The sequence below is a fragment of the Gadus morhua genome, chromosome 7 (assembly GCF_902167405.1).
Source record: "Gadus morhua chromosome 7, gadMor3.0, whole genome shotgun sequence".
In the NCBI taxonomy this organism is placed as follows: Eukaryota; Metazoa; Chordata; class Actinopteri; order Gadiformes; family Gadidae; genus Gadus; species Gadus morhua.
Genome location: NC_044054.1, coordinates 2,308,966 through 2,371,040, shown reverse-complemented (window position 1 = coordinate 2,371,040; position 62,075 = coordinate 2,308,966). Strand labels below are relative to the sequence as shown.

The window sequence follows — 62,075 nt, the reverse complement described above, 5'->3', positions numbered from 1 at the left end:
TCGTGGCAATTTCTCTATCAGAGTTTGCGTCTAAGACAGATGAGATATTTAGATGCAAAAAAGCACACAATACTGTTGACAATTAATGATCATATATATTTGTAATAAAAGTACAAACAAAGATACATCACAACATGCATCAACAAACAACATAACAGGCAAACATTACAATAATCTGAGGCCTCAGATGGGAGCTTCTCTTTGCGTGTTACTTCATACACAAGGTACGCTGGGGAGAAGTCCACTGAGTGTTTGAATCAATGAGTTCTTATTCACTTCGGTTGGCTTCTGGAGGGGGTGTGTCCCCCAATAAACCAAAAGCCTTTGTGTACCAGATGATTATCTTTACAACTGAAGCTGCCCTGGATGCCATTGGAGGGGGTAGCGGCCGTGCCATCTAACCCTCTGGCTTCGTTGACGCTAGCCAGGGGGTCGAGGAACAGGCCCATGCTTCAAAGCATTGCTTGGAAGCTGATTACAACACACGAAAGATAAAGAAAGGGCAGGCAATCAAAATGCATCACACAACCCATGAAGGTTCACACTTTAGATGACCCACAAGGAGTAGAACGTAGACACTATATAAAATTACACAGAATAGCAACAAAACTTAAATTCATACATAGACCAAAACAATACAACATGTAGATTTTCCATCACAGACAGAGAGAGAGAGAGAGAGAGAGAGAGAGAGAGAGAGAGAGAGAGAGAGAGAGAGAGAGAGAGAGAGAGAGACAGAGAGAGAGAGAGAGAGAGAGAGAGAGAGAGAGAGAGAGAGAGAGAAGAAGAGAAAGAGACAGAGAGAGAGAGAGAGAGAGAGAGAGAGAGAGAGACAGAGAGAGAGAGAGAGAGAGAGAGAGAGAGAGAGAGAGAGAGAGAGAGAGAGAGAGAGAGAGAGAGAGAGAGAGAGAGAGAGGGGGAGAGAGAGAGGGAGAGAGAGAGAGAGAGAGAGAGAGAGAGCGGCCCCGCCGACCCCCCCTTCTGTGTGTGTGTCTACAACCGACAAAGAGTCGCTGTGGCCCCCACTACGGGCCCCCCTGGGGTCCGCCTACACCCCCCTACCCAGACCCCCGGGAGGCTCCTGCTGCCCCCCGCTCTCTTTCTACAACCGACACAGAGAGGCTGAGGAACCCCCTCACCCCCCTACCCAGAGCCCCGGGAGGAGGTCCTCCTGGGTGAAGGAGGACCAGAAGGTGTGGAGGTGTGTCAGTGTGTCTGAGGACCCTCCTCCACCTGGGGACACTCTGTAGAAGGAGAGAGAGCCAGCAGGCCGCTCCAGATACACTCCTACTCTGGTGGAGCCAGTGGGGGGGGGGGGGAGGGCTGTCTCTCTATCGTTGTACCAGGCAGAGTAACCATCATCATAACAATCAAGACTCCAGGACTTGTTGTTCCGTCCAAGGAAGCTGTTCTCTCCAAGCCTGCTGTCATCACCCTCTCCTCTCCTTGTGATTCCTCTGTATGTCACTCCTATCTCAACCCCTCCTTCCCACTCTACCTCCCAGTAACAGCGGCCAGTCAGAGCCTCTTTACCCAACACCTGGAACCAGGAGTCAAATCTCTCTGGGTGATCCGGATACGACTGGTCCTCTTCAACCAGCGTCACCTTCCTGTTGTCCTCAGACAGAGAGAGGAGTCTGTGGGCCGTGTTGGGGTCCAGTGTGAGGTCACAGGCATCTGAGGGAGAACCAGACATGATGAGCTGCTGAACCATTCTTCATCCTCATCATCATCATCATCATCACTAGTACTGTTCTCCTGCGCTATATGTACATATACATAGATATGAACACATACATACATATGTACACATTCATAGATACACACAGCTCAACAATGACGTTATGAAAACATCAACAACAATATTATTTATATATCAACAACAAACATCTCTACTTGGATCCAGGCTGCTCTTCTTCTTTTTATTCTATTTCTTTTTGTGATTGCTCTCTCTTCTTCTTCAGCCCCCTCCCCATCAGCCCGGTCACCCCCCCTCCTCCTCCCCCCTTCACCCCCCCTCCCCCTCCCCCTCACCCCTAGTCCTCACCCTCACCCCCCCCTCAGCCCGGTCACCCCCCCTCCCCCTCACCCCTAGTCCTCCCCCTCACCCCCCCCCCTCCCCCTCACCCTCACCCCTAGTCCTCACCCTCAGCCCCCCATCAGCCCCGTCGCCCCCCCCTCAATGTAACAATGTATTTCCTGCTGGGTTTTATACAAGCAGGTTTAACTGTGATGGTGGACAGTATTAATATACGTAAGATACATGATGTCAGCCATCATCTTCATTCCCAGTAGGATTTGACCTAACTTCCTGCTGGGTGGATGGACTTTCCATCTCAATAGTGAGGGTGTGATGGGATGAATCAACCAGCCACTTACACTTCTTTAGAGCTGGTTTCAGCCTCCACACTCCACCGTGCTCCACACTGGGGGGGAAAAAAAGTGAGAGCAGTATGTTGAAACATTCACCTTCATCATCTGCTGTCTCATAACGTTCTACACAACCTGAGTGACAGCTGCCTCTTCAAACCACTTCATCTAGCAGCGGCTTGAATCCTTGTAGGAGACTTTGTCCCTGAGTGGTGAGTTGTCCTCTCCATACCTGATAGTGTCCAGTCTCCAGCGTGGATCCTCCAGTCCAGCAGAGAGCAGCGCAGCTCCAGAGTCTCCTGGGTGATTGTAGCTCAGGTCCAGCTCTCTCAGATGGGAGGGGTTGGAGCTCAGAGCTGAGGCCAGAGAAGCACAACCTTCCTGTGTGACCAGGCAGCCAGACAACCTGCACACACACACACACACACACACACACACACACACACACACACACACACACACACACACACACACACACAGTGAGAATTATTACTTTTCTGGAGGTAAATCTGCTCTGATTTGGAATTTGTAGTGGAACTGTTTGACCATTGAGTGAAACTGACCTGAGAGTTTCCAGTGTACAGTGTGGACTCCCCAGTCCATCAGAGAGCAGCTTCACTCCTGAATCCTGCAGATCATTGTTACTCAGGTCCAGCTCTCTCATACTAGAGGAGTCTGAGCTGAGAACTGAGGCCAGAGCTTCACAGCACCTCTCTGACAGATGACAGCCTTTCAAACTTCACACACAATAAACAGAACATGTTAGAAACTGTGATTAATGTTGCATTTGAAATTTGATATGAGACATGTGTTATTAGTTTAACTAATTGTTGATACAGTAGATCTTCAAAATATAGAAAAGGTCCCCCCGAAAGACCCAGTTCTAAGAATAATCTATTCATCTAATTTACAAAACAACCTTAATTTCCAGCTTCCAGATTATGAAGGTAATGGTGCTGCGATGCACGCAGACTGCCAAGGTTTAGTTCAGTGCTGAGTTAAAGCGCGGCTGTATTGCAGCGCTGGCTTGATCGCTCTATTGGGAAACACGACCCACTTAAGTTCCCGTGAAGACACTGCTTTAATCAGAAAACTAAAACACTGGTTTGTACTTTGTGCAAAGTTTCATTTAAATGTCACCGCAGCACTAGAGCTATTCAGGAGCATGTAAAGAAATGCACTATTCTGGACGACCAAGAGAAGAAAATAAATCCTGAATGGAGTATTTTATCCGATCAGCAGCCAGTTATTGTTAGTATGTATTTGATTGAGGAGGAGGAGGAGGAGGAGGATGAAGAGTTTGTTGGTGAGGAAAGCGATTATCCATCAGACTATTTAATAAACCAGGATCAATGGATTGCTGCGTGTGCACCGCGGTGCACCGGCAACGTCATGCACACTGCCGTGCACCGACAGTAATGTGCACGCCGCAGTCTACGGACCCGACCGCAGGGTGCACGCCTCAGTTTGTATTTTGGGTTAAACTGTGTTGCTTTGACATTGTGAATTAGAAAATAATCCATTATTTTACCGTTATTATCAATCTAAATTAATGCACTGCCAAACATGGACCTTGTTAAAACTCGAACGTGAGATTATACTGGGGCACAGCAGATCAATACTGGTCCTCTGATTTGGAAATTGTGGCTTAACTGTTTGACCATTGAGTGAAACTGACCTGAGAGTTTCCAGTGTACAGTCTGGACTCCCCAGTCCAGCAGAGAGCAGCTTCACTCCTGAATCCTGCAGATCATTGGTACTCAGGTCCAGCTCTCTCAGACTAGAGGAGTTGGAGCTGAGAACTGAGGCCAGAGCTTCACAGCATCTCTCTGACATATCACAGCCATTGAGGCTGCACAAACAATAAATAGAATACGTTAGGAACTGTGATTCATTTTGCATTTGAAATTTGTTATTAGAAATGTTTTATTAGTTTAACTGAATGCTAATACAGTAGATCTTCAAAATGAAGAAAAGGTCCTACTGGGGCACAGCAGATCAATACTGGGGCACAGCAGATCAATACTGGTCCTCTGATTTGTAAATTGTGGTGGAACTGTTAAACCATCGAGTGAAACTGACCTGAGAGTTTCCAGTGTACAGTTTGGACTCCCAAGTCCAGCAGAGAGCAGCTTCACTCCTGAATCCTGCAGATCATTGGAACTCAGTTCCAGCTTTTTCAGACTAGAGGACTTGGAGCTGAGAACTGAGGCCAGAGCTTCACAGTATTCCTCTGACAGATGACAGCCATTGAGGCTGCAAACACAATCAATAGAATACGTAGGAACTGTGATTCATTTTGCATTTAAAATTTGTTATGAGAAATGTTTTATTAGTTTACCTAAATGTCAATACAGTAGATCTTTAAATATGACTAATTTAGAATTCAGATAACTAAAGATTCAGCAAACTCCAGAAAATGTCCATAAAAATACTCAGTTCTAAGAAGAAAAATTTATTTAAATTTACTCTAAAGTCCACCTTACTGTCTGACTACATGATTATGAATAGAATAGGAATGTAATAAAACAAACACCTTATACCATCATCAACAAACTGAATCCAAGGTACACCTTTTACTGTCATGGCAACACAAATAGAGTGAGATTGAGGTCTTGTGTTTGATAAGATGAGTGGTAATGGCGCTGCGATGCATGCAAACTGCCAAGGTTTAGTTCAGTGCTGGGTTAAATAGCGGCTGTACTGCAGCACCAGCTTGATCGCTCTATTGGGAAACACGACCCACTCAAGTTCCCCTGAAGACACTCTGCTTTAATCAGAAAACTAAAAAAACATGTTTGAACTTTGTGCAAAGTTACGTTGAAATTTCACCACAGCACTAGTGTATTCAAGAGCATGTAAAGAAATGCACTATTCATGATGACCCAGAGAAGAAAATAAATCCTAATTGGAGTATATTATCCAATCAGCAGCCGGTTATTATTAGTAGGTATTTGATTGAGGAGGAGGAGGAGGAGGAGGAGGAGGATGAAGAGTTGGTTGGTGAGGAAAGCGATGTCGCGGCGCTGGTGGTAAAAACAGAAACAGACCCCCTATCAGAGATAACGTTAATTTGTACAGTAGGAGGTCCCGGAGCGCAGAGGGGGGGGTGGATCCGGTGACTCAAAACGGGGGTTGATAGCGGAATAGACTGCCTAAGTAGCTTCTCTTACTAAAAAACCCTAAACAACGCTGTGTGTACATCAGGGCAATGTTTATTTTAATTACAGAACATTTAACACTATACTGCATGGGTGGGAAATGTAAAAAAAAACGGAATAAATGGTAACAATTGTTTTCATAAGCAGCAATTATCCATCAGACTATTAAATATACCAGGATTAACGGATGCTGCGTGCTCGCCGCGGTGCACCGGCTACGACATGCACACTGCCATGCACGGACAGTAATGTGCGCGTCGCGGTGGACGGACCCGGACCGCAAGGTGGGCGCCTCAGTTTGTACTTTGGGTTAAACTGCGTTGCTTTCACGTTGTGGATTCGAAAAAAATCCATTATTTTACCGTTAATATCAATGTCAATTAATCCACTGTCAAATATGGACCTTATTAAAACTCGAACGTGAGATTTTACTGGGGCACAGCAGATCAATACTGGTCCTCTGATGTGGAACTTGTGGTGGAACTTTTTGACCATTGAGTGAAACTGACCTGAGAGTTTCCAGTGTACAGTGTGGACTCCCCAGTCCAGCGGAGAGCAGCATCACTCCTGAATACTGCAGATCATTGGTACTCAGGTCCAGCTCTCTCAGACTAGAAGAGTCCAAGCTGAGAACTGAGGCCAGAGCTTCACAGCATCCCTCTGACAGCTGACAGCCTTTCAAGCTTCACACACAATAAACAGAACACGTTAGAAACTGTGATTAATTTTGTGTTTGAAATTTGATATTAGACATGTGTTATTAGTTTAACTAAATGTTAATACAGTAGATCTTCAAAATATGACTTACTTAGAATTCAGGGGCCGTATTCACAAAGGATTTTAGGGCTAAAAGTAGGTCCTAACTGGCGAATTTAGGAGTAACTCCTAAAAATAATGGGCGTGTCACTCTTAAATTTAGGACTCCTAACTTTTTTCACTAAGGGCAATTCACAAAGTATTTTAGGCCTAAAAGTAGCACCTAAGTCTAGGAGAGCTTAAAAGTCCTCAAGAGGACTCCTACCTCAGCAAGACCTATTCACAAAGAATTGTAAATGCCTGCAAGACGAAATGTTAGGGTATTAAACTTGTTGTGGAGTTAATCGCAATGCAATAACATCCCCGACTAACAGGAATAATCCGATTAGTCCCGAAATAAAATGTTTGGCCACACTACGTTATTTAGCAACAGGGGAAATGCAACTTTGCAATGCCGACGATTTAAAAATATCGCAACCATCAGTCAGCCGTGCCATAAACTGTCCTTTGGACATTCAACAATTACACAGGATCAAAGCCAACTTCATGGCAATTGCAGGTATGCCCGGTGTGGTCGGTGCTATTGACGGGACGCACATAAAAATAATTGCGCCATCAAAAGACGAGGACGTGTTCGTCAATAGGAAGAAAGTGCATTCCATCAACACGCAGGTTGTTTTTGATGCAAATTTTAACATAGCCTACTGGATGTTGTTGCAAAGTGGCCTGGATCTTCAGCTACCCATGATTCGCGCATTTTAATGAAGAGCGGTCTGAGGCATCTTTTTGAGATGTACCAGTTGGGTGTCACTTGCTGGGAGACAGTGACTATCCATGCAAGACGTGGCTCTAGACACCCTACCTCAATCCACAACCGGGACCACAGTTAAAGTATAACATGGAAGTGATTACGCAGATTACGCTTAGTCCTATGTGTAAAACACATCGTATTGGCTCTTTGACGCCTTTTATTTGTTGAATCCATATTTATTATTGTTTACTGATTTCTTCCATATATGCTAGAGCACACAAACATACACGAAATGTTGTGGAGAGAGGAATTGGGCAGATGAAACGTCGGTTCATGTCCTCCACGGCGAAATACGCCAGAGAGGGCAAGCACATTACTGTATGTGCCATTCTACACAACCTCTGCAAGCGGAGGAACATTCCACAGCCAGACGATGATGATGATGATGATGATGGCGATCAACATGACAATGAATTTGGCCGTGTGGAACCGATAGGACTGGCATTTAGGGATCACTTTGAAAACACATTTTAGGTAAACACCTTGGCACAAATCAGTCAACACTTGTGTAGTTCATAACATTTATTTTCTTTTAAATTTTACGTATTTTTATTGTTTGCTTTCTCTCTCTCTTGAACGTGGAGGCTACAACGTAATTATCGTGGTCTGCACAAAATTGTCATCATGCGTGTATTCTGCTAACTGCACTATAACTACTTAATAGGAATTCATTTCTAGCCTAGGCTATTTCCTTGTTTTTCGGTGATTCAGTGGGCTCGTCTGAACAACCAATCACCGAACTGACTGCTTCTAAACTCGTGCACGAGAATTGACGTAATCCATAGCAATGGCGCGTCACTCTTAGTTCACTCTTTGTGATTTATCCTTAGTAAGAGTAGGTCTCAGCGGCTTTGTGAATAACTCTTAAGAAAAAACTCCTACGTAAAATGTTTTAGCGCAAGTTAGGAGCACTCCTAGCGGTAAGATAAAATGCTTTGTGAATACGGCCCCAGATAACTAAAGATTCAACAAACTCAAGAAAATGTCCCCCAAAAAAAAAAAGTTATGTAATAAAACATACACCGTATACCATTATTAACAAACTGAATCTAATGCATACCTTTTACTGTCATGGCAACACAAATAGTATGAGATGAGGTCTTGTGTTTGATAAGAGGAGTGGTAATGGCGCTGGGATAGACGCACACTGCCAAGGTTTAGTTCAGTGCTGAGTTAAATAGCGGCTGTATTGCAGCGCCGGTGTGATCACTCTATTGGGAAACACAACCCACTTAAGTTCCCATGAAGACACACTGCTTTAATCAGAAAACTAACACTGGTTAAAACTCGAACGTGAGGTTTTACTGGGGAACAGCAGATCAATACTGGGGCACAGCATATCAATACTGGGGCACAGCAGATCAATACTGGGGCTCAGCAGATCAATACTGAGGCTCAGCAGATCAATACTGGGCCAGGTGCCCCAGTAAAAGGGGTCCAGCAACGCCCATGACCTGACGTATGGAAAGGGGTTAAACCGGGTAAGCGGCGGACCGAAAAGGCAAAGGAGGAGGAGGGAGGAGATGGTAGAGGGGAGAAGAGACGCCCTGTTGGCTGTACAGATTACAGATTAAGTTAATCTGGGAAAAGCCTCTCCCACACGCGTACTACTGCTGTGTCCACTGTGGTCTCCACATTCTTGATCGGCGCAAACATTTTTTGCTTGTCTGGAATCCGACTGGCCAGCGTATTTGAAAACCAGCACAAGTGCATGTGTCACTTGACCTCCCCTCCCTCTGTCCCTCTCCCCCCTCGGTCTCTTCCCCCCTCTGTCCCTCTCCCCCTTCTGTCCCTCTCCCCCCTCTGTCTCCCCCCCCCCTCTGTTCCTCTCCCCCCTCTGTCCCCCCCCTCCCCCTCTGTCTTACCCTGAAAATTCACCTCAAAACGAATATGAAAACACAAGATGTTTGTGGAACTTCAATGGGGAATAAAGACTAACAAGACAGATTATAACATTGAACACTACACAAGCATTAATAGATTTTTTTAATTTATGCGATTAATTTTTCATATTGACAAAGGATGTATGGATGTATGACCATAATTGTGTGACCATAATTGTATGACCATAATTGCTCAAAAAGTTTGGATGGCTCTTTATTCTACCCAGTTTTGATTGACGTGGATTAAAATTACCACCACAAACTTGGTGTCAGAAGTGGGATTTGTGTGGAAGTGTGGAACAGGGCATGTCGGGTTTTCGTTTCTTAAACCTTCACGGTGTACATACTGACTCATGTTATGTTTTCGGTTCAGTACATGGCTTTGTTAAACCTCGGGAACATCGTGGTTTCATGGCGGCTGATGGTAAACCCAACGATATCGACCTTTGGTTTTGGATATACTGGCTTCAATTTCCCTTCCTGTAACGTAATTCACACATTCATACCAACAGGCCACATATGTCCTTGGCGACTAGAGAGGTCTCCTTCCCATCCCAAGGAGGGATCCGGCTCCTAGGGAGGCGTCCGGCCCGTACAAGAAGCCATTCATTCACATATCAATTCTACAGATACGAGCGGCCCAGGTGTTCGGCGAACTCAGAAGTTCAGGGCCACATAAAAAATTGCAATGCCAACACATAGCCACTAGGGGTCAGCACCATACCACAAAGCAAGTTGTAATGCCAACACGTAGCCACAAGGGAGCAGCATAGAGACACATACAACATCCAGAGAGGCGGGAGTTCAGCACCATGCTTAGCCAATCAGAGCACATAACTAAGTCCACACCTGCCCAGTATTAAAGTTACAACCCATAGCCCAGAGGGCTAGAACGCTCCAGGTAAAGCATCCTTTTGAATGCCCTACTAAGTGTATCTCCACATGTGCATGTACAATTCCCCTCCTTTTGCTTCATGTATGCTAGTCCAAACCTTTGCTAAATAAAGTGAGTTAAAGCGATCCTGACTCGGCAGACTTTTTCCAAAAGAACACGGCATTCCCAATAGATTGATTTTATTCAATGATAGTTGAGGTTAGGGACTTGAAAGTTGGTTGTACCAACGGCGTTGTTAGGTTTGCTTATCATTTAATGCGCATGACATTGGCCATGCGCATTAAATGACAGGTGGGAGAGTAGTGAGTAGTGAGAAATTTAATTAAAGTGGATACTGTAATCAAATCTTTGACTAGAGAGGTCATGCCAAGGTTTGAAATTAGCTCAGAATATGGAATGGGACGGTCAAAAACTAAAATCAACAAAATCTGTGCAAACACTAAATTTAATTTGGTAGATGCACTACCACTAGCACTAATGAGTTATCACATGCAAGCTAACAGAATGAGTCATCTAACCCGCGTGTAATGCTTACGGGTCAATCCATGCCTTCACCTACATTTCGAGGACCCCATAAGGGACTTCCAATAGAGCAATTAGAAATATAATACAACTAACTAATACACAAGTTCCAGAGCCAGATGCAGACACGCCAGGAGCCGACAAACTACCCCAGGATCAGACCCAGCCGAGCCAGGAGTAAAAAGCCACACGATGCAATCAAATAGCGGCAGGGTTTGAATCAGTTCTTTTTTGGTGGTCAATCATTGACAAAAATGTTGATTGGATGAATTAGATATACTATAATCAGCAACGGTTTGTCAATTTTACCATGGATGGATCAGAACAATTAGATGCTATCAGAATAGGCTAGCCTTGGATATGTTATTGGCAGAAGAAGGAGGGGTGTGTAGGATGATAGGGACTACATGATGCACTTTTATCCCTGACAACACTGCTCCGGATTGGTCGTTGGCCAGGCCACTGGCAGGGCTACAGATACTCAAATTAGAGTTGGCAGAGAACTCCGGCATTAATCAAACCTTCCAAGGATGGATGGAGAACCTGTTTGGTAGGTGGAAGGGCCTGATCCAGTCAGTACCCATCGCGGGAATAGTGGCAGTAACTGTTTTAGTTGTGGTCGGTTGCTGTTGTATTCCTTGCGTACGAGGGCTACTGAATCGGCTGATCACCTTAGCGGTGAGTACTCCAGGGGCGCCAGGTGCCATCCGGGCTCACATGGGGAGCAGGTATGACCCGGTGTACTTAGACGAGATATCACCTGAGGGGCCTGGCCTGATCCAGCTGCAGTATGTAGAATAGTCCCCGGGGCCCCGTTATGTCCACCACCTGTATCTAAGATAATCAATATTCCTGGTCTACTTGAGTGACGAATTATTAAACAACCAATGAGGGTCATGTTAGTTATTGCATGTATTATTTGGTTGCTAGTACAACATGTTGTTTCTGTATCACTGTACTGTAATGGGATTGTTGAGTTCTTTGAGGCGGTTGGGACGAGGGCTAGGTGAAAAAAAAATATTTAATAGATTTTGGATTGATTGATTGATTAAATAAGATTTTTGCATAATTGATTCATAGGGGATGAGATAATTTTTTTTGTTATGTTTTGTTACCATTAATATTATTTTTGCACTTTAATAAACAATGCCTTAATGCAATTTGCAGTGAAGGAATGTTGTAGTTCGAGTACACTTTCACTTGCAATTCCTTTCTAATTTCAAAATTGCCCTTTTGAGACTTGAGACAGTTTTTTTACAGCTCAGGTTTAAACTGTCCAATTCACAGGTTTGCACTCAAAACCTGTTGTACATTTGTATTTTGCAACACAGATGAGCCATTTTCATTATTTAAGAGCAGATTGAATCGAATCAAATCGTGAATAATCGATTCAGAACCTTATGAGTCGAAATCGAATCGATTTAGGAAACTGGCCACGATACCCAGGCCTAGATGGGACCATGTTCCTAACTTCTCATACGGGCGGCTGGCTCACATGATGTGCTAGTAACCTCTCCATGTGAGCGGCACCCTTGACAAAAAGGGACGAATGGCCTCGTGGACTACAGGACCTGATGAAAGCAAACAGGATCAATGACTACAACATGTCCAAAACCCCCCAAATAAATACAACACACGAATACATGAAGATCACCATTAAAATCTCTGCATGTCTGCAGGGAATTTTGAATCTAAAAAAGTATTCTAATGTCAATTATTTTTGCATGCTGAAGGTCTAACACTTTGTGTACAATTACCATTAGACAATAACAATTAGGGCATTTAGAAGATCCTTTTATCCAAAGCGACTTACATCGGTTGATACACACATTGACACACCGACGGCAGAGTCAACCATGCAACAGCAGGCTCGTCAGGAGCCGTTAGGGTTAAGTGTCTTGTTCAGGGACACATCAATCACTCAGCTACAAGACAACTGCTCTAGCTCCTGAACTAAGCCGAGCTATGTGTTTGTGTCACCCATACTTAGACGTATTTGATGTGTTTTCTATGATTTAACCTCAATGTGTGCCTTTTTGAATATATGATTGATGATTTTATGACATGTTTATTTTTGACTACTGGTTTATTGATGATTGTATGACACGTTGATTGTATGTTTACTGATTTATTGTTGACAGTGGCCTGTCTGTTCTTTGAGACCCGCCAAGGTGGTGTGCCGTCCCACAGGACGTGACGTGGTTTTGCCTCCCATAAGGAGTCTTCCTAACGTATACAAGTCGGTTGGTGGTGTTGATGATTGTTGCATGGTTATGTAACCATGAGATTTTTCTTTTCTTTCGCTTTATATTTTATACTTTTATATATTTTATACTTTTATATTGCTTGTAGAATGGTCATCAGTGATGACCAAGGAGGGAATTGTGATATACATTCACACATTCATACTAACAGGCCATGTATGTCAGGAACCTAGGGAGGCGTCCGGCTCACACAAGGAGCCATTCATTCACGTATGAATTCTGGTGATAACAGCAGGCCAGTGGGGTGTTCCACAAAGCCGGTTTTATCACATAACCGGGTAAGTTAACCCAGGGTTTGCTGTAACCCTAGGTTTTCCGTTCCAAAAGGATCACGGTATGTTAGTTGCTATAGCAACATATGCTCTGAATCAAACCTGGTCGGACCAGGTTTTGCGCAGGTTAAGTTTGAAACATAACCCGGTTTTGGGTATTTCAACCGGCGTTCACCGCAGATTTCATGTGTTCACAATGGCATGCCCTTTTGATGAGAGAACGGCTGATATCAGAGCGCAAATTATACGTGCAATCCACCGGGAGCGATTGATAAGACCACGGCTCGACATCTTGGCATATTGGATGACTTTTTGCTGGAGTGGAGAGATATAGATTCTCGCGCAAATCTTTAATATATTTAAATAGCCTTACATAGCCAACACTACCAATCGAGAACCTGGCCTTAGTTCACTCCAGACTATTTGCGTAGCCCTCCGTTTTTTTGAAATGGTAGTTTTATCTCCAGCTATAATGCTGGAGATGCTGAGCACATTACAGTCGTTTCAGGTGACCCATCCAAGATTTGTATCGGCCTCCTATCATACAAAGAGCAATATTGTCTGAGTAGGCCTACTAGGCAGAGAGGCATTTAAAACATAAAGTATAAAATAGTCCTAACGGACTTGCATCCACTGGAGAATGTTCGATCGTAGCCGGCGGCTTCATTAAAAGCACTGATCCATCTTGATCTGTGAAGTTGATGAATTGTCACTTTTAGGTTTTCTACCCAGTTACCAAAAAAAGAAACATTTGGAATAGTATGCGCTGTGGCAAGCACACGGTTTGCATGTGTTACTTCGAAGGCAAAAAAACCTAAAATACAAGAAAACACAAAAACCTACATTCAACCAGTGTGGGGTATGGCCCATGACTCTCTGAGGTGGTATAGGTAGGCCCTCCAGGTACCCCCTCCATGCCAGGGCGCCCTGAATTTATGTTTATTAACAGCTCCTCCACTGGGGTCAAGAAAATTTGAGGGCCAGATCCAGTCTGCCGACTGTCGGCCTTTTCACGATTGGCTTAAAAAAATGGCTTATTTAAATTTATACCAATACGATGGTGGGAAAAGCTTACCAGTTTGTATGTTTTTTATACTTCATTTTTATACTTGATCCTCTGACCGCTTGGAAGCAATCGGAGTAGGCCTACATATTGTTTTAGAAGAAAGGGGTTATGTGGTAGGATCTTTAAGAATGCTTAACTGGGATATTTATATATTCATGGCTCAAATATTAAGGATCATGCTTTTGACGTGTAACTAACGCATTTACGCGGTCAGCGATCCGCTGCCAGGCTTTGGTTCTCCGGGTTCCAGAGGTTTTAGCGTTCCCTTTTCTTGTGATAATGTCCTTCTCCTCGTCATAGCTCTCCAGGAGAACCTGGAGTTCCATTTCATTGAAATAAGCGGCCCGTTTCGCCATATCGATCAGGGTTTCCATGATCCATACATCACGTCTTTTTAAGTTTGGCGTGGACGCGCACAACCCTGTGTTAACCAACCCCGAGTTGATTGAACTAATGCATAACCGCTGCTGTGGAACCGAAAACTCTGGGTTGGTCGGCACAGGGTCAATCAACCTAGAGTTCAGCGTTAACTCAGTGTTTGTTAAACCTCCGTTCGTGGAACACCCCTCTGGTGTAGGGGAAACCCAGACGCTCAAGGCCACAAAAACAAGTGTAAATCCCACACATAGACATAAGAGGTCCGCATAAAACCACAAACCAAGTTGTGATGCCCACACATAGCCACAAGGGACCTGCACAGGTTAAACATATGGCTATCCGGGAGGCGGGATCTCAGTACCATGCTTAGCCAATCAGAGCACATTACGGAGGCCCCGCCTACCCAGTATTAAATTCACACATAGCCCAGGGGGGCAGAACGCTTCAGGTAACGCATCCATCAGATGTCCTACTAATCGTATCTCCACGCGTGCCCATACAATTCCTCTCCTTTTACTTCAAAGATATTATAGTAGGCCAGTCGCGATAAGCAATAAATCAATTAATTGCGTGATAAATTAAAATGAGCGATCATTTTTTGCCGGCCGCAATAATTTACATTCGCACTCTTTTTACACAGGTCTTCTCAATGCCGTGGAACGCTCCGTTCACTTGCATAGATAGTAGTCCGATAACTTGTCAACCCCAGCGTCTTCGGTTGCTAAGCAACATCAACGTCTTTGGCAGACTATTTCTCTGCTGATCAACACTACGAATAATGACGGCGTTCTATACATTATATATATTTATATATATTATATATATTTAGCAGAGTATGTCTAAGCAACAAATGTCGGGTTGCTCGGGCTCATAATTACAGGGCACAGCGAGTAAACCCCCTCGAGTCCATTTAATTGATTGTTTTTGGTTGTTTTGTTAATTTATTCTGGATATTTTAAATGTCTTCCAGACGTCCAGTTCCAGTGTTCTTTAAAAAGTAATTGTTTATTGATCTTCGAAAGGGTGTACTTGCATTATTATGCCATTATCATTATATTAGTTGTAAAACGGCAAGATTATCGCTTATCGCAATAATTTCTGGGGCAATTAATCGGCCAGAAAGATTTGTTATCGTGACAGGCATGGGCGTCAGTTTGGTTTGAAATGTGCTGGGGACAGAGACGCATTCGGAAGTGCATTTTTAGAAGTGCTGGGTACAATGAGGATGCCCTCTTTTTTCTCTCTTTAGTGCAGGTAATGAAAGGTTCTGAAAGACGGCATACCCATGTAGCTAATTACTAAGGAATAAAATGTATACAAAATCTGTCCGGCACGTTTTATGAAGAAAACGTTTCCAAAAAGCATCGGACATATGACCCACTATGTTCTGCTCCATGTATCCAATGTTGACAACGTGACATGATATGGCTAAGCTAACAAAATAAACAAGAGCAGCTAGGAAAGGAATTTAACTGCGTGTTTCAGTTCAGAAGGGCCAAAGGTGTGGCTATACACAGCACTACAAAAGTCGTCAAGATTGAAAAAGAAAAATATATTTGTTGCACAGCTGAACACTGTATCACATGAGGAGCTGGCTGTTCTCAATTCACAACATGCATTCCATCAAAACTAGCCTACATCAGGCACTTCTGACCAAAACTCAAGAACTCCCCCCCCCCACAATTATTCCAGAATTCAAGCAAAGCAAGAATGACCAAAAGTCACTTTGTCACTGACTCCACCGTCTATCAATTGCAAGTTAAAACAGCCGACCACTTGAGTGCAAAAAACACAAAAGACCTTGCCACAGCACCAGCAAATCGTAAGCAATAAATATCGCGTCTTACCTTTATTTATGTGACAGTGGTCTGCAGATGCATCCCGTGGTGTAGCATCACATCCATTTAGTTCAACAGGTTATCGTTCTGATACTGTCCATGGTACTAGCAACCTGCTCTGGTGCTTCTTACCTATGTATTCAGGCTAAAATGACTTGATTGTCTGATGCCTCATCATCCCAGCCAAAGAGTATTGATATTATTAGTAATGGCTACTTGCCAAATTGAAAAAATAACTTCACACAGTGTGTGTCTTTTTCCAATGTATTTGTTATCATTCGTAGCGTTGATCAGCAGAGAAATAATTCGCCAAAGTAGTTGACGTCGCTTAGCAACCGAATATGAATGTAGTCTACAGCATTGAGAAGAGCCGTGTAATAAGTAAGGGATAATGTATAGAATGCCGGTCATTATCAAGAAAATAAGCCCCGACAGGGCGAACAGGACACTGACGCGCAGCGAAGGTGTCTTGCTTCCCAATGAAGGGGCTTAATTTCGATAATGACCGGCGATGTTCTATACATTATCCCGCTTATTACACGGCTACGTGCCAAAACGAAAAAATGACTTCACATGGTGTGGCTTGTTACAATTTATTTGTTACCAGCATTCGTAGTGTTGATCAGCAGAGAAATAGTCCGCCAAAGACGTTGACGTCGCTTAGCAACTGAAGACGCTGGGGTTGTTACCGGACTACTTGAGGAGTGTAACCAAAAATGATTATAGGCAAAAAGTCATTTTTTTTCCTTGACAGCGTCAATTTATACCTAGCATTCACCGCCGGAAGTTGAGAAGAGCCCATGCAAGTGAATGGAGCGTTTCCACGGCATTAAGAAGACCCGTGTAATAATCCATAATAATTCAACTCAATCATTTTTTTTTTTTTTTTTTTTTTTTAAGTGGTGGGTACAAAATTAATCTTGACGAAATCTGGTGGGGACGCGTCCCCGGCGTAATCGACGCCTATGGTGACAGGCCAATATCTTAACGAACCTTAACCAAATGAGGTGAGTTACAAGCGATCCTGACACGGCAACCTTTTTCCAAAAGAACACGACGCGGAACATGTTCTGCCGTGTTGTGGCTCGAATTAAGCACTGCCCCCTATACATTCAAAACATTATCTTAAACTTATTCAAATTGAGTGAATCTGTTCCCATTAATGGACTCAGACGGATGGTAGGTGACCAAGGATATTATAACATCTAATAAAGGGGTGCATATTTGTTAGGGTGCCACCAAATTACAAAGACTAGAGTTTTCGCACGAGCGTCGCACGTGTTCAACCTCTAGTTGTATTTAAACCAATAGCAATAATGTAGAAACCCCAGTCGATAATGTTACAACACCAACCCCCGAACCCGGTCCCTTCAACGTGCAAGCCCCCCACCCTCCTGTTCTCCCAAGCCCCTCCCCCAGCTGACCTGGTGATTCGCCCCCCCACACTGATTGACAAGTAGAACATTAAAATGCATGCACATAGAACAACTGGCATATCGAACGAAATACAATGCAACACATAATGCACAAAGTCTTTAAATTTGAAGTAGTGTTCTTGAAGGTAGATAGCACTTTTCCGCCGCCTGCACAGAGTGTACATAGATCAGAATTTAGGACATAGGGCCTGATTCCCAAGTTAGCCTTGATGTTCTTTATCATTGGAGACAGTTTAACACTTTTTTTAACCTAGGTATCAGTCCGCCGCTGCCGTAGCCTACTACCAGGAATAAAACACTGCTGCTGAGACACAGCGAGTCCCTCAAAATACAATGTAATGCAAGGTTGGTTTTATTTCTAACATTATTCTATCAACACAGACATTTACATCTATAGTCTGGCGTTATAATTGATTTACCTCGGGTGTACTGTGGAATGGGTACGACTGTTTTATTAGCAGGCTAGTATTGCCTGTTGCCGTGCGCTAGCCTAGCACAAGCAAACTCTGCAATTAGAAGGACTGAATGAAATGTGTTGAAAACTGTCTCCATTGATAAAGAACACCAAGGCTAACTTGGGAATCAGGCCCTATGCAAAGACGATTCCGAACTACCCATTTAATAATGTCCCTTTTAGCTGACAAAAAGTGAAAATAGTGACATATTTCCAGCTAGAAAACGCGCATCTCTCTCCCATGGTCTCTCCTCCCTCCATTGTTGTTTTGGGTTTGAGTCGCTGCGTAGTGCGCGTGTAGCAGGTACATAAGATGTACGTATGCATTCCACCAAAATTCCCTCATGTTTTATTTATTATTTTTATTTCGTGATCTATTCTGTAAACAGTTCGTTTGGGAGCTTTTGTTATTGTATTTTGAAGTTTTGATTGTGACGTCATTTTCCTGCGTTGCGCTCGCCATTCCTCTCTTGATGTTTTAATGCTGTGAGGAGGTGAGTGTTTTTCCTCTGCTCTGTGCAGCCTTCTGTTCTAAAATTGTTAATGAGAAAATAACCAGTGTAAACGGTGAGATAGAGTTATGGTGTGATTCTGTGCTTGTTGGTGTTGTTCATGTGTTCCTGTGTATTTGTTTTGCAAGAGTTTTGAGTGTTTTAGCGAACTATTTACCTAGCGCACTGTTTAGCTGCACTTGAGGATACACACACAGTGACTGCAGCCTGTTCATTGTTGGTTTCCCACCATTTCAGACTGACGTGCTGCAGTGTCCTGTGTATTAATGCTGCTGCATTATTTGTGCATTTATTTCATGCAGGTATGTTGATGTTGCTCCCATGTTGTACTTTATTTTAATATAAAATATTAATTAGCCGGTGGTGTATAGTTTTCAGGTGGATTTGAATTTGTGTGTCTGTATTGTGAACTTTTGTGACTTTGTATATTTGAATATATGTATTGTAAGGCACTTCTGGCCAAGGCTCTCTTGTTGTTTTAATGCTATGAGGAGACTGACGTGCTGCAGTGTCCTGTGTATTAATGCTGCTGCATTATTTGTGCATTTATTTCATGCAGAAATAAATACGCCACTGTCGCCACAGTTCGGCTAAAGTGACACACCAAGTCCCTGTGTCCTACTCCATTTCATAACACACAACGCAGAGCCAGACCGGCTACATTGGTGCCGTGACCCGGATCGACGTCGTGGACCAACACCAGCTTGGTCACCGGAGGTTGTTGGACGACAGAACAACGACGAACGAAAAAAAGGTTTCCTTAAGAGGGTTACATTGGAGTGACTTTGTCACAGTTCAAGGACATTAGGGGGATTTGGTCTATTTATACAGTACTTTCCGTGGTTTATTGAGTCAGTATTTTCATTGTTTTTGTTGATATTGAACAAACTACTTAAGAAAAATGGATTCCAATGTTGAAAATGGGACTGCTATTCGTACTGTTGATTCTATATCCGGGAGAGGGGCACAGATGTCCACCTCTCCAGTTGCTGATTTCAGGAGGGGAACACAGCTATTGAACTCTTTTGGGAGGGGGGCACAGTTGTTTAACTCTCCAGTTGCAAGTCCAGGTGACGTGAGGTCACCAGCGTTCAGCTCCACCCGTCGAGTTGATGTCCCAGACAATGTGGCTTCCTCAGTTTTCACCTCCACTCATCTACCTAGTCACACTCCACTTACTCATAGACCTACTCTTTCACTTTCGGCCATCCCAGACAGGAGTGACCCAGCTTTGAGTGATCTCATCATGCATATCGCCCAGCAAGTAGGACAGTCTATATCAGCTCAGTTGAAGGGAGTGAGTCAGGCGAATGAAGGAGAAGGAGAACTCAGGTGCAGGCCAGTCGCTCGTTGACTCCACACTTAACCTGACTGGTGTGAAGTTAGTCATGCAGTCCAATGTGAGAGAGCCTCCTGTGTACAGAGGGGATGGGTCCGACAAGCTTTCGGTACATGAGTGGGAAGAGCTCATGTTCACCTACTTGAGAAGAAGACATGTGGAGCTGGGAGAGCAGCACCAGGAGATGTTGTCTAGATTAATGGGGAAAGCCAGGGATATTGTGAAGATAACACTCCGTAGCAATCCTTCACTGAAGCCTCATGAGAACCCAAAAGTAATTATTAACATACTGAAACAGCATTTCAGTGGTGTGCTGTGTTCCAGTATGCCTCTTGCAGACTTCTATAGCACTGTTCCTGTAGCAGGAGAGAACCCAGTCGAGTACTGGATCCGCCTTAACAAGGATGTTGATGCAGCTGAGGAGGCTTTGAGCAGACAGGGGCGGCATATTGATGATCTCAGTCGAGAGGTAACCATGATGTTTGTCAAGTACTGTCCCGATCCCTCCCTTGCTGCAGTGCTACGGTTCAAGGCGCCAGAGAAATGGACAGCTGGTGAAATACAGGAGCACGTTGACCGTTATCAGATTGTCATGAGAGAACAGCGGAATACCAGACCAAACCGTCATGTCCCAGCAAGACATGTGGCAGTTCATATTCAAACACCTGTGTCTGAGGAGGTGTCGTTGGCCAGCCATCCGGAGGTACTCCCTGTGCAGACCGAAGTGAGTGCCACGTCTACCACTCAGTTTGATGAAAACTGCCTAAAGACTCTGATTGGCCTGCTTGACCGCACACTTTCTCAGAACAGCCAGGTGATGGCTCAGAATAACAGGCCGATGTATAGACAGCACCCGTCTGACCGGTCACAGTCAAGAGCAACAGCATTTAAACTGACTGGCCCGCATTGGGAGAGGGGACGTGCGGGTGAGGACAATCAAACCTTCAGAAGTGGAAGTGAATTTGAACAGTGTTATATGAAAGTGCGCAGTGCAGCACACACACAGGGTTGAGCCATATGATGAGCTATTCTATTCTCCAGTCGATGTGAATAATGTGTTCCAGATGCAAGAAATGCTTGATTCATGGCCTGTACTTTCAGTGGAGAAGCAGAGGAGAGGATGCTGAGTGAGATGTGTGTATGTATGAGGTTGAACTGAAGGTGTATGGGTTGAGCTGTATCGTTCCAGTTTTGGTGGTTCCATTTCACAACGCAGAGCCAAACCAGCTACACCCGTACACGTGAGTTGTCGCCGTGAGTTGTTGCATGCTTGACACGTGACACTCACAGTAGCCTACAGTCACATATAGCATACACTCAAAACATAAGAAAAATAAAACTACTAAAACAGGCCGCAGGGGGGAAGGTGGGGATATCAATGTCGCAAAACATTTCAGGAGGCTCAAGGGAGAGAGTAATATTACATTTGAGCGACAAAGTGTAGTCTTGTAGTGGACTCTATAGACATAATTCCCCAGACTGTGTTATTGACTTGTTTTCATTGCGTTATAGGGACAATGTCTCTTTAAGATCTCGTAACTTGTGCGTTGATATGCCGGTCTGCGCGATGTTTGAATTTAACGTTTTTTATATGACAAAATGAACGACCTGCCGTTGCTTGTGGAGGTGAGAAATTGTTTCTTCCCTTCTTTTATCGCAATTTCTACAGTTTGGAAACAGAAAGTCTTACCTGGACATGTGTGTTGATGGCGGAGCCGTTACGTTTAAGGGCGACTGTCTCTGCGGTGTGTGCGTGTGTGTTCTTACCTGTGCGTGTGTTGATGGCGGAGACGTTATGTGTAAGGGCAAGTGTCGCTGCGGTGTGTGCGTGTGTGTGCTTCTGTGTATTTGTCGCTGCCTTTGTCTTGACATGCGGTGTGTGTGTCTGTGTGTGTGTGTGTGTGTTTGTGTCTGTGCGTTTCAGTGTATGGTCGTGCGTGTGTGTGCAGTGTGTGTATGCGGTGTGTATATATGCGGTGTGTGTATGCGGTGTGTATATGCGGTGTGTATATGCGGTGTGTATATGCGGTGTGTGTATGCGGTGTGTATGTGCGTGCTTGCAGTGTATGTATATGTTCGCACGTGCTGTGTGTGTGTGTGTGCTGCAGGTTTCTTGGCACATGCGCACATGAGTAACTTTGAGTAACTGGTGCGACAGGCCTTCTATTATAGTAGTAAGATAGTAGCCAGTAGAAAATGTGTCTTGATTACCGAGACAACATAATTTACATATTTATTTAGACTTGTTAACATTCTGGAGTCAAATCTGTTCAATGTCCTCTGATGCGGAACTTGTGGCGTAAATGTTTGACCATTGAGTGAAACTGACTTTAGAGTTTCCAGTGTACAGTGTGGACTCCCCAGTCCAGCAGAGAGCAGCTTCACTCCTGAATCCTGCAGATCATTGGTACTCAGGTCCAGCTCTCTCAGACTAGAGGAGGTGGAGCTGAGAACTGAGGCCAGAGCTTCACAGCATCTCTCTGACAGACCACAGCCATTCAGCCTAAACACACAATAGACAAAACACATAAAGAACTGTGATTAAGGGCGCACTCACACTAGGCCATCTGTACCGTGCCCAAGTCCGTTTCACACCTGTACCGTGCTCAAGTCTAGATTGTTTGGCTAGTGTGAGCACGTCAACCGTACTCAAGTCCACTTCAATTCTGTGGCATGAGCACACCTGGGAGAGGTCTGCTCAGGAGTTGTTTAAACTTGAATTTTCCGTTCAAGGTGCCGAGCAGCGTCTTCTCGTCTGCCTCCACCGGGTCAAAGGGCACTATAGAAGCGCGATAAATCTGGGTTAATTTTTTAATGCGTTATTTTTTCTGTGATAAATTAATCAAAATGAACGCGTTAATTTGACAGCCCTAGTTTAAATATCATTTAGCTGGGCGATCTCTAGAGAGAATAAAGTACTGTCTCTTCCCTCTCTCTCCTTTTTCCCGCTCACTCGTGACCACTCACCCTTCCCCCAGAAGACCCTGAAGTCTATTTATCAACGCATCCTATTGGTTCAACACATTCTCACTCAGAGCGCGTCGATTTTTGACGAACGGTCAGTGACTTTGGCTTCAGTTTCTGACGCAAAAGGGTACCCTTGTGCTTCTTTTTTCGATGCATGGGGTTTTTAACTCGCTACAAAGTAACACCTTCACGGGGGATCCGATGGCTGCACATAGAGACGCTATGAGCATTCATCCCATTGGCTAACGGAGGACCTTGCCCTTCTTTTTTCGACGCAGGGGGTTTTCCACTCATTACAATGTAATCCCTCCGCGGCAATATATAAAGCTTTGAGCATTCATCCCATTGGCTAACGGGGGACCCGATGGCTGCACATAGAGACGCTATGAGCATTCATCCCATTGGCTAACGGAGGACCATGTGCTTCTTTTTTCGACGCAGGGGGTTTTCCACTCATTTGAATGTAATCCCTCCACGGCAATATATGAAGCTATGAGCATTCATCCCATTGGCTAACGGAAGACCCGATGGCTGCACATTAACGGCGATTTTACAGTGAAATCTGTGACATTCCTCAACACAACTACACCAACGTGTCCTTGTTAATTACACAACATGTATGGGTTAAGGCTATGGGCATCAGTTGTCCTGTTTTGTGCTTTGATTGAGAGAAACAATCGTTTTTTTTGATCAGTGTTGGGTAGCTGAGGTCGTTGCTATAGAGACCACGTCCGTCCGCTTTTTTTGACAACTGACAGAGCAACCCTTTCTCATCAAAATTACGTTCCCAGAGAACTATTCGTCATTCTCAATTACGTTTGTCTAAAAAACGTATTTTGTCCGTGATTACATTTTATTGAACATATCGTGTATACAAATTCTATTTTTTGCCATTTATTTACTGTGTTACTATGGCAGAATAAAGAATAAATTCATGCATTATCATTCAACTTGAACATGTGTTTTTACAGTATAGAGTGGCGGAGGGATGACTTATGTTGGCCAACCCGGAAGTGAGCGTCGCCCTGGGTTCCCTTGACAAAAAGCCAACAGGTCTTTCCATTAGATTTTGGATTATTGCTGAAAAATTTGCATCCTTGCAGCACGTCCTCAAAAACTGAAACTAAATAAATAAATAAAATTAACCGTGCTCCAAAGAACGAAATGTAAACCAATGTATTCTGAATGGGTGTGTTCTCCGATTTTTCCATGCTACACAGAACGAAATGTAAACCTATGCAAATAAAGACTTCATGGTCATAATTATTTAAATATAATTAATCTCCTGAGTGTGTAGGTTGGTATTCTATTTTTTTCAACGGGGGCTGCATCCAGTCACTTGACCGTCATGGTTGTTATGGTGGTTGCTATCGACCGCCCCCTCTAATACTTACATGGCTCTAAAAACCACGCGGCAAAGGACCTGCCGTGAATTGTGTTGTTTTTGTTGTTAACTAGGGTCCGATGGTTAAAAAATAGACAGATATTCCAAGGTATCCTTAAAAGGCAGCTTGGAAGTTTTTATTTTCTGCAGTTTAGACTTCTTCTATAACCTATTTTTGAAAGCAAAACACCAAGCTCATTGATTTAACGAGGCAGGGTTATTTGAAACAATTTATTGAATAAATATTTGTGAGAGGTCATTCCTTCTCCTGAATTTGCTTCCTATTTATGTCTAGTGTACACCCCTACTGTCCACAAACATCCCCCCCCCCCTCCCATATGGATTTCGAGAATTGTTGCCACGTCCCAGTGGTGGAGGTATCATATATATGAAAGAGGGCATACAATTATAGCCTACTACAATAATCAATTTGGAGGCCGAAGCCCTAAAGGAAGTGATGCAATAGGTGACTGAGTCGACAACATTTAAGTAAGCTGTACCTTGGGGTCTCTTATATATCAAAGGGGGTCTCAAAGGCCGCATACGCTTCAACCTGTGGCTCCAGCCCTACAGGAAATGACTCAGCAAGTGCTCCATCTCGTTGCACCTGCACCCAGCGGCTCGCTTGCAAGATTTTGACCTGAAGTTCTTCCCAGACCTACACCGTAGCCATCCAACATGCATATCTGAGAATCAGGCCTCTCTTTAATAATGACAAAAAGTTATGAGAGAAATACACATTAACTTTTTGTTATCTCATAAGCGGCGTGGTGCATTTCCGTTTCGAGATTAGACTAACACCCACAAAATACGCCCTCTAGTGTCTGATGTGAATTTATCTGAAGACACAGCAATGGAGATCAAGGTAAAACGCAGCTGCAGGTTAGTACGTGTTACACAGCAATGGCGTTTAAGACGTCACGTGACTTCTTGAGTTTAAAACCGTGTTAAACTCTAAAAGTGGCTAAGCTAGCGACAGAGCAATTGCCCCAACGCGTCCATGTAAGCAAACATACTGAACAAGGTCCAAATGTGTTAAAATAGTGGGTTACCTTTAATTAATAATGAATGTATATGTATTTAATTTATCCGTATCAATAAAAACGTGTTTATACTCATAGCTAGATATTTGAATAAAGCTCTATTTAACTTTTATTTTTTTTGTTAATTCTTGGCTTTCCTTATTTATTATTTCAAAGTAAATAGAGCTTTTGAATTTGACTTTTCACCCTGGTTACAAAGAAATGTGTGTATTGCGATACAAAAAAAAGCATGTTATTATAATTTGAATTTTCTACTATGAGGTATATTGGGTTGTTTGTATTATAATAAATGATATTAGCGAACCTACAGAGTTGTTTTATATATTATGATAACGTTTATTTTCTAGCATCATGTATATTGTGTTGTGTGTATTGTAGTACATGTTATTAGTGAACCTACAGAGATGTTTTGGAGGCTTTGACCACTGGCAGCAGCCTCAAAAGACCCTTCTCTGTAGCAGAGTATTTATTCAGGTCAAACACGTCCAGCTCCTCTTCTGACGACAGTAAGATGAAGACCAGAGCTGACCACTGAGCAGGAGAGAGAGATTCTTTGGAGAGTCTTCCTGATGTCAGGTACTGTTGGATCTCCTCCACTAGAGAACGGTCGTTAAGCTCATTCAGACAGTGGAACAGATTGATTCTTTTCTCTGTAGAGAGATCTCCACCTATCTTCTTCTTAATGTACGAGCCCATTTTCTTACTGGTTTTTGAGCTACTTACTGTCTTTCCCAGCAGACATTTTAGGACAATCTGATTGGTCTCCAGAGAGAGGCCCAGGAGGAAGCGGAGGAACAAGTCCAGGCGTCCGTCCTCACTCTGTAAGGCCTTGTCCACAGCACTCTGGTAGAGTTTGACATTTCCTTTGTTTCTAGAAAAAATAGACCAGAGGAATTGTGGTTGTCCTGAGAGCAGATTGACCCCAGTGTCGATGAATGACATAAAGACATAAAGGGCAGCCAGAAACTCCTGGATGCTCAGGTGGACAAAGCAGAACACAATGTCCTGGTACATCCCTCGCTCCTCTTTAAAGATCTGGGTGAACACTCCTGAGTACACTGCGGCTGCTCCGATATCGATGTCACACTCTGCCAGGTCTGCTTCGTAGAAGATCAGGTGGCCTTTCTCCAGCTGCTTAAAAGCCAGTTTTGCCAGAGAAACAATGATCTTCCTGCTCTCTGGACTCCAGTGTTGATCTGTTTCAGCTCTCCCATGATACTTCTTTTCCCCCTGTATGGACTGAACCCTTAGGAAGTGGCTGTACATCTGATTCAAGGTCTTGGGCGTCTCTTCTCCTACCTGGGATTTTTTGAAGAAGTCCTCCAGAACTGTAGCAGTGATCCAACAGAAGACTGGGATGTGACACATGATGTGGAGGCTTCTTGATTTCTTTATGTGGGACATGATTGTGTTGGCCATCGTCTCCTCTCTGAATCTCTTCCTGAAGTATTCCTCCTTCTGTTGGTCGGTGAACCCTCTCACCTCTGTCACCATGTCAACACACTCAGCAGGGATCCGATTGGCTGCCGCAGGGCGTGTGGTTATCCAGATGTGAGCAGAGGGAAGTAGTTTGCCCCTGATGAGGTTTGTCAGCAGCACGTCCACCGTGGTGGACTTCGTGACATCAGTCCAGATCGGGTTCTTCTGGAAGTCCAATGGAAGTCGACACTCATCCAGTCCATCCAAGATGAAGACAACTTGGAACGGTTCATATCTGTAGATTCCTGCTTCTTTGGTCTCAATAAAGAAATGATGAAGAAGTTCCACCAAGCTATACTCTTTCTCTTTTAGTAAATTCAGGTCTCTGAAAGTGAAGAGAAACGTGAAGTGTATGTCTTGGTTGGCTTTGTCTTCAGCCCAGTCCAGAGTGAACTTTTGTGTTAAGATGGTTTTACCAATGCCAGCCACTCCAGTTGTCATTATTGTCCTGATTGGTTTATATTTTCCAGGTAAGGGTTTGAAGATGTCCTCACATTTGATTGGTGTTCCTTCCTTGGCTGATTTTCTGGAAGCTGTTTCAATCAGTCTGACCTCATGTTCTTTGTTGACCTCTCCACTGCCTCTCTCTGTTATGTAGAGCTCTGTGTAGATGTCATTCAGAAGTGTTGAATGTCCTGGTTTAGCAATTCCCTCAAACACACAGCAGGAATTCTCCTTAAAATGAGACTTGATTTTATGTTGGCACTCGACAACAGCAGCACATCCTGAATGAGAAAAACAACAGAAGACACCAGTAAGTGTATGCTGACAGTTGGATCATGTCAATATTTCCTTAAATGATGAACATAACATTTAGTGGCTTCTTAACATGTGGTCGGAAAAACTGGTTGTGACAAAAACTGCATGTTACAGATTAAAATGTTCACGACTAATTCGTTTTTCCTCAGCAATATGATTGGCTGTGACATGCATAGGAGAGGGTAAGATCAGCAGTGAGGAGACCCAGGTAGTAAGGGGTAAGAACTGTGAGGAGACCCAGGTAGTAAGGGGTAAGAACAGTGAGGGGACCCAGGTAGGAGAGGGTAAGAACAGTGAGGAGACCCAGGTAGGAGGGGGTAAGAACAGTGAGGAGAACCAGGTAGGAGGGGGTAAGAACAGTGAGGAGACCCAGGTAGGAGGGGGTAAGAACAGCAGTGAGGAGACCGAGGTAGGAGGGGGTAGGAACAGCAGCACAACGGGGATACGAGGGGAACCCACGTAGGGGGTCATTACAGCGATCAGGCCAGTGGGAACACATTTGTTTTGAGGAGAGATTTGAATATTGTCAGGGTGTCTCTCTCAATTCAGCTCCGAGCCCCAGCACCCACGGACGAGCCCTAACTGGTATGGCGATATTGTCTCTACTACATATCTCTTTCAAAAATATACTGGCATAAATTTTACTAGGTATATCGTCCAGCCTCACCCTGACGCAGACCCTGAAGACCCTGACAGACCATTAAGACTGCGACGCAGACCATTAAGACCCTGACGAACACAATTAATACCGGTTTTGTTTGCATACGGTTGACAACGCTTGAATAGCATCAGCTTTGTTCTGTTGATTTCAAAATTTCACTTTAGGGCCCCCTGCAGTCCTATTTTGATGAAATTCAGCCTTGACTGTTGACTCTGTCATGTTCAAACTTTGATTCTGAACAACTTTTGTATTGGACTCAAGATCATAGGAGTCCAATTTGATGTTGATATAAGCATTTCAGTCTTTATGCGTTTTAAACCACACCCTTTTTAGAAGTCAATGGATCCTGGGCGCTTTATTTTTTTTATTGTACAGACTTCGCTTAATGTCAGATTGAAGACATTGGTCCATAGATGATAGGTGCTAAAGTATTTTTTTCTAAGTGAAAAAACCTAGGATCCTTAAATAATTTAGTCATAGGTTCTTGAGGCATATTTGTTCACCATGAGGATATGCATGTGTTAACAAACGATCATGACTCCAAGTCAAAGCGGTTATTAGATATGTTTGTTCAAAGTTTGCATTTTTGGACTGTTGCTATAGTGCCACCTTTGGGCCAATCAGTTTAATATTTATTCTCTCGATCATCAGGCAGATCCCGCCCTGCAGAGCGGGTTTTATAAAAAGATTTAAAAAAAATATATATATATAGATTCAGTTTTACCCCTTTAGAAAAAGGTCTGAGGGTTTACAGTGAGGGTTACCAAACTATAAAAGGGATCCTGTCAAACTAGCAATAACACAATTGAGCCAAGGAATACAGCAGCACTAAGTAAAACCCCTACCTCTCAAAAAAAGTAAGTCGTATTCTACACAAATGCAATCCCGAGTGGATGATAATGAATCACTGGATCCCAGTGGATTAAAGGACAAAGAAGCTCACCTCTTGTTGAAACAAAGCTGGCAGAGAATGTTTCTTTAAAAAGTAGATTCATGGTAACAACTCACCCACACCAGCAGGAGGCGACATCAGACCCAGGGTGGAACATAAGTGTTGGTCCCTCTTCTTCATACTATCAATCATCGTTTGACTTGCTCTCTCCCCTTTACCAATCACCATGTCGATCAGACAACGTGCTTGGTCTGCTCTGATCGTCTGGCCCTCCATCACAGAGTCCTTTTCCTCAGTACTGAACACCTTCTGCTGCCAAAGGTCATCGAGGAGACCTTTGATAACTGGGTCTGAGACTTTATCCACAAATTTAGAACGGATCCTTCCAAGCTCCCCTGGAAGAGAAATCAAAAGGCAATATGAAATGACAATGAGCAAACATAATAGTTGATTCATTAAACTCGTCTTTATTGGGGTAAAGATAAAATCATTTGTTGCACCAACTTGTTCACTCACAACATAAAAAAGTCCTTAAAACGAACAACTTTGATACTTCATTAAAACCTTGTTTCTAGTTCAGATCATTAACTCTAAAAACCCATGCTTATCATGCAGCAAAATTCAACAGTTTGTGCATTAAGATAAACACAGCTTACCTGCCATAGTTTATATTAAGGTGGCTTTGCGCCTATTCCATATACTTTCGAATATACTTTGGTTTTTCCCTCACTCTTCCTTGAGGCTAACGCCAGATTTTTTTGTGGTTAGAATATTTTCTTTGACATTACGAATGTCTACATTACAAATAATGTCTATTCTATGACATGTGTTTCATGCGTGCAGACTAACCATCATCAACAATCTAGTGTAGAGAATAATCCTATTTCCTATCAATTTAATCTGTAGAAGAGCTTTTGTCCAAACAAGATTCAGAGACCTTCAAAAGGATTTACTTAGAGGAACTCTCTCATGACCTGATGGTATCTTTACACTTTTTGGCTTACATTGGTTTTAGTTTTTTAGTTGTGGGCTGTAAAGGAACAGTAAACCAATATATTTAGGCTTTATCAGAAAGTTTGGTGACATATTTACATTATAATTCTTGCTTCATCTTATCAATACAACTGGTCAAAAAAAGTAAATTTTATTAATATGAAGGTTTTGGACTGACCCAACCCAGGGCCGGCTCATTTTGCTGCCCTAGGAGAGATTTGCATTCGTGAACTTTGCTGGAGCACATTTCTCTCATGTAAAAATAAGAAAAATCGAAAAAATAATAAATACTATCTGGACAGTCTGATCACCACTGGTTTCATTTTTGGATTACAATTATTTTGATGATTGAGTGCATGCAGGTGAGGGGGAAGGCATCTTGAATGAGGGCCGCTGCCCTGTGAAAACCATAATCGTAACCTTGAATCGGCTAAATATAGGTTGATCTTTCGTTATACTTGCCCCAGACTATGCTTCAAGAGTGATTAAACAATGATTAAAACGGCCTATTGTGATGGAAGTATTCTCTTGCTTCGTCTCACACGCTGTCATTGTTGTTTTGCTTGCTCACGCACACTCTAAAATCATTAGCAAATAGCACAAATGTAGAAGGAAAACAAAATTCCTGGTATACATATCTCCTTTTTGATAACAATTAAAAAATGAATTAAAGCTGCAAACAGCAATTTACGGTTGCCAAGTCTAAATTCGACCAATGAGACCCTGTCAGACCATTAAGACCCTAACAGACCATTAAGACCCTGACGCAGACCATGAAGACACTGTCAGACCATTAAGACTGTGACGCAGACCATTTAAACCCTGACGAAGACAATTAAGACCGTTTTTGTTTGCATACGGTTGACAACGCTGGAATAGCATCAGCTTGGATCTGTTGATGGGCGAAAAAAATTGTCATGAGCGTACGTCAAAAGGCTGAGGAGTTATGATTCTTTAAAGTTTTCAATTGATTGCTTTAGCGCCCCCTACTGTCCTATTTTGATTAACTTTAGCCTGGTTAACCTTGACCGATGCTTCTCTAAATACACCAAGTTTGGTGATGATTGACTCACGTTATCCCCGCCTTTAGTCACCTATCATTGATTGGGCTAATTTGGACGTCCAGCCCCCATTTTGTTATAGGTTTTGGGTTTCCTAGGAACATTTGCTCAACCATGAGGAGATTTCATGACTGTAAAATAAAAAGTTCAAATAATATGTCTGTCCAAAGTCTGCATTTTCAATTAATTGATATAGCTCCCCCTATCGCCTGATCTGGGTAAAATTTGGAGAGGTTGCGTTTTCCATTGTTTTACCGCTTCCGATATGGATACAATTTGGAGGGGTTCATCTTGACCCATGTGCCTTGACTACACCATGTTTGATGAGGATTGGTTCAAGTTAACATTGCCTTTTGGCATTAAGTTAATTTTGGACGATTTTCAGCCTCTGGCAGCCATGTTGTTTTTTTCAATCAACTTCATTTTACTTGGGCAGTTGGAACTTTGGTCCCCAACAGCCACTTAGTTGGTCCAATTCAAATCAAACATTCTGTCTATGAACTGTGGTTATTTTGGTCACAGGCCACGCCTATTTCGATGCAACGCCCTAATTGGAAATATGTCGACTTTATCTTGTTCAGAATATGATCCTGAAAAAAATTGGACTCCAGATCATAGGAGTCCATTCTGATGTTGATATAAGCAATCAAGTCTTTTTGTAATTTAAACCACACCCTTTTTAGAAGTCAATGGCTCCTGGGTGCTTTAATCTTTTTTGTACAGACTTCGCTCAATGTCAGATTGAAGACATTGGTCCTTAGATGATATGTGCTGGAGGATTTTTGTCTAAGTGAAGAAACCTAGGATCCTTAGGGAATTGAGTATTTTTAACAAAGTTCGAGATAGTCGTAAATTTATCCAAATAAAGTCATAGGTTCTTGAGGCTTATTTGTTCACCATGAGGATATGCATGTGTTAACAAAGTGTCATGACTCATGACACGTCATGACACGTCAAAGCGGTTATGAGATATAATATATATTATATAGATGTTGGGCCAATCAGTGTAATATTTGCTCTCTGTTAATCTTGAGTCAGCCTCTACAGCTGTAGTAAGTTTCATAAAAAGCGTGCGAGCAGTTTAGGCTCTGTAAGTCAAACGTGGCGGAATAATAATAATAAAACTAAGAATTACAATAGGTTGCCTTCGCACTTTGTGCTTGGCACCCTAATAATAAAAACACTAACAATTACAATAGGTTGCCTTCGCACTTTGTGCTTGGCACCCTTATAATAAACTCGAGCAAATTATATCCTAGCCTTCCAAAACAAAGACTTGTTTGAGGGTAAATGATAACGTTGGTTAAATTATTTTTGGAAAGAACAGCTAATACAGCGGTAATAAGTTGTACTTTTAAATCAATGCAGCTGCAAACACCGTACAGCAAACACATATTTACTTGACACAGACATCGTGTACAAGCCATAGATAGTATATCAAATGGATGTAGCATCCGGGCAGACCTCAGTTATTCCAACTGCATCCAATTCTCTTCGCTTATGAGCGTCGCCATCTTGTTGTAGTTTGACTCCGCCTCGTTTCCTCTAAACCAAAAAAGGGCATTGATGTGAAGTCGGGGGGAGGGAGATACGCCCATCTAGGTGACGTACACCGAATTAGCTCGTAGCTCATTCGTTTTTAAACGATCGGTTGGTACAGTCGACCGCAGAGCAAGGAATCTTGACACCGGAATGAACAATAGGAATGAACGCAGTCGAGGTCAAGATGACGGAGATAGCAAAAACTAGTCTCCGAGGCGAGATGAGGGTCAGCGGCTAGCTGTCACTCAAGAGGCCGCGCCCCTAATAATTCATAAATTTTAACCTCCAATAAAATAAAAACTAGAATGCTTAAAAAAAAAATCACCCCCCTCTGTGTTGTCATGGAGATATGAACTAAACATACTGTCTGAATGTTTTTTTGGACCAGCCTGTAAATAGCAGCCTGGACCATAGCAACCACCTCGTAGTGGCCACCCGGTGCTACTGCAATGTTTGTCACTTACGCATTGGATGCTGGTAGAACTCGCTGTGGTTGGGGCTAGGTACAAGCCCATAACTTTTAGGATGATGAGTATTGAGAATGAGAAAACATTGTTTTACCGTGAGAGAGTGTTGAAAAGAATGAATGAATGCGGGTACGTGTGTGTGTGTTTAAAAGAATGAATGAATGTGGGTGCGCGTGTTTGCACCCATTTGTTTAAACACATGCAAACTAAACACGTAACTAGGGCTCGATCGATACAGATCTTTTAGGGCCGATACCGATTTTTTTCATCAGCCTTAGCCGATAACAGATACGCCAATACCGATTTTCTTGAGCCGATATTTGGAGCCGATAATACTCTGGAAATCCTCTGGGAACAAGCAATATACTCGTCTATATTATGGGCCTCCCCTGGCCGAGAGCATTAATCAATCACATCGATGTATCAATATAGGAGGGCCAAAAGCGTTGCTGTTTTACCGACCGGATATATCGGTCGATCACTACACGTAATGCATAATAGAGTCCATGGCAGTGTATATTAACGGGGGGACATATGCATATTATGAACGCAATTCAATGCAGATTATGTATACACAACTGTTAAGATGTCAATGTATTGCCACGTATCATTAAATAGACCCACCAGTGTTTCCCATACATAGACCAATGTGTGGCGCAGCGCCACAGTAACAACAACAAGCGCCACAAATTGATTCTGCTTTTTTTTTAAGAGTCTCTTACTGCCCCACGGTGTGTCGGCCAGTTCCTCCTGGTTTATCTCCGTCAGGCAGAGCTTTGTGATGTCCACCACTCCCTCTATGGCGCGCCTCCTCTGCTCCTCCTTCTTACCATCCAACTCCTCCTCCTCCCTCTGACTCTCTGAGCATTGTGGGTCCTCTGAGGCCTGATACCTCCTGTGCTTCTTCATCTCCTTGTCTTGAAAAGCGTGTGCGTTCTCCTCAGCCCTCTGGAACAAAACAAACATCAAGGAGAATTTTACTCTGAACTTACTGAGGACATCAGAGGCATTTCTCCTGGATTCAAGACCGGTGGTCTAAAGAGGGAAGCCTGGAGACTACTAGCACCACAATAGATGCTTTCTAATGTTCATGAAGAGCTGAAGTCAAATGTCTTGGTGGACATTTACTAGGGGTGAAACGGATCAGTGTGTCCACGGTTCGGTTCAGATAACCGTTTTGGCCCTCGGTTTCGGATACGGTTCGGATCATGTCCGTGATCGCGGACTTTTTTCGCAGACTTTTTTTTGACGGAGGGTTTGGGGGAGAAACACAAAAATGAATGAGACCCACAGGCTATTTGCAATGTGTTAATTGACTGCAATCAGACAACTTGCAAGGCTTTTTTGTGCAATAAATGTTCCCCTAAATGCATTTGAAAACATGGTGCACTGAGTGTAACATGTAAGGGATAACGGCCGACGAGGCTTAGAACTCTGGCGACGAGCGCAGCATGAAGCCAGAGTTGCCTCTACCTGTTCATTATTTCCATCGAACCGGTCGACCTCGAAGGCCGTTATCCCGCTTATCACCCGTTTGTATTTATCTCCCGTATATTTAGAATATAATTGTATCAATTACTTTCTTTAAATTTAGGAATCGTGCGCTTGAACTTCAGAAAACAACCTATTACAGCTACCGTTACACTGGAGAGTTACAGTAAAATAGCCCCTTATGGTCAAGTGTGTCTTTCCAATTTCCTCTTCTGTCAAACTTGTGTATCTCCCCTTGTCAGTCTCATTAAATGCCTCTTCAAGCCATTGTTCAAATGTTAAATCACCAAGAACATTTTATTACACAAAATTGATAACAAAATCATCTATTCTGTTCATCGTTTTTCCGATGTATTTTCCGCCGTCCATGACTTGTCAATCAACCGTCGGTTAGGCTACTTTTACTACTGTTATGGTTACCATTCATAAGCGCATTGATATGGAACGGTGATTATTTTTTTTCTGGAACTACTTGAGAACGAAGCAGGTTATACGAAATTAATGGTCACCCCATCAGCCAACAAGAGAAGAGAATCCCATTGTTGAGGGTGATAATATGAAATAAGAGGCACTGGTGAAATCAAAGGCATATTATTAAAAACATGGAATAGGCCCATCAATCCTGGGGTCAATCAATCACATGGATCCTAAACATGGATCATAATTTGATTCATAAACTGATATAAAAACATGGAATAGGCCCATCAATCCTGGGGTCAATCAATCACATGGATCCTAAACATGGATCATAATTTGATTCATAAACTGATAAAAAAAATGCTGTAAAGAACACTTTAACTTCCAAATAACACATAAAAGTGACTGATAGAATGTGAACATAACATTTAAATGTGCCAAAGTGAACTAAATGAAAATAAATAACATTTCAAAGTGGCTGATAAAATGTAAACATAAATAACACAATTAAACAAAGTGCCTTATAAAATGTAAATAAAAGAGTAAATGTGCAAAAACAAGTGCACTTTCAAGTCAATAAACTGCCTAATATAGGCGCTATTCTGTTTTCATGTTCTTTAGTAAAAAGATAAGCATGTCAACATTTTCTGGGGAAAGGCAAGAACGAGTTGCACTCACGATATCACCTGCAGTGGAAAACACTCTTTCACTTGCAACAGAGGTTCCAGGGACACAGAGATACCTTTTGGCATGTTTTGAGACACAAGGAAACTTGTGCTGATGTAATTTCCACCACTGAAATGGATTGCCATCTATATGGAGTGATTCCGCTGCTCTGTATAATGCCACCTCCCCCTCAATGACTGCCGAAAGAGGTTTAGGATGTTGTTCCCCTGTTGTGAAAAGCTCCCCAAATAGGTCAGACATTGCAGTCTTCTTCTGGGGAGGGGGCAACGCTGATGCTGATGGCAGCTTTTCCTCATCTTCATCCTCTGCGTGTGTGCCTTCAACCTGCAAAATGAATAGTATTACAATCATCAGCATGATCAAGGGGTACATTATTTTCTAGAGGGGGTTCTGTTCCACGCACTACTTTCTCACTACTTTCTCTAACGGGAGCACTAGGCTTCAAATCAATAATTCATCAGGTTATTAAGTTTCCTAAAGATAAAGGAAATTCTAAATAATAACAACTTAATAACAAAATTACAACATCCAACAATTTTGGATGTTGTAAACGGGAGATAAGCGGGATAACGGCCTTCGAGCTGTGCAATTCAACAAAGATAATTGGACTTCGCGGAGCGTCGTGGAATTCTTAGCCCCGCGTCGTTCAATTATCTTTGTAGAATTGCACATTTCGTCGGCCGTTATCCCTTACATATATTCTAAAATATAAGTATTTAAATATAGGTCTATGTTGTTTAAAATATACTAAATAAATAAATACCTGTTGCTCATGGTCCAGAATTTCTGCAACAAGGCCTTTGTAGACTTGGTCACAGGCAGCTTCATCAATGAAGGGTAAAGACTTGAACCTGGGATCAAGTGCTGTAGCCCGGTGCAGGTGGTCAATCAGATCTGGATTTGTGTACCTTTTCTCCAAGTCTGCTGTGACGGCTCGCTTGGCTTCTCTGATGATTGGACTGTCTTGTGGGTTTGCGGTCATGGCTCGTAGTGTCCTTGTCTTGAGTGGCAGTATCATAGATGTTGTAGCTGTTGATTCACTGCTCATCAGTGTTGTCATCTGTTTTAGTGAAGAAAGCAGCTGGATAAGGCCTTCTGCCAGCTTCATCTCGCCGTCACTGAGCATGGCCAGGTCTTTCCCCGTCTTCCTCACCGTCTTGTCCAGCAAGGCAGAGAATATTGCAGGTTGCTGCTCCACATACCGCACCAACATGTCGTGCGCGGTGTTCCAACGGGTCGGGACGTCGTGGATCAATTTATGTTCCGGTATGTTGAGCATTTGTTGCTTTTGTGTCAGAACGTTGGCTGCAGTGGTGCTCTTGTGGAAAAAGGTGACGACTCTTCTGACTATCCCCAGCAGGCGGGACACAGCATTGATGGAAACAGCTTTTTTCGCGGCCAGGTTAAGCGTGTGGGCAAAGCAGGGAATATGCGGGCCAAAGGCAGAAGTGTCACGGATGGCATTCACTATGTTGGTGGCATTGTCCGTGGCGACAGGGATAGTGACGTTCGCTCGCTCCAGCTTCCATTCGGTGGCTGCTTGCAGTAGTTCTTCAGCCAAATGTTGGCTTGTGTGGCTTTCGTACACCGGACGAGTTTGCAGCACGTAACACTTCATCTCCCAGTCTGCTATGAAATGGACAGTTACCGTCAGGTAGCTGATGGTGGCTCTTGACGTCCAGCCGTCCGTGGAAAGGGCGAGGAAGTCCGCGTCTCTCAGTTCCCCCTCAACTTCACCCCGAGAGATCGCATAAAGTCCTGGGACCACTTTCCGACTGAAATATGTCCGGGAAGGTATGCTGTAGCGAGGCTCAACCGTCTTCATCATATAGCGGAATCCTTTGTCAGTCACCACAGAATATGGCTGCATATCTTTGGCGATGAACATGCCGATCCCTTGGGTGATAAGTTTATGACGGTCCGAATCCACAGGGTATTTTTGTTGAAAGGCCGACGCGATTGATGTTTGAATGGTCTTAGATGAGCCCAGATCTTTTCTAGCTGTTCCACTCACATTAATAGTTGGGTGGCTGCGGCGAAGGTGTCCTGCCATATTCGAAGTGCTACCCGCGGAGTAAACAAAGGACGAGAAACAGTGTTTGCAAACTGTCCTTTGCTTGTCAACTTTATTTTTCCCCTGATCATCGCACTCCACACTAAAACCGAAATGATCCCACACGGCTGCCTTTAATGAGGCTGGTGCTTCCTCAAATTTCCTCTTATTGTGATTTCCATTCATCTTTTCTATTCATACATTGTCATGGACCGCTTAAAGTTTAAAGCCCAGTTTGTTTTGAACGCTGATAGGCTGAAGGGAGGGGCTGGAAAAGTCTCATTGGCTCGGGCAGCACTGGAGAGAATGCATTCCGCTGGGTCCTAAACACCCTTTTGTATCGGACGTAGGCTACAGTAGGCAAAATACGCTACATAAGGCAATGCCTTCTTGAAACCGAAATCCGCGGATCTCCAGAATGCTCCGAACTGTGGTAAACGAACCGAACGGATTCGGATACAATCCGAATCCGCTGCAGGCCTAACATTTACACACCTTGATCAGCTCTGTTTGATGCTTCTGTACAGACCTGGTAACCTTTGAATTCTTCTGGTGTGGTCTGTGAGAAACACACACACACACACACACACACACACACACACACACACACACACACACACACACACGTGATGGGACATTGGTACTGTTAGGATCTGTTAAGATCTTAGTACAAAGTCGTTACCATGGCGGCGGCGCGCATAGTTCGCGACGCCCTGTGTCTCACCGGATTTTGCAAAGAAGTGTTAATTTACTTGTTTTTTGTAAGCCTTTTCGCTAAAAACTGTTTAGCGTATACATCGTATAGCCGACAGGAACTTTTGGACATCGGTTCCTGCAATTCTGTCAACTTTACGGACTTTACGGACGCATTTGGTCTCATCTCGGAAATAGCCAGGACAGCGGAGCCAACTGACAAACGGAGCCGGAGCACCAACGGACAGTGGCGGCGTCACAGATGTAAACAGAGAGGGTCGCGCGGAGGTCTGAATGCTAGACTAAAGCTAGCGCCTCACAGACCATCGCTTCCCAGCATCTTTCTCGCCAATGTCCAATCCCTGGCTAACAAAATGGACGAACGGCGACTGAGGATCACCACCAACAAATGGATTATGGACACCTGGCTCAACAGCAACGTTCCGGATAGTGCCATCGAGCTAGCAGAACGCTACACTCTCCATGCAGACAGAACGAAGGAGTCCGGTAAGACTAGAGGTGGGGGTCTGTGTATTTATGTTAACAAAGCTTGGTGAAAAGTAAACCTTTCTATCTGCCCAGAGAGTTTACATCCACCATTGTGACTGCAGCCTACATTCCCCCGGACGCTAATGCTGCATTTGCAATGAAAGAACTGCACAATGCAATTAGTAAACAACAGACTCTGACCCCCGAGGCAGCCTTTATTGTTGCGGGTGACTTCAACCACTCCAACCTAAAGTCTGTACTCCCCAAATTCCGCCAACATGTCTCCTGCCCCACTAGAGGAGACAAGACATTAGACCATGTATACACAAACATAGCTGATGCTTACAAAGCCGTCCCCCTCCCCCACCTTGGTCAATCTGACCACCTCTCTTTGTTCCTACTGCCTAAGTACTCCCCACTCATCAGACGGGTGAAACCCACAGTGAGGACAGTCAAGGTTTGGCCAGAGGGAGCAGAGCAGCGGTTTGGTAGCACTGTCTGGAGGGATTTTGCCACTCAGGCCACCATCGACTCCCACACGGACATTGATATATATGCATCCTCTGTTCTGAAACGTATGAACTCTGAAATCAACAGTGTCACCACCCTCAAACGGATTACCACATTCCCTAACCAGAAGCCATGGATGAACAGAGAGGTCCGACTCCTATTGAAGGCACGCGACATCGCCTTCAGGTGATGCTCGGGCCTATAGCTCATCCAGGGCTAACCTGAAGAGGGGCATCAAAGCGGCCAGGCACTGCTACAAGCTGAGGATCGAGGAGCACTTTAAGGGCAACTCTGACACCCGACGCATGTGGCAGGGCATCCAGGCCATTACGGATTACAAACCGGCCAACATCTCCCCCCTATCCAGTGACGCCTCCCTTCCTGAACCACTTTTATGGACGCTTTGATAGGGAAAACAGGGAGCTGGTCATCAAGGCTGTGCTCCCTGCAGACCACCAGCCCCCCACTCTATCCCCCATCGACGTGTGTGCAGCACTGAGCAGGACTAATGCACGGAAGGCTGCTGGACCTGATGGTATCCCCGGACGGGTTCTCAGGGCCTGTGCTGTGCAGCTGACTGAGGTCTGGACTGACATTTTCAACCTGTCACTAGCCCAAGCAGTTGTCCCTGTGTGCCTCAAAACCTCCTCCATCGTGCCGGTGCCAAAACACTCCACTGCAGTGAGCCTGAATGACTTCCGCCCAGTTGCACTTACCCCCATCATCTCAAAGTGCTTCGAGAGGCTGGTCCTGGCTCACCTCAAAACCTGCCTGCCACCCACACTGGACCCTTTCCAATTCGCCTACTGCCAGAACAGGAGCACAGAGGATGCCATCTCCACGGCACTCCACTCCGCCCTCTCCCACCTTGACAACAACAACACCTATGTCAGAATGCTGTTTATTGACTTCAGCTCAGCGTTCAACACCATCATCCCCTCCAAACTGATCACCAAGCTTACTGAGCTGGGCTGTGTGCTGAGCCCCCTCCTCTACTCCCTCTTCACCTACGACTGCACAACTATACATGGTTCCAATACGATTGTAAAGTTTGCAGACGACACTACGGTGATTGGTCTCATCAGCAACAACGATGAGACGGCCTATAGGGAGGAGGTCCAACACCTAACTGCATGGTGCGCCAACAACAACCTGGCTCTCAACACTAAGAAGACGAAAGAGCTCATCGTGGACTTCAGGAAGTCTAGAGGTGGCACACACACCCCCATCCGTATCAACGGGACAGAGGTTGAGCGTGTCACCAGCTATAGGTTCCTAGGTGTCCACATCTCAGAGGACCTCTCTTGGACCCTCAACACCTCTGAGCTGATCAAGAAGGCTAACCAGCGTCTCTTCTTCTTGAGGAAATTAAAAAAGGCCCATCTGTCTCCTCAGATCCTGGTGAACTTCTACCGCTGCATCATTGAGAGCATCCTTACCAACTGTGTCACAGTATGGTATGGCAACTGCTCTGTCTCTGACCGGAAAGCCCTGCAGAGGGTGGTGAAAACTGCGCAACGCATCATTGGTTCCTCACTCCCCTCCATCGAGGCTGTCCAGAGCAAGCGATGCCTGCGAAAGGCGCGCGGCATCTGCAAGGACTGTTCTCACCCCAACCACAGACTGTTCATCCTCCTCCCCTCTGGGAGGCGCTACAGGTCTCTACGGACCCGGACTAGCAGGTTTAGGGGAAGCTTTTTCCCTGCGGCTGTCACCCTCCTAAACTCTACCCCCCCCCCCCCCCCCCCCCCCCCCCCCCCCCCCCCCCCACCGCGGCCATTCATTGCACTAATCCATGCTAGTTGACCGAACAATTATCCCTCTACTTGAATTGACAAATCCCCTGTATCAACACCCATAGTACTCTATTTTATTATACTATATTTATGTTTATTTATATTTATATCCATGTTAGTTGACTGAACAATTATCCCTCTACTTGAATTTATATTACTATATTTATATTTATTTATATTTATATTTACTGCACTTATTGGCCCTCATTTATCAGACGAACGTAGAAATGAGCACAAATCTGAACGCATGATTCATCTTACGATAGGACCCACGTGAGATTTACGAAACCTTCGTATCACACCAATCCCAGCGTACGAAGGATCTTGGTGTTGATAAATACGGCGGCTGAGATTGATCGTAATTAACGTAACACGCCCATATAAAAGCACGTCTTCAGAAGTCTCGCCCCTAACTTTTACGACATGGAGAAACGTCCAACGGTAAAATAGAGGAATTTTTCCGAGACCCAAATGGAGACGCTCGGGTCACTGGTGGATGCGAACCGTCTGGTTTTATTTGGTAGCCTAAAAGCTGGCATTAAAGGCCAGCAAAAGAATGCTATATGGAAGGAAATAACTGTTGCAGTGAATAGTGTTTCCAATGTTCGTTAATTAAATTAATTAAATAATAAATTAAATGTACAACTTCTGTTATCCAGCTTAAAACATTTCACATATATGCTATTGTTTGCATTCCGTTAAAGTTATTTAATTCCGAATAAGGTGAAGAAAAAATGGTCCGACATGAAGCTCAGCACCAAAAAACGTGTTGCGGCTGTGAAGACGGCCAAGCAAGAAACGGGAGGAGGCCGGTGCAGTGCGACTGCAGCGTAACTCACCGAGATGACTCTGACCATGTAGTGCGCCCTGATGTAGACGATGCCCAACGTTGCTATTTTGGAAAATAAAAGAATCGTGCGTGCCCCCAGGCCATCGGGCTACCATGTTCAGGATTGACATTCTGGCATCGCAAATAATCTGAACATTAACAGAATGGTAGCTTTTGCGGTTGATGTACGCGTAATCATTAATAGATGGTTCATACGCACATGGGTACAATCAACCGCACCAATCACATTTGGAAACCTAGCAATAGCATAAAAATCCCGTTTGATTCCAGTTTGCTGATCGTTATTATATGGGAATTTAATATAACGTTCGGAGAGGGACATTATAGCTGCCAAAACTGCTGGCATGGTTCGGCTAATACTTGGCTGGGAAATAGCAGACCTGTCCCCGATCTCCCGCTGCAAGATCCCGGTGGCCAAAAATCCCAAGGTAGAGCAAACCTGCACAGGTATTGCGTTTGATCGCCTAGTTTCTCGCCTTAACTGTGGCTCCAAAGCATTGCATAGCTCCATCAGGAGATGCCTTGGGAGACGAAAACGACTCAAGAGCCATTCATCGCCCTCCTTAAAAAAATCGGCGCGGTCTCGAAAAACTCTCGTCTGTGCGTTGAGGTCCTTAACAGAGCCAGATCTGCCATCGCTGAGACACGACCACCTATTTGGCAAAGCTCCTGTTAATATAGACAGCTGAATAAACATTTCACCTGTCACATTCTAATTATTTTCATAGCAATACTGTTTTTAATTAGGCCTGACTTGATTGTAATTGTTTGAACGGCTGGGCTAATTCCAATTTATTTAGTAATTAATACAGATGTTGAACATGGGCTACTTGTGCTGCACTATTCATCATTGAAATACCCGTATGTTGCGCCAAAAAAACTTGCGTACACGAGCTCAGACCTGACGTGAGATTTCATTGCAGCCTGCGCTCACGTTCAAATTGATAAATGCCAAGCTCAACGTTGAAATGAGCGTACGTCCATTTTACGCACGTTTTCTGTCGTACGCTCGTTTGATAAATGAGGGCCATTGTAACTCTATGCTGCTCTGATAATTCTCTGATAATTCATGTACAAACTGCACTTTACTGCTCTTTTGCACTTCCGGTTGGTCACACAAAACCTCAATTCGTTGTACTCATACTCGTTGCACAATGACAATAAAGTGAATCCAATCCAATCCAATACAGCAGGCGCTTTGTGAAGGGTTTCTTATTGGGACCAGGAGGCCATGAGACACAGAGGGAGGCTGTGGTACCGCCCTCTGGTTCACGACCGTAGATTGTAACCCTAATATACCAAACATCTCTGTAGACATACTATAACATGTAGTACAATACAATTCATCAAATACATAATAACACAATAGAATTATAATTTTTCATGCAAAGACAACAAAAACAATTCGGGAAGAAGTTTGATGATGTTAGGTTTTGTGTGAGGCCACTTCGTGGACTACAGCTCTCCGCTGCTCCCGACGCAAATTATATACGTCACCACCACTCTGGTACAGACATGGGGATCTCTCTGCTCCACTTCACCACTTTTTTCCAAGGGGAAGATAACAGAATCGAAAGAGGTGAAAATCATTATAAGTCGCGGACATGTGTCGGTTTTCAGTTATGCCGATGATCCACACCAGTCGCAGGGAGCTCGACGTCACATACGAGACATGTAGTCTTTCTCATTGTGTTTTCTCTACAGCCTTTGACTAAACAATTGCACAATAAATGGTCAAACTCTCAATAATTATGATTAAAATCCACAACAACATATGCGTAATCCAGGGCATATAAAGACTGGGACCGGAAAATAATTACTTTCTCTCCGTTGAAACCCATTCATGTGTTACGATCTCATTTGTCCCATGGGGGTCTACCGGAAGGGGCAAACTTACGAGCTCTATAAATGCTCCGAGACCGGAAATGACTTCAAAAGTGCAACTCTGAAGGCTGGCGTCCAAGGATTCAGGAACGCACCATAACAATAAGATGTTATAACTTTATGTCAGTCAGCTGTTATCCTGCTCTACAGCCTCGCAATTCACAGGACCCGCCCCTCTCTGCCGTCACATGCTTTCAGGGACACGGACACACACACACACCCTTTACTGGGTGTGACTTACACACTTTACTGACAGGTATGGAATGGCCAAGGCAAGGCGCACACACACACACACACACACACACACACACACACACACACAAAAATCTTCGCCTTTGCCACGTTTAACATCCTACCCTTTAAAAGTCACAAACGGTCTACTCTGCTGCAGTCTGTGATTCATTCGACTCCAGCTGCAGTAAAGTGGAACATTTTGCTATAAGAGTACATGAATCATTTAAACGTCTTGAGAGTAGTAAACCAAATGATTTGACACAGGGTCCGTATTGAAACACTCTTAAAGGAGCACCACAGCACCACCTGCTGGTGAGAGGATGTCAGTGCGATTGGCTGAGCTGAAGAACAAGGACCAGTCGTCACCAGTGACCTATGTGTTGAGGCGGTCGCGGCAGAGTTAATTCACCTCGAAGGTCATGTCCCTCTTATACGAGTGATGATCTCAGATATAGAATAGGCCTACACTACTGCAGAATGATGAAGGCCCACAGACAACAAGATCCATAACGAGATGACGTCTAAACACCTTCACTAACCAAGATGGCCGTCTTCCTGTCTAAATAATGTAATCATAATACCGCCCGACAAATATAACAACTGTACATTCTATCTCAAGTATCTATAAAGTCACCACAAGACACTAATCCTAAATCAGAGGAAACAGTCATTATAACCTCAACCTGAAGCTTCACTCCATGCTGGAAGGTTCTGGGTTCGATCCCCAATGCCCAGAGTCCAACACGTAGGATTCTACAGAGCAGGAATCAAAATGATTCAATAGCAATTTTGACAAACAGCAATGCATCCATACATTTAATAAGGTTTATAACCATGTGGTTTTACAGGAAACTAACCATCACCCTATGATATGATTCAAAGTTATTCATATTTTTGATCTATCACGGATCAGAGTGGACTACAGTACCTTAGTCGTCTTCCTGCTGTGATGAAGTGAGCCACAGAAAACCGTCCGACTCGTATCAAGGAATTGGGTGTTCCCCTCCCAGTTCATACTCCTCCCAGACATGAACTAACATGCTTAGGTGGCTGATCCAAGAACAATAACTGTATTAAAATAAGAACGATGGACAGAGAGCTGTGATGTGTAGAAGCTCAGAGAAAAACCTAGAGACACTTGATGGTTCAACCAGTATGGAGAGACACTCAGTCACTGAGTCAGCTGCTTCTCGACAGAAGAACCATCAGAACATAGATACCATGTTAGAAAATTAAGTAGAAAAGGCTTCCTCTGCTCTGTGTCTGCTGAACACCTCCATGTACAATCCTCCTCCGTCCTTTAAAGACATCATCACCTTGTTTATATGTACACTTTATTGGCGGCAGTGTAAATGTATGAATCACTAGAATCTATACAGTAGATGGATGATTTCTCTTTTCAGAAGAGCAGAGTACTGAGTAGAGTGTCCTCAGAGTACACGATACTCAGAGTACAGAGTACTCAGTAAGGGTTAGCATGTTGTACTAGCGTGTGATTCTATAACAGACTAGGTATTTAGTTGACTATTTCCTTCATTCATTCCTCTTAAATGAGTCATCTCGTTGGGTTGGATTCATCTTGTGTTTTTCCTTCCTCACACCCTTTACTGGGTGTGACTTACACCCTTTACTGACAAGTATGGAATGGCCAAGGCAAGGCGCACACACACACACACACACACACACACACACACACACACACACACACACACACAAATCTTCGCCTTTGCCACGTTTAACATCCTACCCTTTAAAAGTCACAAACGGTCTACTCTGCTGCAGTCTGTGATTCATTCCACTCCAGCTGTAGTAAAGTGGGACATTTTTCTGTAAGTCTACATGAATCATTTAAACGTCTTGAGAGTAGTAAACCAAATGATTTGACACAGGGTCCGTATTGAAACCCCTCGAAAAGGTGCACTGCAGCACCACCTGCTGGTGAGAGGATGTAAGTGGGATTGGCTGACCTGAAGAACACGGACCGTCGTCACCCGTGACCTATGTGTTGAGGTGGTCACTGAAGAGTTAATTCACCTCGAAGGTCATGTCCCTCTCATACGAGTGATGCTCTCAGATATAGAGTAGGCCTACACTACTGCAGAATGATGCAGGCCCACAAAGAACAAGACCCAGTAGAAGATTACGTTTAAACACCTTCACTAACCAAGATGGCCGTCTTCCTGTCTAAATAATGTAATCATAATACCACCCTACAAATATAACAACTGTACATTCTATCTCAAGTACCATTAAAGTCACCACAGGACACAAATCCTAAATCAGAGGAAACAGTCATTATAACCTCAACCTGACGCTTGACTCCAGGCTGGAAGGTTCTGGGTTCGATCCCCAATGCCCAGAGTCTAACACGTAGCATTCTACAGAGCAGGAATCAAAATGATTCAATAGCAATTTTGACAAATAGCAATGCATCCATACATTTAATAAGGTTTATAACCATGTGGTTTACCAGGAAACTAACCATCACCCTATTGATATGATTCAAAGTTATTCATATTTTTGATCTATCACGGATCAGAGTGGACTACAGTACCTTAGTCGTCTTCCTGCTGTGATGAAGTGAGCCACAGCAAACCGTCCGACTCGTATCAAGGAACTGGGAGTTCCCCTCCCAGGTCATACTCCTCCCAGACATGAACTAACATGCTTAGGTGGCTGATCCAAGAACAATAACTGTATTAAAATAAGAACGATGGACAGAGAGCTGTGATGTGTAGAAGCTCAGAGAAAAACCAAGAGACACTTGATGGTTCAACCAGTATGGAGAGACACTCAGTCACTGAGTCAGCTGCTTTCTACAGCAGAACCATCAGAACATAGATACCATGTTAAAAAAATCAGTAGGCTTCCTCTGCTCTGTGTCTTCTGAACACCTCCATGTACAATCCTCCTCCGTCCTTTAAGGACATCATCACCTTGTTTATATGAACACTTTATTTCCGGCAGTGTATATGTATGAATCAATAGAATCTATACAGTAGATGGATGATTTCTCTTTTCAAAGAGCAGAGTACTGAGTAGAGTGTCCTCAGAGTACACGATACTCAGAGTACACAGTACTCATTAAGGGTTAGCATGTTGTACTGGCGTGTGATTCTATAACAGACTAGGTATTTAGTTGACTATTTCCTTCATTCCTCTTAAATGAGTCATCTCGTTGGGTTGGATTCATCTTGTGTTTTTCCTTCCTCACACCCTTTACTGGGTGTGACTTACACCCTTTACTGACAGGTATGGAATGGCCAAGGCAAGGCGCACACACACACACACACACACACACACACTAAAGCCTGCTGGGGGCCGGGCCGTGATTGGGGCGGCCCTGGACCTCAGAGGCAGTATTCGTATGACCTGTTTTTTCAACGGCCGTGAAACGACTTCAGGTAAGGGAGCACACACACACACACACACACACACACATGCTGTGTGTGTGTGTATGTGAGGTACCGGAGTGGTCGCCCCACGTATCTGGGATACGGGCAACTGGGTATCGCGAGTGTGGGCAAGAATGAGGGCAATGGACTGACGACTAAGAAAAGTGAAGTTTTAATCTCTCCAAACATTCACAAAAATAGAGCACCGTTCAAAAATGAAAAGGAAATGACTGCATCAGTCAGCAAACCAAACTAAGATAACATAAAACAGCATACCATAACATACGTTTCTCGTACTGGCCTCACTCCAAGCCAGCACCACCTTCAGCCCCAAACACCAAATGAAAAGGCCCTTAAATAGGGAAATGGTAATTGGACCAATCACGGCCATATGGGCCAGACCATTAGCTGGGGGAACATTTACCTAAAGCTAACATTACTATACTGCCCCCTACCGGGACGGAAGGGTAACTTCCACCAGCCCAATCTAATACACACACACAATATAATAATAATAATAATAATAATAATAATAATAATAAAAGCTCTAATGCGAGACAGTGAGAAGGGGGAGGATTTCACCTTCTCACATTTCCCACCACCTCTGGAGTTTCGCCAACAGGATGGCGAGACAAAAAGTCTGCCTCAGTATTCTGCCTTCCCGCTCGGTACTGCACCCTGAAACGCAATGGTTGCAGTGCCAAGAACCAGCGGGTGATGCGAGCATTCGAGTCCTTCATGCTACCCAGCCACTGTGAGGCGCGGTGATCCACAACGAAGGGGTCACGCCCCCTGTCTCCCCCTTAGCAGCCTCTGTTACACAATCACAGAAAGGCCGCTTTACCAAGGGGATCAGTGGCATGACCCATGTTCATCGCCACATAGGCGCTGCGTGCTTTGCCGGCGAGGTAGGGTACTATAAAGACGGCCCAATCCTCTCTTGGCCAGCCAAAGCCATTGCTAACCTCACAAATGTCCTGAGGTACTGCTCAAATGTCGTCATCCTCTTCCAGCCTGGGAATGGCCGCCCTGGGCCAGGTCACAGGCGCTACTGGTGCAGTTGCTGGTGCAGGTGCTGGTGCATGTGCCAATGCCGGAGCTGGTGCTGGATCTGGTGCAGACGAAGGCCTCCGATCAGCCTCAACGTCCTCCCTGAGCTGGTTCAGCTGCATCTGGACACTCCTCCAGCGCTGCTCCTGCTTGGACGCCTCCCGCTCGAAGAGCCTACGCACTGCGGCAAGGTCCGACTCCTCAGGCGGGTCTCCGCCGGATGCCTGGTCCTCACCATGGCCGTCTTCCTCATCCATCTCGAGTAGAACCCCTCGGGACAGCCTCTGCTCCATTCGTCGCCAGATTCGGCCTCGTCCTCGCTGTCCACCGCGTCCTCTTCTTCCCCCTCGTCCCTCCAGTTTCTCAGAAGCGTCGAAAAAAAAAAATCCCACCACTGCCACCAAATGTGAGGGACCGGAGTGGTCGCCCCACGTATCTGGGATACGGGCAACTGGGTATCGCGAGTGTGGGCAAGAATGAGGGCAATGGACTGACGACTAAGAAAAGTGAAGTTTTAATCTCTCCAAACATTCACAAAAATAGAGCAACGTTCAAAAATGAAAAGGAAATGACTGCATCAGTCAGCAAACCAAACTAAGATAACATAAAACAGCATACCATAACATACGTTTCTCGTACTGGCCTCACTCCAAGCCAGCACCACCTTCAGCCCCAAACACCAAATGAAAAGGCCCTTAAATAGGGAAATGGTAATTGGACCAATCACGGCCATATGGGCCAGACCATTAGCTGGGGGAACATTTACCTAAAGCTAACATTACTATACTGCCCCCTACCGGGACGGAAGACTAACTTCCACCAGCCCAATCTAATACACACACACACAATATAATAATAATAATAATAATAATAATAATAATAATAATAATAATAATAATAATAATAATAATAATAATAAAAGCTCTAATGCGAGACAGTGAGAAGGGGGAGGATTTCACCTTCTCACAGTGTAGAAGCTGATTTCATACATTCCCCCCCCCCCCTTATGGGATGTTAAAGCGGCCATTAAACGGAGCCGGAAACTAAAAGGCACACTCTTTAAATGTCTTGCACACAGTCATAAACACATGCTCAAACGTACATGCATGCACGCACACACAAAGAAGCACTCACATTGGTTGGAATATTTACACTGCAGTTTCTCTGACTGGACTTTGAAGGATAACATCGTTATGACATAATCAATGCTGAATGTGTACAATGTCAATGTGTCTATGAGCTCAGCTAATACTCATAATGCAGACCACCACAACAAAAAGCCTCGTGGTGGTTTGTATATTGTGCAATGGTTCAATGGAAGTACACCGCAGTGCTAGCACTGCTAGTTCTCAACAGGAACACTGTAGCCATTTCTCAATTCCTAGCACGCGAACTACGGACTCGATGACTTGCAAGCACGTACTTGGCAAGTCCGTACTTCAAGCACAGACTTGCGAGCACGCGAGTACGTACCTGCAATTGGAACAGCAGCGGACTCGATGACGTCACCACCTCTGCTCGTCTGTTAACTGTGCTACGGCCTCATTTAGGCATATACTACTGAACAATATAAACAAATGATATAAAACAAAATCCCAGCCTCTTTCATTTTCAAATAGTATGTAAATATTCTGAATGAATAAAAATTGAAAAGATATGCGTGTCCTGTCATGTGTATGAGCTATACACGCACGACTTTATATATATATATTTATATATTATCTTATATTATTATTATTATTATTATTATTATTATATTATTATTATTATATATTATATAAATATATACATAAGTTAAGAGTAACTTAAGCTACAGTTGTGCGTCTTCTCCATATTGTCCGCCATCGTACTGCTGCGAGTGCGAAATGCATCCTGGGATTTATAGGGGTTGCAAGTACACACAAGCCACCTCCGATGCATGCTCGGTGAAACGGCGAGATCGAGCACGCATCAAGAACACTTCCGGGTTTTACGACAGTACTCGCTTGATGCGTGCTTCGAATTGGAACAGTGCTCGGGCAACGACTGATGACGTTTCACGAGTCCACGAGCACACGAGCACGCACAAGTACGCGAATTGAGAAACGGCCTGTGTGTGTGTGTGTGTGTGTGTGTATGTGTGTGTGTGTGTGTGTGTGTGTGTGTGTGTGTGTGTGTGTGGCCGTTTCTCAATTCGTGTACTTGTGCGTGCTCGTGTGCTCGTGGACTCGTGAAACGTCATCAGTCGTTGCCCGAGCACTGTTCCAATTCGAAGCACGCATCAAGCGAGTACTGTCTTAAAACCCGGAAGTGTTCTTGATGCGTGCTCGATCTCGCCGTTTCACCGAGCATGCATCGGAGGTGGCTCGTGGCTGTTTCCCAATGTCAAGGAAGCATGCTCAACGGCCGCCCTTTTAACGACGCTACGTCATAGAACGCCGACAAGCACTGTTCCAATGTTGAGGACACTCGAAATACGCCCCATTTTTGGGTCCTTCGTTTTTGAGGATTCCGAGATTTTTCAAGGATGCATCGCTGCATCCTAGATGAGCCCAAACTACCCACAATCCACTGCGTTCACTGCGCAGGATCTTGAAAATGGCACGGCAGTACACGTTCAAATGTAAGTGAAGTTATATTAGTTTTCAGAAATATTTTGTGCCGTATTGCTTTTTATATAGATTCATCATGTTAATGCAAATAAACGTTTTTGCAACTTGATACCGTACGTTGCTATATTTTGCATGGACGTAGCTGGTGTTAAACACCACTGTCGCCAATAACAATTTCATTTTACTCGCTCACAAGATTACATTATTTATGTATTACTCTTTTGTTTGTTTACCCTTTATTTTTAGGGTCAGCCCAGCAAACTGAGACGTTTGTGCGCATGAGGGTGGCGCACCAACATCTATTTACCGGTGGACGGGATACTGCCATTAATGGCTATCGGTGAGAAGCTCTTGTGGGATCCAATGTTGTTAAATAAATGCACCACCGATCATTTGCAATGTTTGTAATTCTTTATGAACATATATAATACACTCTCAAGCTGGCTGCCATCACTCCCATCCTGAAAAAACCTCCTGCTGACCCAACTGACCTTAACCGTTACCGGCCCATCTCCAATCTCCCTTTCATCTCTAAAACACTTGAAAGGGTGGTTGCCGCACAACTACAGTCCCACCTTGACACAAACAATCTCCACGAACCGTTCCAATCTGGCTTCCTTCCAAAACACAGCACTGAAACAGCCCTAGTCAAAATCACCAACGACCTCCTCCTTGCAGCCGACTCTGGATTGCTCACCATTCTCATCCTCCTCGATCTCAGCGCAGCATTCGACACCATCTCCCACCCTCTGCTCCTGGACCGCCTAGCTGGCATTGGGATCACTGGTGCTGCACTCTCCTGGTTACATCCTACCTCACCGGCCGTCAACAATTTGTTCAACTAAGCAACCACAAATCTGGGTGTTCAGGTGTCTCACTGGGTGTCCCCCAGGGGTCAGTCTTGGGTCCACTCCTGTTCACCACTTACCTCCTCCCGCTGGGCACACTCCTCCGCCACCATGGGGTCCATTTTCACTGCTACGCTGATGACACACAGGTCTACATCTCCACCAAACCCACCGCTGCCATCCCCCCCACCTCCCTCATCACGTGCCTGGAAGAGATCCGGAGCTGGTTGAGCAGGAACTTCCTGAAACTCAATGGAAACAAGACCGAGGCCCTGCTCATCGGATCCAAATCCACCCTCACTAAATCACAACACACCCCAGCTCCACTCATAATCATCGATGGATTCCCAGTACCCTTCTCCTCCAAAGTCAAGAGCCTCGGCGTCATCCTGGACATCACCCTCTCATTCGCACCCCATATTCACAACATCACCCGGACTGCATTCTTCCACCTCCGCAACATCGCCAGACTCCGCCCATCACTGACCCAATCCAGCACTGAAATCCTAGTTCACTCATTTGTCACATCACGCATAGACTACTGCAACGCCCTCCTCACCGGACTCCCCACCAAACTCATCAACAGACTGCAGATCATTCAGAACTCAGCCGCCCGGATCATCACCCGCACCAAATCATCTGACCACATCACCCCTGTCCTCATCCAACTTCACTGGCTCCCAGTACACTACCGCATCCAATACAAAACCCTACTCCTCACCTACAAAGCTCTCCACAACCTAGCCCCCAGTTACCTCTGCGACCTCCTCCAAGAATACACTCCCTCCCGCTCCCTCCGCTCAACCTCTGCTGGACTACTATGTATCCCCACATCACAACTCACTACAATGGGTGCCCGGTCATTCAGCTGTTCAGCACCCAGGCTCTGGAACTCCCTCCCCCCACACATAAAACAGTCAGACACCATTACAACCTTCAAGTCACAACTGAAAACTCACCTGTTCAAACTCGCACACAACGTCTAACTGATCACTGTTCTGATTGTTTGTTTGTTTTGTTTTGTCTTGTTTTTGTTTTATTTATTTTTTATTTATTATGTTTATTTATTTTTTTCCACAATGTCTTTTATTTATGATGACTATATGCTCTGTAAGGTGACCTTGGGTGTCTTGAAAGGCGCCTCTAAATTAAATGTATTATTATTATTATTATTATTGTAATTTATAGAATTGACTTGCGTGTTCATAGCACTTTGATTGAACAGCTGGAGCTGACAGGCCGGGTGACCCCACTGCAGGCCAAAAAAAAGTGGGATAACCTGAAAACTAAATATAAGGTGAGGAGTAAGATGACAGCAATATTGTTTTGACATTAAGTGCCTACATGCTGTGTCCTAGTTGTATGTATAACAGTGAAATATTAGATTGCTAATTGCCTAGTTGTTTATCATATTTTTATTGTCAGGATTGCAAGTGCCCTGCCTCAGGTCAAGGCACGGAGGATGGCCCACAGCAGGGACATGGCGCTGGTTTGCCTTAATGGACGAACTCATTGGCAGGTCAGCAGCCGTGTCACCGCCTGTGGTAGTGGGCTCTCTCCCAGCCAGGCCAGGCCAGGTTAGGGTCAGAGTGGAGGAGGAGGATGAGGTGGTGAGAGCAGGAACCAGCACAGCGACAGCCGCAGCGGCAGCCAGCACAGCGAAAGCCGCAGGGGCAGGAGCAGAAGGAGCAGCAGGGGCAGTTGAAGCAGAGGGAGGGGAAGGAGCAGCGGGTGCAGGAGGGGCAGGGAGAAGAGGGAGGGAGGATCCCTTCCTGATTCTGGTGAGGGAGGATATTCTTTATCAGCGGCAGGCGGATGAGAGGAGAGAGGTGGAGTCAAGGGAGCGGTTTGACCGTTTTTTCTCTCTCCTTGAGCGTTTGGTTGAGAGGCGTGAATGAATGAAGGATGGTATGTGTGTATGTATGTATGAATGAATGAATGAGATCCGATCAGTTATCTATAAAAATAAATACATGTTTATCAACACTTTATTTGTCTTTTTTCCCCTGCATAATTAATAATCAACCATACTGTAAATGTGATGCATAAATTAAGTTCTCAGACAATTTCACTTAGTTGTACAAAAAAGGAATGGATTTATTTTAAATAAAGACGATTTGATCAACCACAACAAAAAACACATTCATAACGGACAAAAGTGATTACAAAATACCAAAAAAATGTATGTCTTGGTCCGGTCACAGGCTGTGGAAAGAAGGGAGATCTTTAGGTTAGTACTAAATCTGTGACACGGTCAGATGACATCCCTATGTTGGTTGTCATATTTATCATATTTACCAGAACAAAGTAGTCGTGGTCCTGTGGAGCCACTTCAAGGGGGGTAATGGCATTGGCCAGGGCCGCACGCCAAGGAGCACCACTCTGTGGCTCCGTGCCACATTCTTCTTCAAGAGGTGGGTCATCTCCCTCCATGGCCCCATCCTCCACTGGGAGCTCATCGCCCACACCAACACAAATGTTGTGCAGTACTGCACACGCAGTCACCACCTGCACAAGGAAAAGGTTTAAAGAGACAAACAGGAACGTCGATGTAAATGAAGGTGTACTAATTTGGTTAATCCATAAAAGTTTTTTTACAATTACAATGTACAATAAGAAAGTTAAAGAGACAAATACGGATAATTATGAAATTACATATACCTTTGGCACAAACTCACTATGTACTTCAAGTGCCTCTAAAAAGATGCACCTGAAGCGGGTTTTCATCATCCCAAAGGCACGCTCAACAATTGAGCGGGCCCGAGAGTGATGAGTGTTAAACCATGCCTCTGAGTGGCCGCTTATATGGTGTGATAAGGGCTATCGGCTGTGTAAGGCATGGATAGCCACCATCACCCAAGATGAAATGGCCTGGTGGAGGGTAATTGCCAGCCAGGTAAATCAAACTATTTCGCAGGATGCGTGCATCATGCACGCTTCCTGGGAAGCCCACAAAGGTGTCAATGAAGCGACCCTGATGGTCACAGACTGCCTGCAGCACCATGGATGGATACAACTTCCTGTTCACGTAGTCTTGACCATCAGGGCCGCCAGGACATTTAATTCGGATGTGGGACCCGTCGATGGCCCCAGCTGCTTTGGCGAAAGCAGGGTGCCCTGCCAGCAGGGCAAACCCTTCCCCCATGGCCTTGACCTCCTCATCATTTGATGGCAGCTTGATAAAACTGCCCCGGACAGCTACCACCTCCTTCGCAATGCTATGCACCATTCTTTGGACAGATGACAATGGAATGCCAAAAGCTCTGGACACAACCCGATAGGCTGCGCCAGTAGCAATCCAAAACAAAAAGACCAGGGTCTCCATGGTGGGCCCCCAACCGTGCTGTTGCTCCGTTTGGAGGACCCCAGGGAGGACCTGGATAGCCTGCCGGCTAAGCCTGAAATCAGGGCGGGTGTCCTCTCCCTGGAAGAAGCGCTGCAGCACCGGCACAGTGGCATTGATTTGGCAGTAATGCCTGGCCTGCAACAACAGATGAGCAAATATAGATGGATAGGTAAATAATATAGATTTCTTTTTTCATACATGCATGTAGTATTCTTTGAGATGTTTGTCATAAGAATAGGCTTGTCATAAGAATAGCCTTCCCCCACCCCACTGGCAATAATAATTGCGCAAACTTATGAAGCTTAAACTCTGATTTTGATAAACCATCAGCTAGACCACCATGTTCAATTAGAATATGCGTTGCCCCAAAGAAAAGACATGAGAAGCAGCACTATCGTCAATGCAACTATTCAATACAATACAATTCAGACATTCAAAGCTCACATACCTCGACATTCTGAAGGCAGAGACTCCGACAATAGAGACGTCGTCTCCTCCGTTCAACCCTCCGTCGATGGAGTCTTTCGGAGTCCTCCAGCTCAGACCACAACAAAAAAATATTGACCAGCTTCATTGCTTCCATGTTTTTTCAGAAGTGCACAGCTGTTTACAAGCGGAAACGCAGTATTAAAAAGCGGAAGCACATCCACACTAGCAAGTCGTTCCAAAATTCCGACGTTACAAACGCTAGGAAGCACTCGAGCTAGCACTGTAGTCTCATCTCCATAGGACGCGACTAGCAAGGACAGCCTTCACTTTGGGAAACAGCCCGTGTGTGCTTGCAAACGCTATAAATCCCAGGATGCATTTCGCACTCGCAGCAGTACGATGGTGGACAATATGGAGAAGACGCACAACTGTAGCTTAAGTTATTCTTAACTTATATATTTATATAATCTATAATATAATAATAATAATATTATAAGATAATATATAAATATATATATATATAAAGTCGTGTGTGTATAGCTTATACACATGACAGGACACGCATTTCTTTTCAATTTTTATTCATTCAGAATATTTACATACTATTTGAAAATGAAAGAGGCTGGGATTTTTTTTAATATCATTTTTTTATATTGTTCAGTAGTATATGCCTGTAAAATGAGGCCGTAGCACAGTTAACGGACGAGCAGAGGTGGTGACGTCATCGAGTCCGCTGCTGTTCCAATTGCAGGTACGTACTCGCGTGCTCGCAAGTCTGTGCTTGAAGTACGGACTTGCCAAGTACGTGCTTGCAAGTCATCGAGTCCGTAGTACGCGTGCTAGGAATTGAGAAACGGCCTGTGTGTGTGTGATGTGAAACCTTTGATTTCCCAGAACGACTTCGTGAACGACTCCTCCTAGTTCAGTCGAGTTTCCGGTGAATCGATTCACCGGAAACTCGACTGAACGTGGAGGAGTCGTTCGCGATTCAGCCTAGTTTCCGGTAACGGTGAATCGCATCATGGAATGCACGCCATTGCACGTTGAACGTTGCAATCAAGAGGTCGACAACATAATGCTGCCCGACTACCTAAATACTGATCTTCAAACTCCACTGTATCCAAGAGCCCTGCCATTTCAATCTCAGCAAAGATCCCCTGAGATGTTGAGAAATCAAGAGGAGGTGAGTCTAACCCAAGCGCTTGCAAGCTCACTTATTCTTAATCGTCTGCCTGTACCAGAACCCTCCACGTTTACCGGTGACCCCTTAGAGTACTTCGATTGGAAGACATCCTTTATGGCACTTATCGGCCAGAAGCCCCTCCCTGTGTGTGGAAAAATGCTATACCTAAAGAGTTATCTTGCGGGGGAGGTACGCAGAGCAGTTGAAGGATTCTTCTACCGAAACACTGAAGACGCATATAAGGGCATTTGGAACGTGCTACAGGACAGATATGGAAATCCATTCATCATCCAAAGAGCTTTTGGGGACAAACTCACAAAATGGCCAAAGGTAGCTGCAAATGACCCCGCAGCGCTCAGAGAGTTTGCAGATTTTCTGCAAAGTTGCGCCGAAGCCACTCCCCACGTTAAAGGCTTAGCCATCCTCAACGATTGTGAAGAAAATCATAAGCTCCTCAATAAGCTGCCTGAGTCCATGGCACATAGATGGAGTCGCATTGTAGTGAACGAGTTAGACAAATCTCAAGAGTATCCAACCTTTGCTCGTTTCACAGAGTTCATGCAGAAGGAAGCCAGAATAGCTTGCAACCCCATTGCCTCCCCCTTCCTGATGAACAACAAATTTGAAGACGAGAGATTTCTCAAGAGAGCAAAAGCCCTAAACACACATGCTCAAACAAAGTCCTTCATCTCTGGCCCACCAGAAACCTCAGCCTCACATCCAAGGCCACCTTGTTCAGTCTGTGAAGATGATAGTCATGGTATTGGTAAGTGCCCAACCTTTGCAGCAAGAACTGCTGATGAAAAGAAGGTTTTCATTCAGGAAAATCGTCTTTGTTTTGGATGCCTAAGGAAAGGTCACGTAAGTAAAGACTGCAAAGGACGTCACACCTGTAACATATGTAGCCGACGTCATCCAACCTGTCTACACATAGAAAGAGACCAAGTGCCTGTAGGAAACTCAAGGAGCAGCTTAGCAGCCTCAGGAGATGGCGATACCAAAGATGTTCGTAAGGTTATTGCACATGCACTGACAAGGTATAGTTCCGCCACATCTAGCATTGTCCCTGTCCTTGTGTCCACTACAACAGACCCCCAAAAGGAAATCCTAACGTATGCGCTTCTTGACACACAAAGTGACACGACTTTTATCTTAGAAGATCTAGTGTCTGAACTTAACATGAGCACTCAACCGATCTAACTCAAGCTCAGTACGATGACATCTGTGGACACAGTTATAGCAAGTAAGGCTACATGCGGCTTCCGTGTTCGTGAATTTAACTCCGAGACCTGTGTGCAGCTAAAGCAAGCCTACACTCGGGATTTCATCCCAGTCGATAAATCTCACATCCCTACAAGGGAAACAGCACTTCAGTGGCCTCACCTCAAACGCCTAGCAAACAAGCTACAGCCACTGCAACACTGTGAAGTGGGACTATTAATCGGCTACGACTGCCCATCTGCACTAGCTCCTTTAGAGGTCATTACAGGTACCGAAACTGAACCCTTTGCCCAAAGAACCGCCCTCGGCTGGAGCATCATAGGGTCAGCCAACCCACACCTCGACAGACGAGACTGCCAAAGCTTTGTGCACAGAGTTGCAGTTAAAGAAATGCCAATGCCACCAGTCACCGATGTGCTCAAGGCCTTGGAGTCAGATTTCAGTGAAAGGAGCTATGAGGACAAGTTTGTGTCTCAAGATGATGTTCTCTTTGTACAACTCCTTTGTGGCACTATAAGGCAAAGAGAAGATGGACACTATGAGATGCCCCTTCCTTTCAAAGACAACAATCCCCCTGCGCTACCAAATAATAACAGACTGGCTACAATTCGGCTAGAACACCTCAAGAAGAAGTTAAAGATCCACACGCAGTACTTCGATCAATACAAAGCCTTTATGGAAGAAACCATCAGCAAAGGTGACGCTGAACCACCCCCTGTATCTTCTGAGGGAGATATTGTATGGTACATCCCGCACCATGGGGTGTACCACCCTAGAAAGCCAGACAAACTCAGAGTTGTTTTTGACTTTGTTTGAATTCCGCAACTACTTAAGGTTCCCATGGTGGGAGGGTGGTCAGTTGGATACGGAACCCAAAGAGTATAGGATGGCAGTCCACCTCTTTGGCGCTGGCTCCTCCCCAGGATGCGCAAACTTCGCCCTTAAGTATCTGGCACAGCAACACAAGGTTGATTACCCTGCAGCATCAGCCTTTATAGAAAATAACTTCTATGTGGATGATGGTTTAACCAGTGTTTCATCAGTTTAAGAGGCCCAAAAATGTATTGTTGAAGCTCAAGAGCTGTGCAAGAGTGGAGGCTTACATCTGCACAAGTTCAACTCAAATCAAAGTGACGTGCTCTCATGTATAGACCCTTCAGAAAGGGCAACAACCACTGGTCCCCTCAACCTTAAACCTGACATGACACCAGATGGATATGTACTTGGCATCCAGTGGTCAATTGAGAATGACACCTTCGGCTTCAACGTGGTCACAAAGGACCAGCCACCAACCCGCCGTGGTATTTTGTCAATTGTTGCATCTCTTTACGACCCTCTCGGCTTCGTAGCTCCCTTTGTTCTCAGTGGCAAGTGTATCCTGCAGGAGTTATGTCGCCATGGCATTGGATGGGATGATCTGCTTCCTGAAATGTTAGACCCACGGTGGGAGGAGTGGAAAAATGGGCTACAAATGTTGAAGGAAATCACCATACCCAGATGTTACCATCCTCCAGACTTTGGTAAAGTTGTCAAAGTGGAGCTACACCACTTCTCCGACGCCAGCAATGTGGGATATGGTGCATGTTCATACCTAAGATACAAAAATGATGAAGATAAAGTCCATTGTTGCCTCGTAATAGCAAAAGCGAGGGTCGCGCTTACAAAGCTTTTGAGCATTCCAAGACTGGAGCTGTCAGCTGCAGTCACTGCAGCTAGGATGAGCGTGATGTTGAAAACCGAACTTGAAATGCAGATTGACAAAAGAGTTCTTCTGGACCGATTCCCAGGTATTACTGGCCTACATCAACAACGAGGCACGAAGGTTTCACGTGTTCGTTGCTAACCGCGTTCAACTGATAAAAGATACTACAGACCAAAGTCAGTGGCATTATGTCGATACGACACAAAATCCAGCTGACCACGCTTCTAGAGGTCTTCGTGCATCAGATATTTCGTCAACAACCTGGCTGTCAGGACCCAAGTTTTTATGGGAACCAGAAGTTCACACATCACCAAACTCTTCACCAGAGCTGTTAGTTGGTGATCCAGAAGTCAAAGCAGTTGAATCGTTCACAACCCACACAAGTGAACAAAACGATGTTCTGAGTCGTCTCTGCCAGCTTTCCAGTTGGTCAACTCTCATAAAGGTGGTTGCAAGGATCAAAAGATTAAGGTGTAAAGCAGGTCAACATGGCGACCTTGTGACTGTTGAAGAACGAAGGAAGGCCACTGAGATGCACCCAGTCATTCTTCCTAAGGACAGCCCCATAAACAAGTTAGTTCTGTCACATTATCATGCCATGATTTGTCATCAGGGCCGCAGTCAAACCCTAATGGAACTGAGAGCCAATGGATTTTGGACGATTGGTGGGAGCAAAGCAGTCGCCAAGTTGATACACGGATGCGTTAAATGCAGGAAACTCAGACGCCAAACTGAGGAGCAGTGTATGTCTGAGCTTCCCAAAGAACGTGTTGAAGTCTCACCCCCTTTCACATACACTGGCATGGACTGTTTTGGTCCATTCATTATCAAGAGGGGCCGCAAAGAGCACAAACGATATGGACTCCTCCTTACATGTCTATCTTCACGTGCAGTCCATATCGAAATGCTTGAAGATCTTTCCACTGACTCCTTTATCAACGCCTTAAGGTGCTTCATCAGTCTAAGAGGAGCCGTTTGCCAATTACACAGTGACCATGGCACAAACTTTGTAGGAGCTAGAAATGAGTTCAGAGAAGCTCTCAAACAATGTGAAACCAAGACATTGGAAGCCTTCTTGGCTGACAAACAGTGCGAGTTCATCTTTAATGCCCCCTCTGCAAGTCACGCGGGCGGAGTCTGGGAGCGACAGATCCGGACCATTCGCGGGGTGCTAAACGCCACAATTACTCAGTGTTCAGGCCGTTTGGATGAGGCATCTCTCAGAGCACTGTTCTATGACGCTATGGCCATCGTTAATAGTCGTCCTTTAACTGTGGATGGAATAAATGACCCCATGGCACCAGAGCCTCTGACTCCCAACCACCTCATTTTGATGAAGTCCAAGGTTGCGTTACCACCGCCTGGAACATTTGTGAAGCAGGATATGTATGCTGCAAAGAGATGGCGCAGAGTGCAGTACCTCACGGAACAGTTCTGGAGCCGGTGGAAAAAGGAGTACTTAATGGAATCTTCCACAAGGCAGAAGTGGCATGTACCACGCCGGAACGTAAAAGTCAATGACAACTGGGGCGTGTGGTAGAAACCACAGAAGGAACTGATGGTTTGGTCCGACGAGTCAAGGTCCAAATGGGAGATAAGCAGTGTTGGGTAAGTTACTTCCAAAATGTAATATATTTCATATTACTAGTTACTTGCATTTGAAAGTAATAAGTTTCTTTACAATATTACCTTCTGTGTAGAGTAATAAGTAATAAGTTACTTATTACTTTCACCAAAATCAACATTCAGGACAAGGCGGATGGGGGGGACAAACATTAAAGTCTAATGAGGTCTATATTGCATCTGCATGTAGTGTGTACCATGAATAGCTGAATTACAATAATGTTATGATATAGAATAATTAAACAACCAAAACCTCTACACGACAAGACACAAACTCTTTTTCTATGCCTCATTTATTAGCTCCTGAGTTACAATGTGCAGCCACACAAACATTTAACAAAAAAGTTGCATTCCCATGAAATCAAACATGTTAATAGT

General features: G+C 44.4%; 1 protein-coding gene across 1 annotated transcript; it reads right to left on the bottom strand.

Annotated features, from left to right (window-relative positions):
- Positions 1 to 2,610: 2,610 nt before the first annotated feature.
- LOC115546651 (NLR family CARD domain-containing protein 3-like) lies at positions 2,611 to 29,805 on the bottom strand (the record flags this gene model as incomplete). The annotated part of the gene is made up of 6 exons (XM_030360285.1): positions 29,799 to 29,805; positions 29,259 to 29,537; positions 25,752 to 27,555; positions 22,287 to 22,460; positions 2,934 to 3,107; positions 2,611 to 2,776 (listed from the first exon to the last, which is right to left on the bottom strand). Coding segments are annotated over exons 1-6 (2,604 nt in total), but the record flags the coding sequence as incomplete, so codon positions are not given.
- Positions 29,806 to 62,075: the final 32,270 nt, after the last annotated feature.